A 72,089-nucleotide genomic window follows, 5' to 3' on the forward strand; every position below is an offset into this window, starting at 1 on the left:
AAATATGTAGTACAATCTGGATATATTTTTCAATATCTTGCTACATTGTTTGCATGCTAAACAAAAAATATTTTGTTCACAGATATATATTATCAACTGGGTATTTACAAATTCTATAACAACAGTTTAACCAATTTGTCAAATCTGATTTATTTTTTTTAAAATTAGATTTTAGTTGAAAGATTCCAATTTTGATGTGATTTTTTTCCTTTATCTCTTGTTTGATTTTCATCTCATAAAACGCTATCCAATTTGTTTATTTTTCTATGTTTATAGCATACTACTATGGCATCTGTATTACATTTAAGTTGAATCTAATGCATTTGCATTAAAATTTGTTTTGCATCATGTTATAAAAGTTTTTTTGGTGTAGTAATGCTTAAAATATGTTTTTTTATGTATTAAATAGTAGCAATTTCAAGTTTAATTATGTTAGAAGTGTAATTGAACTGATAACTGAAGCTCCATCTTCTCTTTGAAAAAAGCAAAAAAAAAACTTTCCTTTTTTTTATCCTCCAAATGAGAAAGTTTTGATTCTGACCATAACATTGTGAAATGTTCTGTTTATATCATTTATAGTATGCTCGCTAGATTTCTTCTAATATTAAAACTGCTATCTTCAGGAATTTGTCCTAAATTGATGATGATCCAAGTGTTCTCTTAATTCTCAATATCATTGACTGTTAATAGCTAGGAATTGTGTACTTTTTATATGTATTTCAGTTCTTTCTTGTAGGAACTAAAAATAGACATGCCTTTATAAATGGAAGTCGGAGGCGAAGCTCCAGGTTATCTGATTCATTCATTTGTGCTACAAATGGTAAGTTTTGCATCAAATCAGACAATGAAGAACAATAGTTTTATTCTGAATAATGTTGACAAAATGTCAAGTTTAAATTTCTTTTTACAGGGGTCGAAGTGGTCCTATATATCCTAAATTTCCTATATTTTCAAAAAAAGTATGAAAATCGTCCTATATTTCCTATATTTTTTGGAAACGTCCTATATTTCCTATATTCCTGTTTTTTTATCCAATTTATTTCTTTAAAACAACAGTAAATAAACTATCTGACTTCGGATTTTTCGTTGAAAGTACATGTGCAAACGAATTTAAAATTAAAAAACGCAACTCACTAAATCCTTCAACAGGCATCTTCTCTCATTGGCTACAGCAATATGACGTCATTGTAGTGGGTGGAGTTTCGAGAACAAATTCTGAAGTTGGTTTTAGAATTTTGCGTTTGGCAGCAGCAGTTTGTTTTGTTTTCCAGCGTGTTTTTATTTCTGTTTTTGTTTTCGCGGGTATATTTTTGTGTTCAGTGCATTTTCTTATCGGAATGCTCTAATAGTCTTTTTGCAATCTTTTCTTTTTGTGGAATTTTATTGAACAAAATATCTGTATATTTGTGCTGCAAAGCATTGGTTATTTCCTGTTAGTTCTCAACACAAAGACGGTTTTTATTTATTTATACAAGCTATGTTTGTGACACTTCTATCCCTGCAAAAATTGTGAGTTGCTGCGTTAATTATCAATAAATTTCACAGTTTTTTTTTTTTTTTTTTTGTCTACAAAGTACACTTTTTCAAAAATTATTCTTTCAACTACAGGAAAGTCATTTCAGGTGTAAGTTACAATTTTGTTTGAGGGTTTTTTTTAAACAAAATCATTGATAAGAATAAATAAGTAATCTCTATGTATTATTTCTTTTTTCATAGCGAAACTATTCATATAATGTGTCCTATATTTGTCCTATATTTTTTGTGGAAAATGTCCTATATGTGACAAGTCGATCACTTTTACCCCTGTTTCTATCAAAATTTTAAAGTTGCTGTCATTGTGCTGATTAAAACTGGAACAATAATTATATTATGGCAAATCCAATTTAAAAAGTAAAACTTAAACAATAGATTTTATTTTGAATTATGAGATGGAAATCAAACAAGTTAAAAGAAAAGAACAAATTTCTTTAAAGTAAAATTATTTATTTATTTATTTATTTATTTTTAAATGACTTTTTTTTATTCTAGAGCTTGTGTACCAAGTTGACATAAATCTGTAAAGAAAATTCTTTCTTGCTTAGTGTGCAAAAAACTACTCTATATTGTTTAGTCCCAAGTGGACAACTGTTAATTTTTAGAAGTAAAGCCTTGCAGAAGTACTGATCATGCACAATATTAATAATTGGGCTTATTTATTTAACCATTTGAACATATCAAAAAAGGTTTGTCCAAGGGTTCTGTAACCTCTGTTAGTAAGTATAATGATTTTCCTTGTCAAAAGATGACACTACATTTCTAAAGTACAGTTAGTAAGTGAATAAGGAGCCTCAATAGCTATTTTGGAAAGTTAGTTTGAAACATCAGCATTAACAGATTTTCTTACCTTTCTTTTTTTAATGGAGTGTTTCTTCTAACTTCTGTAACCATCTTTTTTAAATAATTTTAAAATTTGGATTAATTAAACTAATAACTATTTTGTGCTATTATCTTATGATTATGTTGTTGGATGAATAAAAGAAATTTTTTCTCCTCAAGTGTTCACAGGTACAAGTATGAAAAATAGTTGAAACATCAACTAATGTAGAACAATTAAATGGTTTTTGTAAACTTTAAATTGCAAAAAGTTTATTATACTGTAATACGGTTTCAGTTTTAATAATAAAAACTTGATTTTATTGTGATTTTCCTTTCTTCCAGGTTTTACTAATTTAAGTTTATCACCAGCTAAGAATACAAGAAATGGTGTTTGTAAGAATGGGTTCTATGGAGAGAACTCGGATTCATATGTGAATGATAAAACAATCAATGGTATCTCCAAATCGTCTAAACCCAAAGTTCTATCTCCTATCACAAATCCAGAAACTGATATTCAAATTCTGGTGGACACTCATAGAAAATCTGCCTCAGATGCTGATGATATTGTGCTTTTATCTGATCGTTCAGATTTCAAGCTAAGTGCTGCTCATTCGAAAAGAACCATAAGAACTAGATCTTGCAATGCTATTAGTGATCGTTCCATGTATTCCAAAAGTAAAATGCATCGCGAGAAAGATGAGGAGACTTGTCAGATACCTGATCCTGCATCATGTATAGGAAATCCATTTACAGCATTTGAGGTAATTATGTATTCAAATCACTTGTCAGTTGTTAAACATAACTCTCTCTTTCTTTATGTAGTTGGCTTGGTTTCAGTTTAAAAATGTCATAGCTGACCAACTCTGCGAATTCATTCGGGAGATTTCCGAATTTCAACTCTTTCTCCTGAACTTCCCAATGAAGTAAATATCTCCCAAGTTTTCATCAAAACAGCGAAAATCTATCAAATAGGGATTTTTCACTGATTAAAACTCTGGAAAAAAAAATTTTTTTGCAAAACAATTGCAATCGCAAAAATGAAAACTTTTTATGCATGTGTTTGAAAATTGCATATGTTTGATGATTTTTGAAATATTTTTACTTCATTTTCATCCATGTTTAAAACTTTTGTACCCTAAAAAATGCCGTAAAGTGGTCCTGATTTTTCTCTGAACTTCCGGAACTTTTACCCACTGCAAGGAATTTTCAAAATAGTTTCTTCAAATTTTGAGTCCTATACACAGGGTGGCGACAGGTCAGGGAAATTTATTAATCAGGGAAAAATCAAGGAATTTCAGAAAAATTACAAAAAATCAGGGAAATTTGATTTTATGAAAAAAAATTTCTTGCTTTACAAAATTAAGTATCTTAATTCCCTACGCATTTTCAGCCAATTATCTGTTCAAAAAAAAAAAGTTAAATTAATGAGGTGCGATTATACACTGCCGCATATTTATGCATCTTTGTTCCTCAACGTCAAAGTATTGAATCTTACTTATTAACCACAGGATGAACTTCCTAAGATTGTTTTTGTGTCTGTTAGGTGGTTTATTTTACCTAGCTTAAAATTTTCTTTCACGCTTTCAATGCGAGGTAAAATAAACAACCATACAGGCAAAGAGGAAGCCTTCATTAATGCCTTAGCTCCTTTGCCTTTATTCCATTGTCTCAAAGTACTGTAATCACGATTTCAAAAAGAAATCTTTGATTTTTGAATTAATGCTGATAAAAGCTTAAAAGTTTTGACTTCTTCATTTTTTAAATTTAATTGCTAAAATTGAACTTTCAATCAAAAAAACTTTGTTTTTTACCGTTATACTATTTGCTGTCACCTCAGATTATAAGGGTTTTTATATATTTTGAAATCAACTAATAGGGTTTTTTTTTTTTTTTTTTTTTGCATTTTAAAGTTTGATATAAAAGCAATCTAAGATTTTTTTCGTTACATATTTAAATCATTTGGAATAGAGTTAACTTTTGTACTTAACTAAATATATTTTTTATCATTAAAATGGTGTATTCATTCAATAAAACCTTTGTTCTTGATTAGAGAAAAGCTCTCTATGAATGGATGTCAAAAGGTTTCATCTGTTTTGCATAAATATGTCAATTAGTTATATAAGAATAACTACATTACTTCTATTCTTTCACTGTTACTTGTTATTCTTGCAACAATTATTATACTGTTTGAAAATTTAGTTCAAAATAATTTCAATTACTTTTCAGTTCTACCATAAATACACATATGTTTTTAAGAGTGATTTTAATAGTGTCTTAAAATTCTTATGCTAAGTGGTTTCTGGAAGTAAAGTATCTTTCCATGTAAAAAAATTTAATACACTGTTTTGTAGTTTTTTTTTTTTTTGCCAAAAAAAAAATTGATTTTTTTTTTTGCCATTTTGTTTAAAAAAATAGCATCTTTTTAAAATATATCTTTAGTTCATCAACTTGAACACAACTTAAAACGTTTAAAATACTACATTTTATACAAACATGCAATGGATTTCAAGTAAAGCAAAGAAAGGAAACCATTACCATTGGTAACGTAAATCAGGGAAATTTGGTGAACTTCATCAGGGAAAAGTCAGGGAACTTTTTTTCATAGTTCCTGTCGCCACCCTGATACAGATGACTTAATTCGAAAAGTCCCTACTTCTGTTTTAAAAATCTCTTTCACACTCGAATGTCATTTGCTAAATTCTTCCATGCAAAGTTTCGCTAATTTTACGCATAAATCCCCCGAATTTTCAGCTGTTGATATTGTTTTTTCTGTCGTATAATTTACATGTCTCTTTTAATTTGTTATTGGCAATACATAGCATTTCTGTGTTTACTTTTTTTTTTCTTTATTCAAATGCATATAAATGTTTCCCTTAGATCTAAAAAGGGGGAATGGGTATGCTTCCTGGTAAAAGGCACTCCTTTAATTAAAATGACACTTTCAAACAATTTTGTGGAACAAAAGTAATACGTTTTATAGTATAATCTTCCCAACTATTTTCTTCTGTATATATCAAAATTGATTGTTACCCATGTGGTTTGTTTGTAAATTGTCACCTACGTCATCCCACAATATGTTAAATTTAACACTATTGAATATCTACAAAGGGAAGGCGTATTAAATTTTTTAAAAAAAGTATAATCTTCCCGCACTCATTGTAGTGGACAAGGCAAGGGGAACAAGAGACTTACATTTAAAAGTCATACTGGGGTGAATTTTTGCCTTTGGAGCAAGAAAATTTGTTGTGATCAAGTATTGAAAATTGTGGAGGGGCTAGGAAGACAGTACATCGGGGGATGCATAAAAAGAAGGCTGGGCGCATTAAAGGTTTCCTGAAGGTGAAAGGAAGCAGAGCACAGCACCCTCCTAATAATTTCTGGTTGGAAACACTATATATTGAATTCATAAAAAACAGTCGGAACTTCTTCATTTCGATCCCTAGACAGTTACTTTCGGCGTCACCATGACACTTAGATTTGATTTATTATTTCTAGCACTGTTTCTGATGTTTATATTGTGCCAATAACTGAATAGCGCTGACATACTTGATGTTCCTTGAATGTGCATACGTGTGCATTGCAAACATTCTCATTATATGGTTGTTGAATTGCATGTATTCTTTCAAAAAATTTTAGTCAAGTGTCTCACTCATTTCATATGCAGGTTATAAGGTTGCAGGAAAAGAAGCAGTACCAGGAATTATTAGACAAGTATATGAAAAATCAATTTTATCAACCTCTAAAGAAAACAACTGTTGTGGATGTTGAACCCGAGTCTTCAAAGTAAGTTGAATTTAAATTGATTTTGTAATTGTAATATGCATTTGTAATTGAATTATGTTTCCTCCCAGTTTCATTGTTGTCAGCTCTCACCTTTTTTAAGAAATTTAATCCATAGTTAGCTCTGTACTTTCAAGGGAGTGGAAAATCCCTCCTAGCCATCACTGGCATGCAGGTTAAGATCCGGGCTTTGCTCTCGATTGTGACAGCCGCTTAAACAGCACTTTCCCAATTGACAAGCAGTTTTTGAGGGTAAAAAGAGTTTTGCAGGCTACTCTAAGTGTCAAATTCAGCAAGCTTCTGCTGACAGGGTTCGTGCAGGTCATGGAAATCCTGAAAAGTCATGAAAAAAATATTCACAAATTTCAGACCTGAAAAAGTCATGGAGCGCAAATATTTTCATTAAAAGTCATGGAAATGTATTTAAAGTCATGGGAAAATGTTTTGGGCAATCAAAATAACAATAACTAAAAAAGCGCTGGAAATATTGAGTGATTTAGTAATATTGGCATATAAACAATCAATTCCAAGTTTTGGAATCCAATTTCATCCGCTTCTGTATCAGCCGCTCCCCAAAATTTGTAATGTGATTTTACTGCTGGGGCATCATTAACTTAAAATTCACCATTATTTTCAGCATTTCTTACATTTTATTTTCTGTAGTAGTGGACATGCACAGTCTTAATTTTGCCACGCCCCCTCAAAAAGTATAATTTAATTACATCCAAATTCTTTTCAACTACTTGTAAGAAATCCATTGTTACATTTATCAGAGTTATTCTCAAAGTTTGAAGGCTTTAGAAAATGAAGGCTTTAGTCATGCAATAGAACATAGAAATATGGGAATTCTAATACTCTAAAACAGAGGTGCCCAACGTACAGCTCGCAAAACTGATCCTTGTGGCCAGCAGAAATATATCTGGTTTAGAAAAATGAATTTACTAAAAGCGTGGCATCACTTTCTTTACGAATGTACTGTCAAGTAACATGAACAGGGCTCATAGTCCTCCTATATTTCCTATATTTTCACAATTTTCAGATATTCTCCTATATTTTCTCACTTACTCCTATATTTTTTCATCAGATGTTAAATGCTACCCAAAAATACAAAAACCTTTGATCCATTATTTTTCAAATATGTTCTTATTTTGTGTATAGATTTTCCAAGAATTTCAGAAATCAGTCTTCATCTCAGTTTTTTTTTTTTTTTTTGACTCTTTTTTTTTTTTTAATCTACTTTAATTATGGTTTCAAATTGGACAGGATACTGGATAGTTCTGTGCTCCACTTGAGCTCTTCTAACGCCTCCTTTCATTTGCCAGATTAGTTTAAATTCACTCTTTTTACATGGTGTGTGCAAATATATATACACACATTAACTAATATAATAATAAACACATTATGGATAATGCCATTACAGTGGGCGCCGGGTAATTAAATCAGCCACTTTAATGAATCAATTCCTCAAAAACGAAACAAAATCCAGTTTTAATATTAAGAAATTGCTGAATTTTTGAATCAAACATGCCGTTTGAATGAATCAAGCATATGAGACTGACCATTTCCCACAAACGTGATGCATTAGCGCAGCCTTTTTTTCTTTGCCTTTGTTTAGTAAAGTTATTTTTTTTCTTTAAATAGTGAAACAAATTGGAGGCAAAGTGTTGCACACTTTTTGTAACGATTTTTCTCAATGATATGTCCAACAAAATCAGTGGGAGGAGAGAGACATGGAGTCGACAGGACTTTTAATCCTTAGTGTTAGCATTGAAGCAATGAGGTACCAATATTGAGGACTATGAGTAGATTTATGACATTAAAAAAAGAATGCCCAAAATAATTATTACCTAGTTTTAGCAATCAATAACAGATGCATTTTTCAAAGCACGTAAGTTAAAAACTGAATTTTGTGATTGCTTTTTCATAGTTTTGTAATAAAATTCTTTAAATAATCAAAGAATAGATATTTTTGAGTGCACAGTATACTTCTAATGATATCTCGTTTGACCAAAAATTTATTGAAAATCTTAAATTGTATGTAGAATTGCACTTTAAAAAAGAAGAAAAACAGGCACACACAATTTTGTGAAATTAAATCAAATTTGTCTTAAACAAACATGATTCATATAAGCGGCTGTAGTTTCGAAAATTCATTGCTCTCACATATGTGACTCTTCACATTGCCATGACTTCATGCATGATATAGAATTGTATTGATAATGGCCTTTTTTTTTTTTTTTGTTCATTGATCCAAACATGCCAACTAGATCCTATACTTTTTTTCAAATTCCTATATATTTTTCTACCTAACTGCTATATTTTTCCTTTTAAACTGCTATATATTTTGCTATTGAACTCCTATATATTTTGCTATTAAACTCCTATATTTTTTCTTTTAAACTCCTGTATATTTTTTCCCACTTACTATGAGCCCTGCATGGATTAGATGCACTATTGATACCAAAGGGCAATGTTTTTATGAAGTGAATTTATTATTGGAAACTTAGTAATGACTTATTCAATTTTTGCCCCATTATTTCCGTAAATTGGCCAGTTTGACATTATAAAGTACTACATTCTTCGTGTAACATTGTCATGAAAATTTTTAAGAAGTCATGAAAAAGTCATGGAAATTTTTTTATCTAAATTGAGTATGAACCCTGTGCTAAGAATGACATTTTGGTACTTCAGACTCACATAAAACATGGTTAAAATAAAATACAGAGATTTTAATTATCTTGTTAAACTCGATTCTGAAAAGTATTTGAACCTTTTTGATCGAAAAAGTCACTCTTTTTGGCTTGTCACATTTCTGCCCCAAACGTTTCAATTTTTAATTGCTTTTATTAGTTTTTCATTTATTTATTTTGTATTTTAAAGTGAACTTTTGAATCTGGAACATTGCAACAAAGAAGTTCTTCAGCAGCCTTTAGATTCATACCTTCAGCAATACTATGAGCCTTTCAAGATTTCTGAAGAATCATCTGAAAAAGACCAAGAGCAACAAATGCCTGAGGTGCAAGTCACAGAAGATGAAGTTTTAGGTAAATATGTCTATACAAGCAAATATTTCAAAATTTTACATGCAAGTGTTTATGTAAAGGTATAAATTTTGCACTTATTCTTAAAATGTGAAAATTGTGTGATGTGCTGAAAAATTATTGCACACCTCTCTTTTCTTACTATTTCTGGCATAAATTGATTATTTATTTAATTAGCTCAAAAATAAAATTATACCCTTGAAAAAATTAGGTTATGTGTTGTAACCATGGCTAATTAAGCATTGATCCAGAGGCAAAGTAAGTCTGCTTTGTGGTCCTTTTGCAAACATTCATACCTTATGACAGACTTTCGAACCTTTCCACATTTTACAGAAGTATTTCAAATTTTATCCCCATCTTCCATGAAAAAATTAACTGCCTTTATCTTCCCAATTTAGATCATATTTTCATTACTTCTTTCATTTTTATATTTCCAGTGTTTTCAAAATTTAAGACTGCTTGTTTTCGTTAAGAAACGATGGGACAAGGCAGGAGTGAACATCTCTGTGACAAAGTAAACCCTGCAACAAAAAAAATCAAATCTAAAATGCAGCATTGGCTAATATTTTTTTAATTTGTAGCCAAAAAATAATGTGTATTAAAACACAAATAGTTAGTATAATTAATAGTTAGTCAAAATCTTCTACATTTTAACATGCTTTTTCCTTTTTGCATGTTTAGAAAAAAAGTTTGCAGATTTACTTAAATAAGTACTTCTATGAAATTTTGTTTGTTGAAATTGCTATTTCATAACTGCAAGCTCAATAAACTCGACCGAAAATAAAACATTTGTAACCTAAGCCTTTTTTTAAACCTCCATTTCGTAGTACTGTACATTTCATGTGAAAGGATCACAAAAAATAAAGGAAATTTATAGAAGATTAACTTTTTCTACAAAGCGGAAAAGGACTTTAAAGTCTGTCTGTTGCCTTTTGAATAAATAGACTTAATTCATCGTCTTAGTTGAAGCCATTTGAAAAAGGAAACTGTTTATGCTCTCATGGGTATTGATTTTTGCAGAAATCGGCCCTTTCTTTCAAAGAAAAACATAAAAAACTGTGGACAGTTGAACCCGATACTTTTTGCAGCAAAATTGAGAACATTTTGCTGGGTTTTTTAAAATTAATATTATTTTAAAGGAACGTTTTAAAATGAAAGAAAAGAAAATTCAATACATGTTTACACTAGGGAAGTTGCAACCTATTAAATGTTCATATTTTGACTATTGGATATTGTTTATTGACCCTCAAAACTAAAAAATTCACCGTCGCCGAATTTTAAAATACAGTGATTGATTTTTAATGAATTTTTAACAATCCACGCGCAAAAAGTGCGCTCTTCTGAAACGTCACGAGCTTACGTCACAGGGCTTTAATGAGCAGCCTTCCGCCGAAGATCCATTGTTTTCGCTAGGGACATTTTGAGCGCGCTGATATTTTAATTTTTTAGAAATTCAACAATCCTTTTGAACACACTATGGAGGCCGGATTCGTTAAAGCACAATCTAAATAATCTTCCTCAAGTAACATCAATGACGATATTCGAATATTTCCGAGAGGATGAGAGGTTTAATGTTCCAGAAACGCAAGGAGTTAAATGCGAGGAGATAAGCCTTTTACCAGGGTTCGTACGGGTTATGGAAATCCTGGAAAGTCATTGGAAAAAAACTGAGCTAATTTCAGACCTGGAAAATTCATGGAAAATGATTATTTTCGTTAAAAGTCATGGAAAAATGTCCTGGAGAAAGAAAGTAACAGTGGCTTAAAGAGCATTATAAATCTTGAATGGTTTAACAGCATTGCATATAAAAGTTGTTTAAATTGAATGATCCCAAACACAAATTTGAATTTTGAAATCCCATTGCAACCACTTCTGTAGCAGCCGCTCTTCTTTTTCAATGTGATTTTTCTGCTTAGACATCACTAGTTCATCATTATTTTCAATACTAATTTTATTTTATATTCTGTAGTAGCGAACTTACATGTTCTTGATTTTGCCACGCCCACTCAAAAAATGTGATTCAGTTGCATCCGAGAACTTTTCAATCATTCATAAAAACTTTATTACTAAATTTATCAATATTTATCTTAGTTTGTTGTAGGTTTTAGGAAATAAAGATCTTTAATGTGTCAATGGACTCGTTTCACGTGTCGTCATAGGTCACATGATCTCGGTGTCACGTGATCTCGCTCCGCTCCGCAAGAGTGTGAAAACGTGCTATGATTTAGCAGAAGATTTTTTGTTTACATCACTTTCTGCGAAAAAAACATTCTGTTCGGTGGTTAATTTGTTTTGATGAGTGTAGTTAAAATGTATAAAAGTCAAACAAAGTTGTTTTCCATGGATTTCTAGAGAAAAAAAAAGGTTTTGAACAGCTTGTCAACACGAAATGACACTTCGCCAGGAATGAATGCACTAGTTCTATGAGTTCAAATACTTGAGAAATGGCACTTCTCGCATCGATATTTCCTAGCTATTATTTTTTAATATTAAATGGACATTAATTCTGACAGTGTTTTCTGAAAAATTCGTATAACTCATGGTAAAACTTCGAAAATTTTCTGTTGAATTTTTGGAGCATCGAATACAAGATCACATACATGACTTCAATCTTCTATTTGAAGAAAAACAAATATCGAAGCATTACTACTGGATGGTTACGACAGGGAGGTTCGGTGTCATATTTGTAATCAAATCCTCTGTAGTAGCTTTTCAGTTTTCCTAACCAATACTTTGCAGCTGAGAATTATTTCTATATTTATATAAATACAAAAGTGACAACCAGCAACAGGCTTGTTTGATGCATGATATTTTGTTTCAGCTCTGACAGATTAGGTATGTGATAACTTTCTAAATGTATATTTTTAACTACTTCAACTTTATTCTACAAACCAATAGATAAATTCAATTCCAAAGTTTGTTTTGAATTTCCTAAAATGCAATTGTTTTTTTTTTTTTTTTTTTTAATTATCAGTGGTACATACCCTTTGTTGTGTTATCTTGAAGCGAAACAATAGACAGTTACATCTTGAATTGAGATAGACCATGCATATCTCATGGTGCAGTTTGGGGAGGGGAGACACCACTAAGGGACCCCCCCCCCCCCCCCCGCCCTAGAAACCAAACTTTTTTTTTTTTGTGACAGGTATACAAATAAAGTTGCAAATATTTTTGGCAAGTTTGGTAAAAGTTGTTTTAGTAAGAAGCTGCGGAAAAATAGAAATTCAACGAATATTATTTAAAAAAATCAACAAATGCTTAGTAATAAAAAAGAAGAATCTAAAATGTTCATTTCAAAAAAACAACGAAAAATTGAAACAATAAAAAATGTTTGATATCCTACCGCAACAGTGGCGCAACGAAGGGGGGGAGGGTTGGGGTGAAAACACCCCCCAAAGGTATTGCTGTTAACATAAAAATGCAAATTCTAATACAGTAGTTTATGCATATGGAAGGGCTGTTTTGATAAAAAAAAAAACCCTTCAGAAGCTATTTCTGGCTGTGCTAGTGTACGGCAACATTAAGAATTTTCAAAATTTTGAAATATCGTAATGAAAAGTCATTCCAGTTTGAAAAATTTAAAGCTGAGAACAAAAACATAAGCTGACCAAACCATCAAAGTTCAGGAATGGTCACTTTTTTTCACTTAGAACATTTTCAAAAGCAAAATTTGAAATTTCTGCAGCCAAAATTATTAACTGTTTTGTTTCTATAAAAAATTCGGGAAATAATATGAACATTTTACTCACATTAGAAATAGCAGAATCTCTACCAGTAATTTTGTACTTTGTTATTATTATTTTTGGAAAGTGCCACGATTTTGCTCTAGCATCCCCCCCCCCTTCTAGCATGTAATGGTAAAAGATAAAAATATGAACATTTTACTCACATTAGAAATAGAAGAATCTCTACCAGTAATTTTGTACTTTGTTATTATTATTTTTGGAAAGTGCCACGATTTTGCTAGCATCACCCCCCCCCCCTCTAGCAGCCGCCCAACCTGAAAGTGTCACGAGGTGCTCTGATGATGCTATAAGCAGACAATTGTTTGTGTAACCCACTATTCGACTATTTCCTGAAACTTATTTTTAACCTATACATTTCGATATTTTAGACAGGCAGATTAGACAATCATTTGGACAAAAATGAAGGTTTTAACTTTGATTAATGTGCAATTTTTTAAGGAGTGTGTGTGAGTATTTTAAGGAATTGCTATGAATGTTCCACTTGAAAATGAAACAAATCAAAATTGAATTTGTCAGGTGTTTCATCAACGACGCCATTACAACTCAAAAGACTTAATTTTATTCCCCTCTTATAATAAGAACGAAAAAAAAGGGGGAGGGACGGCCTTTGACATTCACACATTAATTTTTGTTTTCATTCCTGCTATAAATTAAAATACAAATTATTGCAATTTTGCAAGTCAAAACAACTCAATTTAAAGTACAATGTATTGAAGAACAAGACAAAATGAAATATCTCACAGCCGAGAGCGGATCCAGTTTCTGGTTTTGGAGAGGTTCATTACACAAAGGCATGCCGGTCCCAAGTGTCAGTTTAGGGATTAGTAGGAGATCTGGAGTGAATTATTCAAATTATAATTTGCAAAAGCATGTGTCAAAAGTATTAACAAAAACAAAAGTGGAATTATTAATTAAATAAATACTACCATATATAGAATTTGGAAATTTTACGAGAGAAGTTTTAGATATTTTTAAAAACCTGGATTGAAATTCAAAAATTGGATGAAATTTGAACAATGCTGAGCAATGCGAAACTTGTTTACTTGGTGCTTATAAGCATAACTTATCAAATAAAATGTGTTTCCAGAAATCAGGATTGAAAGAATCCGCATTGCGCTCTTGGAAATACTTAGACTAGTAGTAAAAAGCTTTTAATTATATCATAATAATAAATTCAAACATTAAAACAAATGAATTCGAAAATGTATGTAGAAATATTGAAGATGCAAAGTAAACATACTGATTTAAAATTAAATTTTTTGGGGGAGCAGGGGAGACCTAGTTGACAGTTAGGGGGCCTCAAGGATCTTTTTGCAGGATTGCTCAAAATTTATAGATCCAGGTCTGCTTACATTATTAAATTTGCTTAAAAACAACTCTTGTGAATAACTTGCAAGGTAACTGTTGTACGATAACATTATATTTAGTTAATACCCATCGACCCTGCTCTCCTTCCTTAGAAAAATTAAAAATGACAGAGTTGTCAATATGATATCTGCGAAAATAATACATAGTTTCGGCTTTCTCAAGTCTCACCGCATATACATTCTACTGTGCTTATGTTCTTATCTGTAACATTGGTACAATCTTGCAGGGGTGAGAAGGGCGCAAGTTTGCGAACTTTCTTATGTATTAATAAAACTTAAAAAACTTGTCTTAGTTATAACTGTCTTCATAAAAACAGGGCCGACGAGGCTGTATGACATGTCAGGTTGTCGGAACCTAGGGGCCCTTCCCTTCAGGGTGCCTGGCTCAGAATCGGAGTAGCATGAATTTGACAAGTTTTATGGCAAGGCGCGCCTTGGCTCTCAGCGGCCCAGCACACAATTTGATATCTAAGGTGTGATGGAAGGAGGAGACAATATTACATTATAAAACGTTGGAAGGAGATAGATGCCCCTTCATTTTCAAAAACAAAGGGGGCCTTGCCCCTCATTTCTTTAGTTCAAAAACAATGATTGATAAAAAAAATTGATGAAATTAATCGATTCCCGTGTTAGAAAAACGAAGAATTAACTTGATAAGTGTAAGTCGGCTGGGTGGTGTGGTGGTCAGGTTATGTCTTGGTACCGTGTTCTCACTCCCCCTCCCCGCCCCGGTGGCCAGTTGGTACGTTTTCCAGATGCAGAAAATCATCAGGGCCCTTGTGGTATGATTATGCGGCAGTAAAAGATCCCTTGAGTTGTTCAGTTTTGAACACTTTCGGCAAAATTGGAAAAAAATCCTATTGTGGTTTATAATCATTGAGGTGCCGCTATCTCGTGGAAACTGGGTATCAAAACCATCTGTGCATTGACATCCGCGTCTTAATGGTGGCACCAGCCGCCTTTGGTACCTGATATAATTTTTGTTTCTCATGTGAGCTATGCTGGCCTAAAACTTAAAATAGCAGTTCCTCATTTTGACCTCACTTCAGATGCAGATATGACTTGAGTTTAGCACGGCAGCATAAGGATTTTAATCTAAAATGTATGTTAAGTTTTGCAAGTTAAGTGAAAAACACTAAATAATGGTTAAGGATTCACAAGTTTGGATTACAATTTTAGGAAAAATATAACGTTGAATCAGTGCCGGATCTACATTTTTCTCAGAGCTAGTGCAAAAACTTGAAACTATTGCTTTTACTTAAAAAGTAAAAAATAGGATGCATTTGCCGCTCAGGGCAAGGGACCAGGCTTGATTCTCCTTAATCTGGCACTGCATTGAATGAAAACTTTTAGAAAATGGGAATAGGCGATAAGTTTAAATAATCGAATAACATTACTTTTTCGCATTCCCCCAAAAAAAAATTTGGGCACCCTAGGTTCACATATATGAATTGCTATTGGCACCTGATCTAGTTTAGTATCTTAATGTGGGGCTTTAACCCCCCCCCCCCCCCCCCCCTTCTTGCAGTTGCTTTAGTTATTCTTGATCTTGGGCTTTAACAATTCCTCAATCAAAAAACTAAATTTTAAGTTCTATTTACTTGTTTGTTTTGAAGTGTAAAGTTGAAATAGCTAAAAAAATGCATCGAAAAAAAGCGCTTGTAATAAACTATTTAGAAAAGTTTCTACATAAAATTTTAGAGGGAAAAAACATATATAACTCATCAAACAAGAAAATAGAAGCAATTCTAAGCTGCAAAGCATTGGTTAGGTAAACTGAAAAGCTACTACAGAGGATTTGATTTTAAATATGACACCAAACCTCCCTGTTGTAACCACCCAGTCATGCAGAAGAACCAAATTCTTCGATTTTGTTTAGCTTGAAATTATGAATATGATTTTGTATTTGAATGCTCCGAAAATTTTCCTAGCAAGGAAATACGTGTAACGAAAAAAACCCAGCAAATATCCGAAACGATTATTCGAATCTATCAAATATACAATTTAATGTAACATGTATTCGATGACAGCAAAATATGTCGTACTTACTGTGAGATATGTGGTACGATAAGATTTCGTTTATAACACATTTATTCAATAAAAATGCTGCAAGAAGTGCATGTTTCTGTAAAAATGATAATCTTTAGTGAATGGCTGGCATCGAACACAATATTAATCAAGTATTTGAACTCATAACAACAAATAATTCGTTCCTGGCATAGCTTGTCATTTCGTGTTGACAAGCTCTGTTCAAAAAACTTTTTTTTCAACGGAAATCCATGGAAAACAACCTTGTTTGACTTTTATATCTCTTAAATACACTCATGAGAACAAGTAACCATGAAACAGAATGGTTTTTTCCCCCAAAATTAACGTAAACAAAAATCTTCTGCTTAATCACAACACGAATTCAGTCTTTCGGCGCGAACCGGAAGTCATGTGACACCGAGATCACGTGATCGAGCAGACGACGCTGAAACAAGTCCATTGAATATAGAAATTTGGGAATTCTAATAGTGCCCAACATACAGCCCGCAAAACTGATCCATGCGGCCAAATGTTACGTTCAGTGTCGGGAATCTAACACTATTTTCTGTAATTTCTAAACCAATTAATTTATATGCATTTGAAAATGTGTAAATTAGTAAACAAGAACAATTGAATCAGAAGATTTATTTACTGCTGAATGATTTTTTGTAAATATCTGTTTTGGAAACATGAATTTACTGAAGAATGACTTTACTTTAAAGAACCAAAATACTGACAGGTTACATGCATGGTTAGATGCACTGTTGACACTAAAAGGCAACTTTTAAAGCAAATTTATCGATACTTAGGAATCACTCGTTCAACCTTTGTCCCATTCTTTAGCATTCTGCTTTTTTATGAAAAAATAAATTAGACATTTAAGCATCATTATATTGCGTTCACTGCATTTTTACTTTAGTTAAATTGTAATAAAGAAGACAAATAAGAATAGTTTAGTTTTTGCTGTGTGCACTTATGTTTTTTCAATCACAAACAAGTGCTTTAATGAAGTAGCGGCATTCGCATAGAAGTTTAGCTTGTTCACATTTCCAAATATTGGCAAGTTTGATATTAAATAGTACTCTTTGTGTTACAAGTTCATGAAAAAAAAATTCAGCCATGAAAAAGTTTTGGAAAATTCATGAAATTTTTTCATCTGAATAGAGTATGAACCCTGTTTTATGTTTCGTCTTCGAAGTCGAATGCACGTCCTTCGGTTTCCCCCCTATTGGAAGAGCGCATGACGTCACTTCCTATGGTGTTGTTGCTTTTCTTTTAAATTTAAACTCTAAAATTTTGCCTTGTAATTTCTTAAAGCCTAATTGCATTCATATTTAAAAAGCAAATGTCACTTCCTAAGCAACATTATAGAGCAAGCTAGCTATTTTGTCATTTGCCACATATTTAGTTATATAATATAGATTCATGCCATGGGCAGATTCATTTTCTGCGGTGCAGCGCAGATACCTTTACTGTAGATATTTGCTTGCCTGATGATTGTTACAATGTACCATCGACTCAAAGCAGCAGTAGGGTACCTTACTGTTATTCTTGGGATTCATTGTCTTACTGTTGCTCTAAGGCAACGATATATTTACCTCTAAGTAAAAAAATTTAGTTTAAACAGGATGGCAACAGATCAGGGAAGTCAGGGAACTTTATCACTCAGGGAACTATCAGGGAACTTTATCACTCAGGGAACTATCAGGGAATTTTGAAAAAATAGCAAAAATTCAGGAAAATCGATTAGATGAAGAAAAAAAAAATTTTCTTTGCAAAATGAAGTACTTTGATTCCCTATGAATTTTCCGCCACTTATTTGTATAAAAAAAGTAAAATTAATGAAGTGTGATCATACAATGCCGCATATTTGTGCATTTTTTCTCCTCAATGTCAAAGTATTCAATCTTAGGATGAGCTTCCTGAGATTGTTTCTGTGTCTCTAAAGTTGTTTATTTTAGCAAGCTTAAATTTTCTTTCTGCGCATTCCATGCTACTTAAAATAAACAACCCTACAAGCAAAGAGGAAGCCATCATTAATGACTTTGCTTCCTCACCTTTACTCATTGTCTTGAAGTAATTAGCATACTGTTGTCATGATTTCAAGAAAAAAATCTTTGTTTCTTAAATTAATGCTGATAAAATCTTAAAAGTTATTACTTGATGTTTTTAATTTAATTGCTAAAATTGAATGTTGACTGAAAATCAAATTTGTTTTCTGCCATGGTAAAGATTTTGATGAATTTTGTACACAATAACTTTCTCCGAAGAAACACTTAGACTCAAATTAGACTTGCATTATTTACTCCAAAGTATTTCGAGATGTCACAAACACTTAATAGTTTCATTGAACAAGTATGGCTTGTTTAAGTTAATCAATTGATTTACTAAACAATTAATACGTAATCTAAAAATTATTGTTTGTGTTAAATAATGTTTCATAAACAGATTTACAAAGTAAAACAAATAATTATGTTCTGAAAATTTTGACATTTCTGCTTTTTTTATAATTTTTGGTTTGGATTCCTAAATTGAAAAAAAAAGAACCATAAAAAGTGGGGGGAAGTCGGTTGCCTTGCCCCCCACCAAATCGCTGCCACTGCTTCAGATTATCCAAAGGGTTTTCTTTTCAGACTTTAAAACTCTTTCATTTTAAAACCATATACATATATATTTGGAAATTAATAATTGTTTTTGAATTTCAATGTTGTTTGTCACTAAAGTAATCTAACTACCAAACGGCACGACCTTGAGGATCACGAATTTAGACAAAATTCTACATATAGGTCAATTCCCATTAGGTATGAGCCCAGGTAAAGCGGTTCGACTGCATAGGCCCTAGTTTGGCTGCACTGAGGATCCAGTTGCTAGTTTGGCACCCGAAATGCAAAGGAGTTTCTTTTAGAATTGCTATTTTTACCACTTTTTCTGCTCTTGTACTGCAGTATGAGCCATTTGCATGCACTTACCTTTGAATTAATAACATTGAAGATTAATTTTACAGGGTTCGTATGCTCCGGGAAAACCGGGAATTGTCAGGGAAAATGACACTGTCAAAAATGTCAGGGAAAAGTCAGGGAGTTTTCAAATTTTGTCCTCCAAAAATTTTTTTTTCCCAAGGAATTAAGTACTATGAGATCTAGTCTTCGTTTTTATTGTGATTTCACGAAAAAAATTGTAAATTTTTATCTAAACCGACGCTGGCACTTAAAAACTGCAATCGAAAAATGAACGTTTTTTTTTTTCACAACGAAAAATGCGCCAAAAAAGCGAAGATTTTCTTGTATGGAGTCAGTGAGGGGAACGCATTTCTTTCTACTGCCTAAAGTTTTAGATGGGTTGCCACAACATTCTGTTCGGTTCAGGGTTCGTACGCTCCGGGAAAACTTAGAATTATCAGGGAAAATGACTTAGTCAAAAATGTCAAGGAATTTTCCAAATGTGTCCCCAAAATTTTTCTTTTCCCAATTTTTTCCCAGGGGATTTCGTTTTATAAGACCTAATCTTCATTTTTATCGATGTATTTAAAAAAAATTGTAACAATTTTAAAGCAATGAAAAAAGTAGCGACCCAAAAAATCTTCAGCAGCCGCCATTTTTGGCTCTCAGTAGTTCCCAAGGGGAAAAAAATCAGGTGAACAGCAATTATGCACAAACTCAACAGGAGAGAAGACAATTTACTGCTTCGGAAGCACAACCTGTAGATGGGAGGGTCGATCGGAGAAAATCGTTTTTTTTTTTATCGGAAAATCATTTCAGCTACGTGTGAAACGTAGTCGCCATCTTTGGTCATTCACAAGATGGAAGTAGATACGATCCAAAAATGCCCAAGTTTCTAAAAACAAAGCAGAATTGGATGTTTTCTTTAATTGAAAACTGATGAAAACAACAAAAAATGGCCTGCAAATTGTTTTTCTATTATTATTTGAAATAATTTTCTTGAGAAATGAAAAATTTTGTTCTTAAAACTTAATCTTATCCTCACTGCCTCGGACGCAAATGTGATAAAAACTTTTCAATGAATTTTATTATCATGAAGATTTATTATTTTTTAATTGTCTTCATGCAACAAATTTAAAAAAAGTTATTTCTTATTTCTGGGCATAGCCACCATATTTGGTCATTCCCAAGATGGAAGTACACAAGACTTTTTCAAGTGCCTAAGTTCCCGAAAACGGCATTGGATGTTAATTGCAATGCAAACTATTGAAAACAACACAAATTGTGCCCTTTTTTTCCGGATAATTTAATTATTTTCTGGAAAAATGCAAAATTTAATTTTAGACTCTTATATGCTAAATACTGACTATTTTGCTTTTATTGTAGTTTTTTAAGGATTATTAATTATTTATTACTACTTTTATACTACAAATCCAAAAATCTACTTATTATTTTAAATTTTTCACTTTGTCGCCATATTTAATCGTTTGCACAATGGAAGTAGACTTAAACTTCCAGAAACAGAATTGGACGTTTATATCAATGTGTAATATTGAAAATAACATTAAATGTGCAAAAAGTTATGAATTTTTGAAAATTGACTATTACTTTCTGGAAAAGAAAGTTTGAAATTTTAATGTAAGCGTCCTTTAATATGTGAAGAAAAAAAAAAGATTATTGGCATTAGCCTATGATTGGCGGATGTTGATTTTTGTTACTATGCATTACATGGTATGCCGATTGATGCAACAAGTTAATCATATTTATACTGAAATTTAGCATTGCATTTTGCTCAATATGTTTCGTGTAACCTACTTATAAGAAAATAAAAAGTATTGTAAACCAAAAGCGGATGCTAAAAGGTTGCTGCAGGACTACAGCAAAACGCTATAATATTACGCGTGACATCAAAGAAACGCTAAAATAAGTTGAAAGTACTCTGTTTTCAACAAATAGTAACAAATTAAAACAATTTTGAACAAAATGTTTAAAAAAAACTTAAAATTTTGACAGAGAAAACAAACGAAAAAAAAACCAAGTTTTTTTTTTTTTTAAATCTAAGGGGAGAAGTTTCAGTTCTGCATCGCTACTTTAAACAATTTTAATTATTTTGAAAATATTACTATTTAAACTTAAATTTTGAATGAAGCGAGTAACCTCGAATTTTCTAAAAAACAACCTGGAAAACCTGGAAAAGTCAGGGAACTTTTTTTAACCAAAAGTGTATGAACCCTGTTTTAGTAAGTCGTTCTCAAATTTAAATTGGATACCACTTTTAATTTCAACAACTTGAATGCCAAAACAACATAGTTACAGGATATTTATCATTTGCAAATAAATTTAATTGTTTTCGTTTTATATTAATTCTCTGCTAGTAAAAAGTATTTATAGTTTGCTAATGAAAGCATTTACTTTAACTGGATATTTGTCATCTGCTATCAGAGTTATTCCACAATGATAAGCGAAAAAGGGAGAGGAGAAAAAGCTCTAATTTATTTCACATGGCACATTTAAAAAAAAAAGCAAGATCCTTTCGACTTTTCAAGTAAAATAAATAATGCCCATAAATATCTAGATGTTCTCCCTTCCACTCGTTATACTAACAAAAGATTCCTAATGCATTGGGACATTGAACAGAGTGTCGAAATCTGAAATTCCAACGGAAACGCCATTGCATTTCTGGTGCCAAACTAGCAACTTTGGACCCTCGGTGCAGCCAAACTAGAGCCTATGCAGTCAAACCGCTTTACCTTTGCTCATACCTCATGGGAATTGACATGTATCTAGGATTTTGTCCAAATCCGGACCCTCAAGGTCGTGCCGTTTGGTAGTAAGGTTTCTTTTCGGCAACTAATGGAATCATTTGAAATTGAGTTGTGTACATAAGTAAATATTTTTATTTTTTTTAATAGTTAAAATGCTGTATTCATTCATTAAAACCTAAGTTCTTGAATAGAGAACAGTTCAATATTACTGGTTGTTGAAAGATTTAAATATGTTTTACATAAGTATGTCTATTCTGCCATGTGCAGATAAGGAGCAGTAACTGCAATTTTGCATTTTTTGTCATCTATTGTACGTTATCTTTATTGTACATGCTCGCTTATTTGGTTTTCGCTAAAAAAAAGGTTTAATTCCAACATTTTCCTGTTGTATGTAATGAATCCACCACACATTTCTTCAAATATCTCGAAAAGTTATTTCTGCAGATACGGTCGTTCACCTGCACACGGCAGTATTATTTACTTAAGTAAAACTACATTACCTTTATACTTTAAATATCACTTGTTACTCTTGTAGTAACAAGTATAATGCTTGAAAATTCAGTTCGAGATTATTTCCAGTTAATTTTTTTAGTTTTATCTTGACTAGTTTGATGTTTTTAAGCGTGGTTTTTATAATTTCTTAGAATTCTTATGTTAACTGGTTCAAGAGTATTTGTTTTAGATTTCCTATAATGTTTCTTTGTCGATAATTTAATATACTTTTTTACCAGAAATAAAAAGAGCGTCTTTTCAAAATATATTTTTAATTAGCAGCCTAAACCGTTTTAAACGTTGTATTTTATTTAATATGCAATGCTTTTCAGGTAGGGCAAAGAAAGGAAACCATTATCATTGGTAATGTAAACCAGAGAAATTTGGTGAACTTAATCAGGGAAAAGTCAGGGATTTTTTTTTTCCAGTTCCTGTTGCCACCCTGGTTTTAAAAAAAAAATGAGGTTAAAAGTTAAGGGATCAACTTATATTTTGGGCAGAATTTCTAAAAAATTTCTGGGACATGTCCTCATTGCCAATTACTGTATTAATTGAAATTTGTGTCCCTTGATAATTTGTTTGTGGAAACTAATCAGTAACAAATCAAATTTTCTGAAAAGTTTGGTATTTTAAAAACACGTATCTCTTTGAGTTACCTTGTCACTATAATTATTATTTATGTTTTGATTTTAAGAACAAAAACGAAATCAGTTGATACAACACCTCTCCAATGCTTCTCTTAAACAGTATCTTCAGTTCTTACACACTCAGTAGCCACAGCCAGAAACTCTGCTGCTTTTCAAGTGAAGTTTAAAAGCTTCAATGATAACTTTTATGTATGTATGTTAACATATTGTTTGCTAATGGTAATGGGGGAAAAGTAATACTGTATGCTTTATCTTTCAGAAATTGATGATGATATATCAATACTTAAGGTTTCACTGCCTAAATTCAAGTATGTTTTATTTATCTGTTCTTTTATGAATACAGATTATAACTAATGATGAAAAAGAAAACTTATTGTCTTTTATAAAATTTTCAGATTGAAGTATGATCACAAGCCTAACTTTGCCGACCCAAAGTGGCTATCCCAGCTGTAAGTTTGTTCATTCCTTTTTTTTTTTAATTTTTTTTTATTGAGGTTTCTCAATAATGTTAAAATTTGTTTTACGAACAGGAAATAACTTAAAGGTTGTATTATTTAAATAGAGCTAACTACATACAGTCGCACCTGGGTATAAGGTCACCTTTCGGGACTTGGTGAAACTGACCTTATAACCAGACCTGCCAACTCTCCCGTTTTTCACGGGAGACTCCCGTTTTTTACTCCATTCTCCCGGTTGTACGTTTGAGTATCCATTTCTCCCATTTTTTTTTATTTTTTTCGGGTTTTTTCTTTTTTTTTAAATTAAACTTAATTTTCTTCCTTAAAATAGTTACTCACAGTCCTAATAGATGGCGTGGCTAACAGAGCAAACCCGCACTGCTCAGTGAGCTCACGTTCGACGAGCACGATTGGTTGGTTTATCACGTGACAGCTAATGATCACGTTCTCCAATCAACCAATCAACTGCTTAGAGTGGTAAAGGATGCGGTAACCGGTTAACCATAGAACGCTGCGGTTAGTTACCGGTTACTTACCGATCGACCGGTGAGGTTCGTCGAACGCAAGGTGAGCGGCAAACATCCGATGGGTGCGTTCGGAGTGTCGACCGAAATGCTTCCGGAGATGGTATTTTGGTTTAACTCTACGTTCGCACTTCCACTTCTATCTCACGCATGCGCCGTTGCCGTTTTCGCGGTATCGTTCAGTTTTCAGACGCATGCTAACTGCGCTGCGTGTTTTCATCTTGATCTACAGCGTGCGTTGTAGTTTAACATTCATCTTTAGCGATGTCTGAAAAAAAAGAAATATCTACATACAAAAAGAGCGGTTATACGAGTGAATTCTCTTTCATGAAAAAATTAAATAAATACTTGTTATAACTGTTTTTTACTTATTATAGCATCGTTTAAAATCTCCCTTTTTCTCCCTTAAAGCTTTGACTGGATCTCCCTTTTTTTCTTTTCATAAGGTTGGCAAGTCTGTTATAACTGATTCATATATATTTATTGATAAATAAGTATCTTGTATGTACATTAATTCTTTGCAAAATTTAATACATTCAAAAACATCAGTTAATTAGGTTCTAATAGTTTAATCAATTTGAACCAATTAAAATTTTTGGAATCATTAAGAAATTTTGGAATGATTTTTTAAAACTTTCATTTGGAATACAGCTGCATACAAATATGCTCAAGCAAAGAACTGATGTGTAACCTACCAAACTTAAAATTATCATTAATACAGAATTGAAGTGTTTTTTCCTCTTTAATTTAAACACAATAGTTTCTAAGTATTTTGGAAAAAATTTCATCTGCTTCTCATGATTGGTAAAAAAAAGTAATTTGAGTGCCCGCATGACTGGTTCATATTTTAGTATCACTCATAGTACTCACTTTTTACTACATTATGTGCACTACATGCTAAATTAGTAGGAAAATGGACTTTTTCACTTTTTAAAGATCTTCTATAGCGGAAAATTCTTTGAAGTGGATTTATTATCATGCAAAGAAACCAGACAAAAGCGACCTTACAAGCGATTAATATATTATGACCTGATCACATATCCAATAATGTATAACATAGAATTCCTATTCACTGAGCCTGGACTTTAGAAAAGTTACCTTATATGCAAGATGACCTTATAAACGGGTGACCTTATATCGAGGTCTGACTGTATTTTTACAAAATCTTAGCACTGACAATGAAACAAACTGCTAAGATGTATACAAAAGATTTTTTTTTTATTTTCTTCCACATTTCATTATCAATTACAGTGATCTCTCGCTTATACGCGACCTCTGTTATACGCGTTTTTCACTTATGCGCGTTTTTCTCACGGGCCCGACCAGCGGTATAGGAAAACAATGTTAACTCTTGTTCATTTGTACGCGAATCTTAAAATGCCCTATTCACTTATGCGCGATAAATTTTTTCAAGTTTTAGTTAAATCGCCTATTCACGCTTTGCTTATCGGAAAATTTTTATCCTTCTTGTTCTGTCTCTTGAAATAGATTCACATGCCTTCATTCCATCGTTCGAATTCTTCCTAGAACGCGTTCTTTTTTGCACAAGTGTGCGATTGGGGGTGGAATTAATCTTGTGATTGACATTGAAAGGGGAGAAGGAGGTACATACGAAAAGTTTGACATCACTAAAAGTCCTGCTCAAACGGTTAGCATTGAGGTAGCCTATCGAGGCTCTTTTGCATCCTCGTAGACTATAGCACTGTTCACGCGACACTTTTTAGGTTTCGGGGAATTCGCTTTTCGCTTACGTACTGCACACTGTATAAAAATTAAAACGTACAACTCCAAATTTTACATTTTTGTTAAATTACAGTGCATAAACGGAAATTTTGTTCGCATTTATTCATTAGCATTAGTAGTGTGCTGTTAGTATTACTATAACTGATGTTAACTTATTGCGTTTAGGATTATTTTTTGGTTTTTCACTTATGCGCGAATCTCACTTGTGCGCGAAAATTTCGTTGTCCCCTTTAGCCGTGCATAAGTGAGAGGTCACTGTAAATACTGAAAAGTTAACCACTATTGCATTAACCACTAGTATCCAAAAATTTGTGCTAAAGATTGCATTAAAAAAATGTTGCTCGATACAATAATTATTAATTGAGCAATGAATTCTTCTCCCCTAAGCAAGAAAAAAGTTTTGTTAATTGAATTATTTTGTTTCTCTTTACTTTCATTTACATTAATTCTTTTTTTTTTTTTTTTTTGTCAAATTAATGCAAATTTTGCTCACTATGCACATACATTTTGCACCTGTTTCTTATTTTAATGTAATCTTTTCCCGTCAGTCAATTTCAAGTTCGTGCACAAGCAGAAGAGAGGCAAAAAATTGAAGCTGACCAATTAAAAATCTTACAAAAATTGCGAAGAGATGTGAGTATCATAGTGTTTAAAAACATAAACTTATAGAATTATCTGTCAATGCTTTGTTTTAATTCATATTTTTTGGAAAATTAAAATATTCGTTTGCTTATTCCAGCGGTTAAGTAAGCAAATAATAACAGCTATTGAGCCACGAAAAGAACAAGCCAGAAAATCAATAGAAATTCCTGGTAAGCATTTAGCATGTTAGAATCTAACTTATTTCATTAAAAATACTTTTCTATTTTAAAAATTATTCAACAATATTAATATACTAGCAGTACCCACAACTGTAGCTTTAGTATATAACATTATTTCTGTGACATAATTTTCGTAACAAAAATAAAATACATTATTGTAGCCAATTGTCTTTCCAGTTCGTGTGGAAAATTAGAAAAAATTATTTTCTAAAATGAAAGTTCATTTATAATGTTTTGAAAAGGGAGAGCAATTGTTTATTACTTTAAAGAGGAAGGATGTACTGTTTTGTGATAGATAAAATTGTAATGTCACTTCGAGGAAATTTTTATTTTCTCAAAAAACATTTTATTATTTGAGTTTTTTTTTTTTTTTCCTTGTAGATACTTGTGATCTGAATTTTTTTATGCAATGTACTTTGCCATTCATATCAAAAATACCTGTAATCCTTCTTCTTTGTTTCTACAGAAATAACTCCTGAAATGAATGCAACAATTGAAAGAGCTTTATGTCAACCAATGGATTATAAAGTAGCTCAGTCAAAAAATGCCAGCCTTATGAAAAGAGATATAGAAACATTAGTTGGTTTGAACTGGTTAAACGATGAGGTTAGTGACAAATACTTATAGCTTATTAATTTATTTGCACCCATCCAAGACCTACAGTATTTCTTTATTTTAAGTAGATTTCACTGATAAACTGGATTAAGTTCTTTGAACCATTGGTAATTAGTAGCTATGTCCTTCAACATATTTCATGTTATGATTCTGTACCTCAGAGCTATACTAACGTAAGTTCAAAAACTGATTTTTCATTTAGAGTTAACTCCTGATTATCGGCAGTCAAATTATCTGTGGGTCTCTTCACAATTTTTTTCTTCAACGATGATGACTTATGATTATGTTAGTGTTTGTTTTTAGTTTTACATATATTTTTTACGATCAATGTTATTGTTTTTAGCTATAACTTAAATGTATGTGTGAGTTTTATTGCTACTTTGTACCTGTTGTACACACCAGTATTGTTTTTTACTTATAATTCGGATTACCCGCAGTTACCGTGCCACCCTAATCATCGGAAGTCTACTGTATTAGCGCATTGTATGTAGAAGCCTATTCCTTATCGAGCCATGTAAAAGTAATTCTTTTTAAAAAAATCCTTTTAAATTTTTGACTGGGGTCAAAAGAGCACATCCCATTCTTTCCATGCTAAAGAAAACAGTTTTCCTCTCTGCTGTAAAATATAATAATGTGACTTATGTCCTTCTAGCTCTAAGGTAGAGAATTTTCGATAGCTAGATAATGTACTTGCTAAGTTGTATTACTAGTATTATTATTTGCCTTTTTTTTTCTTTCTCGTTTTTCTATTCTTCTCTTAAAATTGAAATGATTAATGCTGCCTGATTTTCTGTGGCAAAAAAAACTAGTATGTTGTGGCCATCACGCTGTGGCAATGGATACTCTGGTTAGCAAAGGTCGTTTTGACTCTGACCTATGACACACACGAGACCAGACCAACAAAAGCCTCTCTCGAATTCCGGTTATGCTATCATTTTCAGATTTGAAGTCCAATGATCTTTAAAGCAGCAAACATTTTCTACAACTTTGAAACAGAGGAATTGTCTTCAAGAACTGAGGAGGTACTTTAAAAAAGGGAGAAATACGTTGCACGAATAATAGAATTTCCAGGAAGATTAACCAAACAACAGTCATTTCGCGCACTTTATTGGAAGAAGAGTAAAGGGGTGAAATTTACAGGTTTGACATGTAATATGAACATTTCAAGTTCGTTGTTTTAGGTCATTTAAGTTAAAAGCCATTTCGCTCTGTTATCTGAATTAGTACTGTTCTTTGGTTGATCTCTTTCTTAAAATTGTGATTCCTTAGAAAACTGAAATAATAAAAGTGAAAAGAAAGTATAACATTTTTTCCAAGTGATGAAAAAAGAAAAATCGTAGAATACTGGCCAAGTTAGATTTGCAGCTATTGCTAACCTCAAGAGGATAAATAATGAATCAAAAAAAATAATAATAAAAATCAGGGACAAAAAAGCAATAAAAGATTTTTTCTTGAAAAAGATATGCTTAAAGTTTCTTTTACTGTTAAAATGATTCCTTTAACTCGCAATAAAGCACTTAATGTAATAACGGAATAAATACCTAACAAAACTAATAAAGAGGAATTTTCATCAAGAGCCCATATTGTCTTTAGTATCGATTTCAAATTTTCACCATCATATTCCAAATTTCATAAAAAGTTTCTTAAAGACCCCGTATCTCAAAACCTCTTTATCTCAATTTTTTTTTCTTTAATGTGAAATTCGGAATATACAGATTCAACTGTAGGCAATATTCCCACTGTGCCGCTCATAAAATTAAACATATTTCACAATTTGCAGAATCTATGACAAAGAAAGGCTACATATACATGGATTTAACAAATCAATCTCATTTCTAAAGAGAAGTGTCAGATTTCACTCAATTATCAAAAAATTGTCGCAGCAGAGGGAGGCGACTTTATACTTGAGGGTCACTCATGAGAGCAGATTTTCAATGGCATTGGGGTGAAGGGGAACAAAGTGAATTTTTGACCGTTGTTGCTCAGAAAAAAGTAGTTTTGATTTTTTTTTCTTCTCTTTTGAGACAAACATTTCTGGGGGGGTTGTCCCCAAATCCCCCCCCCTTTTTAGCTACGCCCCTGGTTACCATGAGATTAACTCAAAATTCTCTTAAAAATGGATTTTACCATAAAATAAAAACAAGTGCCTCTGATTGATCAAGCAAAAAGAGCTCCCTTAACCTTTGTTTTCCTGAAAATTTTTCTTCGTGGAAAAAGCGAACAGCCCCCCCCCCCCCCCTCAAATTATCATTGGCAATTACATAATAATAAAAAAAAAATCCTAAGCAAATGAACCCAACGCATAAATTACCATCACAAAAACGAAACATATGAGTTTGAAAATTGCTCATTTGCAGTCTTAAATCAGTATATTTGACTTTATTTTGACTTGTTCAAAATATCTGTTTTGGCTCTTGTGCTATTTTTAAAATCACGCCATTTTCAAAATGGCGAGATCGATTAATACCCGACTTGCAAGTCCAAATAATAATAGCCCATTAGAAGGAGATGAATTACTAGAAAAAGAACAAGGTTAAAGTGCTTTTATATAAAATTCAAGTAATCATAAGCAATTTAACAAGAAAAATGTGAAGTTCAGAACTTTGTGTTTAGCTCGATCGGGAAAATGCTCGCCATTTTTTTTCTACCCTTTTTTTTATTGGGGATGCAAAATAATGATTTTCAAAAGTAATTCTGGTTACATGAATGCAAAATAGCTATATTTTTACTAGAGACGTACCGAGTAGCACTTTGGCCGAGTAGTAGGCCGGCACTTTGGCCGAGTACCGAGTACTCGGCCTTTCACTACTCGGCCGAGTTACCAAGTTCCAATTATGTTTTAAGAAGAACCACCGACACACATGTGATGAATTTTGAACTTATTGGAATAGTAGTATAGACCTCCTTGTCCATATAATAGTTTTTAAAACTTAATTCCTGCTGAAATTCAATTAAGCATTATATAAACAATTTTGTGTCAAAAATTTTACAAAAAAATTATTTTTAAAATTAAAAATAAATAAATAAAAGGTATGATTAATCAAGTTGGAATTAAAACAAATTTATAACAATCATAGTTTTAGTCCGCCAAACATAATTTTAATAGAACAAATGTGCAGGAACACTGCAGACACGTGTTTCTGCCTCCCCTCCCCCCCCCCCCCCCCCAGTTACAAGGAACATCTTTTTCAGTGCATAACATGTGAGCTAAAGAATGTAAAGACATTCGACAAAAAAACCCGACTTCTGTCAGATGCCTTTAAATCCACGAGCTCCCATTTTGTGCATTGAAAAAGGAGTTCCCTGTAATGCCAAAACACGTGTCTGCAGTGTTCCTGCACTGTGTTTTTAACGTTGTTTTATTTCCTTTTATTTTTAAGAAAAGGTATATTTATATTTTTTATAACTAATTTTTGTTTGTAGCAAAAATCCATTTGTAATATAAAAATTCCATATTTTCTATACTTACCTTTTTTGCATAATTTTTAATAAATAAGTTTTATTAACTTTGGGGACATTAAAATAAAGATTTATTCCATTGAAGCATTACAAACTTCATTATTCTCAAAATTTAAATTTGACTTATAAATTTTAATTGTAAATGATTGCAGAATATAATGCTTGCTCTTTTTTTTATGAATTTTAGTATCTGCCTTGGACAATATTCAATTTTTTGCAACTACTCGGTATTGGCCGAGTATTTGATCAGAATTCAGCCGAGTACCGAGTACTCGGCAAATTGGCCGAGTAGGCCGAGTACCGAGTAGTTACTGAGTACTCGGTACGTCTCTAATTTTTACTGTACAGTTGTCTTGTATTAATCCTGAAGATTGAATTGAAACCACTCTTACTTTTTCAGTCTTCATTGCTGTTTTCAGGAATTTCCTCAAGATAAAAGTTGAGGGAGAGTTTATTATTAGAATACAGTACAATGGGCTATTTATGAATTGAACTTGCAGTATTTTGCTCCCTGAGTTCTGCCCAGGAAGTCACTGTAAGCTCCAGTTTTATCACTAAAATGGTCAACAATAGGGGTGTGTTTGAGAAGCTGATAAAGAGATAGGGTCATTTTAATCCCTTTCTGTTAATTCTCCTGGTCATTGAAGCTTAAAAGCATTTACTAAATAGATCTTTAGCATTTTCTCCAATTTTTTCAGGTTCTTATCTTTTGGGCTTTCTGGGTCCCTGGGACCTGATTTTTCGCGGAAGTTGCGTCCCTTTCTCCCGAATTTGCTTAAAAAACTCGCTGTCGTGTAAACGCAAACCCTGACAAAGGAACAGAGATAAAAATTTAAATTTTTGAGTTTTGCTAGCGAAAAAGCGCTTATAACTTTTTTTCTAGTGAATTTAGGTTATAGGACCTTGGGTGCCCTGACAATTTCTTCATTATGAGTATTTTTTTAAAGATCTTTCCAACCATATCAAATTCGAAAAAATTGAACCACCCGTTCGCGTAGAAAGTGCAGTTTAAAACAAAAATGCGTTTTTAATTAATATTTCCATTAATTACAGTTCAATTTCAAACATTTTTATTGATGACATTAAAACTCGGCAATAGCTACTGAACAAAAAAAAGAATAAAGGAAATTGGTTCACAAACAGAGGAGAAATAGGTACCCAAAGAAAACGGCTTACCTAATTAATATATAAACATATTGGACATACAGTGGTGGCTAGAAGTGTGGACATTTTTTGAAAGTTTCATGCTTTTCAACATTGTATGCTTGTAACAGTAAAAAAACAGAATTAAAATATTTGAATTACAAAAAAACTTATGCTCGTTTTAATAGAACAAACAAACAAAAATCGTTTTGAATAATGACGTATTTTGTAATAATATCGCACTAGCCAAACAGAAACACTTCTCAGGACCAATAAATGTCTATAACTATAGTTTAGGCTATAGGGATGGTACAAAAGTTGTGGAAATATTTTTCGGAGTGGTACATACTAGTATAGTTAGAGTGTTGCTGTTTTTAAATATTTTAAGTCCTTTTTTTGATAATTTTAAACAATGTCACCAGGAAAAAGAACTGATTGGATGTCTACAAAAGTAAGCTAAATTGTCAAATTGAGAGAATATAGCCTCTTGTATGCTGAAATTGCAAGAAAAGTTGGTAGTTCAGTAAACTTGTTCAGGTGTGGGAAAGTTTAGTTTACATTATGAAAAAAGAAATCTGGAAAAAAAGGCCAAATCAGGCTGAAAAAAATGCACAAGTGTTACTGACGATAGAAAAATAAAACAGCTATGCCTTCAAGATAGAAAATTTTCATCAGATGCCATTAGATGTGAAATGATTGCTGTGGATATTGCAGTAAGTAGTTCAAGAGCAATATCAGGGTTTGGACTACAAGCTAGAATTTCAAGGGGAAAACCATATTTAAATCAAAAGCAGCGCGAAAAACGAGTTAAGTGAGCAAAAGAACACATCAAATGGTCAGAAAATCAATGGAAGCAAGTAATCTGGAGCATGAGAGTTAAATATCGCTCTTTGGTAATGATGGTAGGAAATACGTAAGACGTAGAGTAGGTGAAGCGCTTCATCCTGATTGCATTAAGCAACTACAATAAACCCAACAAATGTCATGAATTGTACGTGTGCAGATGGTGTGGGTCGAATTCAAGTGATTGATTGAATCCTGAATGCCAAAAAATAGATCGAAACTGTCTTGGAACCAAAATTGATACCTTCCATCAGGGATCTCTTCCCCAAAAAAGCATTTTTGATTTGCCTGCAGGATTCAGCTCCATGCCACACAGCAAAAGTATGCAAAGCGTGGTTTCAAAATAAAGGCATAGACATATTACCAAGGCCAGGAAAAAGCCCTGATCTCAATCCAATTGAAAATTTGTGACGATGTTTGAAAATTCATGTACGAAAAAAAGTCCATCTAAAAGACAACTTATTGAATAGATAATTGATTCTTGGCATCATGTGATTAAGAAAGATGAACTCCAAACACTCTTTCACTTGATGAAAAGACGCTGTGAAGCTGTCTTAAAGAATTCGGGTTATCCTACTAAGTATTGATTGTGTAAGTATCACTTTAAGAAAATGCTAAGTTAAGATAGATCTTACTATTTGTTGCATAACGTTTCTTGCAATACATATATTGTTATACTGTTTTTGTTACTAAATTTTACATTAAATCACCTTCAATTTGATATATAAACATTTGTATTTAAATGAAAATTAATATATTCCACAAGCATACAAAGTTGAAAAACATGAAATTTCAAAAAATGTCCACACTTTTGGCCACCACTGTATATCGTGGTATATATCGACTGATATATATCAAAGAATCCTGCCTGGGTTTGAAATGAAACTGGTTTTTGACAGCTGTTTTCAACCTCATTGCACTGGATTGATTCCAAAAAGTTTCTTTCCTTCCTTGCAAAATTTTTACATTAGGCAGGTTTATTAAATAGCTTTTTTGTGTGGAGTCTTCTGTGCCATCCTGTCACTAGCTCTGCACTCGCCATAAGCTGTCGCAAAATCATTTGCAAAATAGAAAAAATAGTTTTCTAATATTTATTCAGTCTTTCATTTTTTACTGAAATTTTACATTTTTTGACACAAAAGAAACTGTTACCATGTTCCATGCTTAGCATGTTACACGATAATTGACTCTCCCCAACTTTTTGCAGTAAACCTTCATAGCTCTAAAATGCAGGTGTGTGAATTCTGTGCAGGGGCAATTCCTTATGATGCATTGTTCACGAGTGAATAAAATAATGTCGTATCTTAGAAATCCTGATTATGCCTTTAAAAATTGGAAATAAATAGAGTGATCCCTCCTAAAATGTAAAAATGCAATTGATGACATTTTACGAAAAATTCCTTGGAAATTTTAATTTATGTAACCATTCTAAATATTGTATTCAGGGTTCAAAAATACGATATTTTCAAAAATATCCGATATTTTGATATATATCGGATATTTTGTTTTATGGCCGATATTTTCAATTAGCACAAACTAAAATGTTCAAATTAGTAAATGCATCTTCAAATCACTCTTTATTTTCTTATAATTACAATATGCTGACTTAAAATTAAGGTTTCTTTCATTATTTATATCTAATATTTCATTTTACATTTCTATGAATTTTAATGGAGTTAATTTAGCATCAGCTCTGTTTTACTCATATTTCTTCTGTAAGCTACTTTTAGTTATATGATTCAGAATTGAATAATATGCATTAGTCAGTGCACGGTCATGAGACATTTTCTTTTTTTCTGAGCAATGTTTAATATTTAATTAGCACTTTTAATATGAATTACAGTCGAAACATTACTAATAATTTTATGAATGTAAAATACAAGTAAAAAAGGAATATATTATATTACTTTGTTATATCAATGTCATATTAATACATCATAAAAAATAATACATAACATTTTGGTTATTTTTAATAATAAATTAACAATATTACTATGATTAATGTACTTTTTATATTGAAAATAACGTAGTCAAAAAAAATAAATATCAGATATATATATTGGCAAACCCTGATTGTATTTATTGATTGTTTTTGTAATATCTGATTTATTGCAGGTCATAAATTATTACCTGAGTCTAATTGTTGAAAGAAGTGAAACCAACAAAAATTATCCAAAAGTTTATGCTTACAACACCTTCTTCTATTCTACCCTAAAAAATAAAGGTTACTCATCTGTTAAAAGGTGGACCAGAAGAGTTGATATATTCAGCTACGACATGTTACTAGTGCCTCTTCATCTTGATATTCACTGGGCCTTAGCAGTATGTACTTTTTGTAGTTTTGTTAATGCTTTTTAATGGCGCTGCATGCTAATGAGAATGTTCTCTCCAACTCTTCAAATTTTTGACATGAAGTGTTTTTAAAATGTCTTTGCTATGCTGTAAGACCAATTCCATTTATACTTCGAATTTAAAAATAAAATTAAAAGCTGTGACTCCACTAAAGATTTTTTTTAATTAAAAATCTGTCTTTTTCATAAAAGGATTTATTTTTTCTTTTCTTTCTTTTTCTTTTTTTTTTTAATAATAATTTTTACATCATTGGGTCAGTCTTTTAGCTTTGTTTTGCATAGTTGGGTTGATAATAATCAGCATTAGAAATCCTCTGGTCCTGTGGACCAGTTTGCATGGTACTGGTCCACTAAACAAGGAACGTTGTTAAGCATGAAATGTAATTCTACATAAATTTATAAACACTTAATTCAATTCTATTTTTCACAAAATCCTCATAATGCAGCCAATTAGCTTAAATTTAAATTTCATGTGAAAAAATTTTACCTAAATTTAATCAAACAAAATTACTGTAAATGTAAAAATGAAATAAATAAAAATTTAAATAATGGTGACTGTGGTTGTGTGTGTGATCACTGGTCCCATAGTTTCACTGTGATCCAAAGCAGTTTTCACTGGTTTCGGACCAGCAAATCACCAATGATTTCGAACGCTAATAATGTTTTTGTATTACAATTTATTAAAATATTACTATTAGAAACAATGTTTACTTTCAGACATAAAAAAGTAATGATTAAATTAAACATCATTAAAGCACAAAATTGCAAAACATATTGCATACATGCAACTCCATTTTTAAAGCATGCAAATTTAAAAGCTTCCGTTGGCTAAGAGCAGTTATAAGAAAGGCTTCTTAACATCAGAAGCTCAAAAGATTTTCTTCGTTGTAAAAGGTTTACCTTTCTACTTTTGAAACGTGTGTGCGATATTTTTGCAGTTTCATGTTTTAATAAGGTTATTTTTTTCCACGAACTCATTTAATAAAAATTAAAATTCAGTAATATATATACATTTTTCATACTTTAATCAACATTGGCCAAGTATACTGGCCTCAAAAAGTTAAGGTACAACATGTTTTTCGAAGCTCACCATTAAAACATGGCAGTAACACAAAAATGCATTGTTTGCATGAATGATAATAGCGAACTTTAAAACCATTTATCAAAAAACGATTTCTGCCACTTTTATTTTGTAGAAAAGAAAATATCTTTATGGGTGAGAAAAAAATATGCAAATGTCAAGCTTTCGTACTTTTGTGTGTAAGATGTGTTGATTTTCAACTAATGATGGCAATTTTGGTGACAATAGTCTAATCGAGTTTAGAAAATGTCTCAGAGACGTCGTTTGCCCAAATTGTTAAAGTGGCGGGCAGTTGGATGGATGGAAATGGGAATGTCTCAGGCTGAAGCTGCTAGAGATCTCAATGTGTCTCGTAGTGTTGTTCAGCGACTTTATAATCAATACTAATCAGAAGATGATATGTCCAGAAGACCTATTCTCGGCCGATCACAAGCTTTAACACCTGTAGAAGATCGTTTTCTAGTGCTTTCGGCTCGAAGGAGAAGAACCGCTGCTGTTCTGCATCTCGTTGCAGACCACTTTGTAGCATTAGGAAGAAGAGTCTCTGCTACTATGGTGTGAAATTGTCTTCACAAAGCAGGTCTCTATGCAAGACAATCAGTTATGTGTGTTCCGTTCAACGGACCACAGCGAAGGATCCACTTATGCTGAGCAAGAGAACATGTTTCCTGGACCCAGCAGCAATGGGCTTCTGCGCTGTTAACAGAAGAATCCAGATTTACATTAAAGAGTGATTCAGGGTGTCTACTGATCTGGAGGGAACAATCCACTAGATACCATCAATACAACACTGTTGAAAGGCACAGCAATAGAGATGGTAGAATCATGGTTTGGGCAGGGATCTGGCTCGTTGATCACACTGACCTGCATGGGTTCCATGGAGGAACTCTGACTGGTCTGCGATATTGGGATGATGTACTTGATCCATATGTCCGCCTATTTGATGGTGCTATTGGTAATGACTTCATTCTGATGGATGGTAATGAACGACCTCACTGAAAAAGGATGTTGAGGAGTATCTTGAGGATAACAGTTTGGAATGAATAGAATGGCCAGCTCGATCTCCAGACCTGATTTCGATAGAACATCTTTGAGACTATCTTGGCAGACAGATTGCAGTTTTAAATCCTCCTCCAAGATTGTTACATGAGCTGGAACAAGGCTTACTCTGTGTCTGATCTTCACTTCCTATTCCAGTGTCCAACAACTTAATAAACAGCATGGAAAATCGATGCTGCCAATGCATTCAAGCACCGGGGGGGGGGGGGGAGAGACACATTCCTTATTAGAACCCATTTATGTATTGTATCTATGACATTTTACTACATAAAACTGTAACGTTCTATTTTCTTCAAGAATGGACTTTTCCGCAAATATTGCTTTTTTTTTGTTATAAATCGTTTTTGCAATACACAAATTCAAATTTCTATGACGCATTCAATAAATAACTATTTAATGCACATATCGTTCAAATTTTTTGTTTCTACCCTCATGCGTTGGCAAATTAGACGCAAAAAAACGGTTGTACCTTAACTTTTTGAGGCCAGTGTACTTGTGCATGCCGCCAGGCTTATCATTAAGAATTAATCTGGGGGCAAAGGGTATGTATTCAATGCAAATTGTATCAATAAATAAAATAAAAAACACACTTGTGCAGAAAATACATTAATTCCTCAAAGCCTGGTGAGAGAGGGGCGGTAGGAGCAATCGCCCTTCTGGACCCCTCCAAATAATGAGTCTGCATGCGACCCTCTACTAGTGCTCCTGTAATGTGTAGGTTCCCCTATAGGGAAAACTATAGTAAAAAAACTCATGTTTATCTTAATATATAAAAATCTTCTGTGCGTACGTTTGTCACCATAAGGCTTTTAAACGGCTGAACCGATTTTGATCAAATTTTTTGTGTAATTAAGTTGTGGCAAGCATGGTTTCGAAGCGCAATGGATCGAATCGGAAACATTTTTGTTAATTAATTAATTTAAACATTGGATGGTTATATCTTCCAAATGATTAATATTTATTTAAACCTATTGTTGAGCAAGAACTGAAATAAATATTTAACCCGTTGCCAAAGGACAATAAGAAAGTCAGCTCTGCTTTTTGTAATGAAATTTTTTACTGCGATATGTCAATTGAGAATAGATAAAACGTAGAGAGAGTGAAGCCTTCAATTCTTGAAATCATCCTTTTTAGTTCCCGTGATGTATTTTAAATGAAGTACTGGAAGGTTCACGCAAAACGTGTGTTCTGTCGTCGTAGTTGAACCATGTGACCGGATCGGTGCTTTAGGTTTTCCTAACCAAATGATCAGAAAGTACCGTACCTAGCAACATTTGTTTTTCGACTCAAATCCATCTGGCACCAACGTCAAGAACACTTTAAGAATTAGTATGTTATTTAAGGATTAGTATGATAACTAATCAGTATATTATTAACCGTTTACCCGCCAATGTTCCAAAAATGGAACATCATATTTAAGTGAAAATTTTCCCAAGAAATAACGTTAAAATAAACAAGTTTTTTTAACACAGTTTAGTCTTATTTCAAAGTATTTTTTGATTTTCTGCTTGATTGTTTATATGTTTTCAATTATTTATTGCGATTTTTCAAAGATGAGTGTTTTTTTAGCTTTTTGCAACTTTTTCGTATAAAATTTACCAAAAATTGGTTTTTTCAGAAAATGATGATATTTATTATAGTTGTGAAAAATACTTCAATGTATGATTTTAAAATGCTTGTAGAAATGTACAATGATATTTCCGAAAGGTGTACCCCTTCAAAATAGCATGTTCCAATTTTGGAACATTGGCGCTTTTAGGGAGTCAAATTTCCAAGAAGTAAATCGTTCGACTTCCAAGGGGAAATTTATTTTTCGTCATATATGTTTCTTTTTTTTTCTCATTTTGAATGTACTCTGATGTAGATGTTGGCAAAACCAAGTAAGTTTATATTTTTAAAGGATATAACGTTTTGTTAGCAAAGGAAATAATAACAGTCTTCTGTTTGACGGACTATATGGCTCCGAATCCACACCTGCTCGGACAGCTGCATTGTCACGTAATAATAAAAAATAATATTAGTGAGAGTTTTATTCTTCATATTTTAAATGCAGTTCAATAATTCGCTAGCTTTGTTTTCGGGCGAAACGAAATTCTGTTTGACATATACCAACTGTTCATAAATGTTAAAAAATGTCTACAAGATTTCTTACTGTAGAACAAGCTGTGGCTTATTTAGAGACATTGTCAGATTCGGATTTGTCAGATGTAGATATATGCCAATTACCCCCTGATGAACTAGGCAATATCACTGAGGAAGAATGGATGTTGACAGAGATGAAATCCTACAATTTTTTGGTTTGTTGCTATTGAGTGGGTACCATTCTGTTCCTTCTGAAGATATGTATTGGAGCAGTGCAGAACATACATCTGTGCCAATTGTACTAACAGTTATGCCTCAAAATCGTTTTCGAAAAATAAAAAACAACTTTCATTTGATGGACAACCATGAATTAAAACAAAATGACAAACTAAGAAAAGTTTCCTTATTTACGAAGAATTGTGTAAAAAGCCTCAACAATTTGGTGTATTTCATGAAAAATTAAGCATAGATGAATCTATGGTTCCCTGTTACGGTCGGCATTCATGTAAAATGTTTATTAGATGAAAACCAATAAGATTCGGCTTCAAAATTTGGATGCTGTGCTCTTCAAGTGGATACCCACATTCCATGGAGATTTATTCAGGCAAAAAAGAAGGATCCCCTGATGTGCAATTTGGATCCAGAGTTGTAAATGATCTATTATCGGTTTTGACTGACACGTCTAAGCATGAAGTATACTTTGATAACTTTTTTACATCATATGACTAAATTTCTCAGCTATCAAAAAAAAAAAAAAAAGTACGAGGAACAATTCGTGAAAACCGAACTGGCCATTGTCCACGGAAATCCAAAAAAGCCCTTTCTAAAGAAGATCGCGGAAATTTTAACTATCGATCTGATGGATCAGTGTACATGTGCAGCTGGAGAGACAATGCAGTGGTTACAGTAGCATCTAATTGTTATACACATGAGCCACTTGCATCAGTAAAATGTTACTCAAATGCGCAGAAATGCAAGATAGATGTGCCACAAACTAATCTTATCAAGAGAAACAATGAAGGAATGGGGGGTGTGGACGTCTTTGATAAACTTTTAGGGAACTACAGACCTCATTTGAGGAGTAAAAAGTGGTGGGGGAATCTTTTTTGTAATGCGCTGAATATTTCAGTTGTAGCTAGTTGGTTACTTCATTGTGATTTACACGAAGTCAAGATGAAGCATTTAGAGTTCCGAAGAGAAATAACAACTCACCTCCTAAGAAGAAAAGTACGAGTGGAAAGTCCTCTAGGGCCTCGTTGTCATTTACATAAACGGTCAAGAATGTCTGACGGACATTATATTGTATCTGCATCCCAAGGACGTTGCGCGGTGTGCAAAAAAATACGACTAAGAAATGTTTCCATTGCGACAAACGACTTCACCAGCAATGCTTCCTTTTATATAATGGGCATTAGATATTTCAGTATTGGATTTTCTGAATTCTGATATGTACACAAATGCAATTTAAAATATTATTTTTTCCGCAATAAAGTATGCTAAGATAAAAACCGCATTCAAAACCTCTTAGTTTAAAAAAATTCGCTGAAAAAAAGAAAAACTTCATGCAAAACGCCAATGTTCCAAAAATGGAACACACTGAAAATCATAGTAAAAAATTTTTTTCTGGAAATTTTATTTTATTTCTGTATTTACTAGACACAAATAGACATAATTTCAAAAAATTACTCAAATTTGATCATCCATTAATAGTTCGGCGGTTAAACGGTTAAAGAAAAGGATGATGAAATTTAAAGAAAAAACAAATTTTATTTTCGTCCAGATAAATTACAACAGGGTAGTTCTGTAAACAAAAGATCAGTGCAGTGGAAGCTCTTTATCTTTGGTGGAAAGAACAAAATAGGCAATATATGAAGTTTAAAAAGTTTTCGTTCAAAATATCGGACCGCTAATCGGTCGGAGTTGACTTCGCTCACTGATCGGCTGGATTACAGTAACATGGTGGCTTGGCGACTTTGGCTATAAAAATAGAGTTGCGTGATCATTTGTTTACATTTTAAAGCTACTGTTAATGTAATATATTGTATTTTTTTTATTTGGCAAAATATTTCAAATTGCAAAGAATTGTTTTTCGTAGAGTTTTTAGTCATTTTAGTTGAATAATGTGTTTATTTTACATTGGGGGGGGGGGATGAGTGAATTTCGCTTATTCAGAGAACAGTTTTCAATTTTGTCATTTTTCTAAACGATATTCTTTCGATCGATTTATTCTTTTCATATGGAGATGTTGCACGGGATTTCCCGTTTATTCTAGATGGGTAGTTAGATTTTTATACTTAATATCTGAGGACGCTTTTTATGGCTGAAGGAACAAACCATCAAGTACGGGGGAAAAAATAGTTAATAAAACAACAGCTCATTAGGCATTAGATAAATCAAGTTATAATAAATATACGCATTCTGACACCAAGCAGTTCAAAACATTTTCTTTTTACTTTTTTTTTTCAACAAAATGGTTCAAACACTTGATAGTTCATTGAAAGGTTTTAACTTTTCAATTTACAAAGTTTGAGCAGAACAACGTCTGTCAGGTCCTCTAGTATATGTATATATTACCAGTGCTAGATAACTTTTCTGCAATGTAAGCCTACTTTTATAGACAACTAACAATTTAAAACTCTGTTGATGTAATAGTCCTGGCAATAACTAATTAATAATCAAGTTTTCATCAAAACAGTAATCATATTTTCCTTTTTTAAGGCTATTTTTGTTGAAATATAAATCCATGGCTGCCACACTTCCATCCAGGGGACGGAATTCCGTCTTTCAAAAATTTCGGCCATCGGATGGATTTTTTTTTTAAATTTCAAAACTTTTTTCGTTTTTCATTTGTTTAAAAAAAAATGGTAAACCAACTGTTTTACCCCTCTTTTTGCGGCTGCATTTTGATGTCCCTCCATCGTTGATGCCAGGAAGTGAGGCTTAAAGCTTGCCAAAGCGTTGGGGAAGTAAGTGTCACTCCACTTCTGAGTTTACTCGGATCAGCGGGTGTGAAGTGAAGGGAAGTCTGTGAAAGAATGTTTGTTTTTCTCCGCTGAAACACAAGCTTCATATTTGGCACGATGATTTTCGCTGATGAAACATTGATTTGAACTAAAAGGCAAATTCTATATAAATAAATGTGCTTATCTTTTTTCTTATTGTTTTTTTTTCCCGTGTCCAAAATGATTTTTATAGATGAAACAAATCTTTCACTTTTAAACGAATAAAAGGTCTAAAAGTTATCTTTTAAAAGAAATCTTTCAAAAAATAACCTGTTTTTTTTTTTTTTTTTTTTTTTTCCAAAGAATAATTAAATAAGTTACTCAATCTGTTAATTTCAAGCATTCTTATATTAATCTGGAAAATTTTATTAAAGTTTTTATCACAACGCATCTTATAGCCAAGAATCTCATACCTGATTTTTTTTAATTACTTTTTTTTGTATGAAATATGAATTATTTATGTAACATGAACTATACAATCTGAAGCTTTTTTTCTGCAGTAGCAAATTTAAGTTTTTTTTAAATATATTTTATTATTATTTTCTTTTTTTACTTTTACCACCTAAAAATCTTAGACAATGTGTTATTTTTTTATTTAGGTTTTAATTTTTACTTAATCTTTCAATTTGGTTTTACTATATAGTTACAACATCAAAAATTAGCATTATATATACGTCTAAAACATCAAACTAAGCGCCAACATTTTGGTGTCGCGAAATGAAGCCACGCGCTTTTCACTCCTGGCCAATTTTAAGAATGGCACCCATGTAAATCATAGAACACTAAATATCGATTTTAGAAAAAATATGGATGTTTTAATTAAAACATCAATGTTTTGAAGACCATCGACATAGATGTCACATTGTTAGCTCTGAGTGATGCGTAATGTTTCTTTACCCACTTCTGACTATTTGGCTCTAAATTTGCAGCAATCTCTTAATGAAAATAATAGGTTGTTATGGAAAGTTCCATAACATAATTTTGGATGCATAGCATTGAACATAAAGACTGGCCACATGGATCAGTTTCGCAGCCCACACATGACCCTCAGGCAGTATGTCGGCCACCACTTAGTGGGTCTCGGTTTTAGTTTGCTATGCATTGAAGCAATAATTTTTTTTTTTTTTTTTTGACAAAACAACTAAAATTGTCTTTTTATTTTTTTCCCAAAAGGGATGAAAGAATCTTAAAATAATGCCTTACTTATGAATTTGATAAAGTATTAAGGAAGTAGTGTCAGTTTTTTTTTTTTTTTTTGCAAAAACGCCTTTGATAAATAATATATGCAATTACATATAAATTGAAGTTCTAAGTTTTTTTTTTTTTTTTGCAAAATAAAAAAAAGGACTAAAACTTGCCCAACCGAAAAAAAATTAACACTGACCTGGGACCAGCTTGTTATAATATGTTTTAGCTAATTAGGTAAGGTATTAAGCTTTTTTGGTTAAGTTTTACAAGTAAAATAGAACAACACATAATGTAATTGTCCTGTCTATGTTGATTTAGGTAATATATCCTGCAAAGAAAAAAATAGAGTATTATGACTCAATGAGTTCCGGTGAATTGTCATGCTTCACAGTTCTCAGGTAATGTAATTACTGTGCTTCTTTTTTTTCATGTTTACCTAAGAGTTATAAGTAATGTCAACTATCTTTTCTTCTACAGTGACTATATTGTTAGTGAATTGAAAGACAAGAAGGGACTGATTGAAACTTCAGAGTATCATCTTGAAAAAATGGTATGCATTTGTTAAATTATTTTTTATTATATTTATCCTTATTTCTAAGCAGGATTGGAGAGCTTACCAAGGGTTTAAAAAACCATGGAAGAAACTGCGGTTTTTCCACCCCGCAAAAATAGGTTTTTGCCAGTCTTTTCCAAAGGACAAAAATAGAATTTCAACTTACAACTAACACACACAATTTCTCATGTTTTTTTCCTCCGCAAATTAAAAAAAATATGAAATATATTTCATAAAATTTTAATTTTAGTTTATTTGTTTTCTAGAGTAAAATAAATGTAATATATATTTTACTTCAAAAATTAAATATTTTGGAAATTTTTATTTTTAAACATAGAAATATTTACAGTTTGTATTAAACACAGGAAAATAATTGTTAGCTTATTGAAAAACCTGGAACTGATACAATGTATGAACCCTGAAATGTTCCATTGCAAACATAATCTACAAGTTATTCCATTTTCCCCTACAAGCAAAAGATGTGACATAGGCTTTTTGTTTTCTAAATGGCACCTTATTTTAGATGTAGTTATTTAAAAATTCATTACATCCTCTCCCCATTTTTTCTTTTCTTTATTTGGCTGCTGCTTCAAAGTATGCAATATTTGGATTTGTAGTGTGTTTGCCTAACTATACATTTGGTGTTTCATTGTAGTTTTGGTATTTCATACTTTGAAATTTCCAATGCTGATGAGATCAATCTCAAAGCAGCCTCTCTTCTTTTTTTTTTTTTTGGTTTAGTTTTTTTTTATTCTTAGCCCCCCCCCCTTCTTTTTTTTTTTTTTTTTGTTGTTGTTGTTGTTACTTACCATTAAATATATATATAGAGAGAAATAGATACATTCTGAGGCTCTCTCCAGAAAAACTTTTGCAACTGAAGTCTTAAAACTTTTAGGCTGTCTCTTGCCTTGGCCGAAATCAGGAGCCTTAAAGACTCAACTCTTGGCCATCTTTCATAAGTATAGAGGAGGATTTCGGGGCTTTCCCCTCCTCTGACAAATTTTGAAGCTGCACTAAAACTTCTCAGCTGTCTTTAGGTTTAAGCTATCTTTCTATAACTTACAGGAAAGGGTATTTGGAGGTGGTCTCACAAAATTTTTTCCAATTTGAACTTGGAAAATTTTGGATGGTCTTTGGTAGTGTAAAAATAGGGCAGGTCAGGGGTAGAAGTAGTCCTATATATCATATATTTCCTATATTTTCAAAAAAAGCATCAAAAGTATCCTATATTTCCTATATTTTTGAAATTGTTCTATATTTCCTATATTCTTATAGTTTGTTATAAAAAATTAGAAAATTACCATTGAAAAGCCTTTTGGTCACTTGATTTGAACTTTCTTTCACGACTTGACAATTCAAGACTGCTTAAAAACAAAATGCTTGAATATAATTTTTTTTTTTTTTTTTTTTTTTTTTTTTAATCGCTGCTAGGGCATTCCAAGGTATTTTTGACATTTATGTAGAGTCCGTAACGTGACGTTTCTTGCCATAACTTTTTAATTTATTGTTTGATTAGCATATTATTTTATTTTGATCTTTTCCTACCAACACACCAGCTCAAATTAAAATAATTTGCAAATCAAATGGTTAATTAAAAAGTTATGGCAAAAAAGGTCACGTTACGGACTCTACATAAATGTCAAAAATACCTTGGAATGCCCCTGCTAGCACCTGTCTTTTTAAATTTTGTAGAGTATTTTTGACAAAATTTTCAATTTGTTTTAAGAGAAAGCTTCAATGATCTATTATTTTATGACAAGCTCTCCAAACTATTGATGAAGCACTTTGCCAATGAATTTTCACTAACAACAAAATGTGGAAAGATTCCGGCGCTATTAATGTTTAAAAAAAAAGGTCTATTTCAAATATTTAAATGTAGGTAATTATGCAAATAAATAAATAAATAAATAAATCAACCCTGCCTAGATTCAAAATTTGAACTTCTTGGTAAAATCAGAATTTTACATTATTTGAACACTATATTTTTAGCAGAATTGGTTATTGAAATAAAGGCTTTTCAGAAAATTGAAAAAAAAAAATAATAAAATTTTTACAGGATCCTTCCATTGATACATCACCATCTTGTTAAAAATTTTGAAGAATGGGGATTGGATGTTACTTGGATGTAAATTAATTCATTTTGGAAAAATACTTCATAATGATAAAAATTGATTAGCTTTCTAGATGGGAATACTTAGGTTTTTTAATTGTGAAAGTCTTAAGCATCTTTCATAAAATGTAGCATCAGTTGAAAGAGGTTTTTCTCACAAACAAAAGGATACTGACATAAGAAAGATCATCTTAAAGCATTGACTCTATAATAAGAATTTTAAGATTAATTAAGGTACTGAAATTGGAAAACCAATAAATTATGCATGCATTACCAAGGAAAGAGTTCTGTTTTATCATGATTTATGATAGTATTAAACACAAAATTCATAAAGAAATGGGAAATTCTTGTAGAGATGCATAACAATCAGAGGCAAAAGAAAAGGTTCATGTACCTTCCAAGAAAAAAAATAGTGAAACTTAGGGAAAAAATTGATTTTGCAGTCTGATTAATGTAGGCCGTCAAGGCATAGAAAATGGCCTTAAACGTAAATACATATATATGTATAAACTTTTTTTTTTCTCCGAAGCTATTCATTCAAGAACTGCATACTCATTCTAAGTAAAAGTTATAACTTTTATTTGGATTTTCTAACTGTATGCAATACGATTAATTGAAGTCATTGATTATAATTTATACAAGAATATCTAGATTATATATACTATGTATTTTTTATTTTTTCATATCAGTATTATTCATAAAACGTGTCCTATATTTGTCCTATATTTCTGGTGGAAAATGTCCTATGTATTAAAAGTTGACCACTTCTACCCCTGGCGAGTGCTCTCTTCAGATAAAAATCTGAAACTGAACCTACAAAAACGTAAATTTAAGCCATCTTCTGGTGAATTTATCAAAAGGGGTTAGGGGGCTCTCTTTCAAAAAATTTTGAAGCTAGTATATTTAGAACTCTGCATCAAGCTATCTTTGGTGATTCAAGGGTGAGGAAAGTTTTGGGCTCTCGTCCGAAAAATTTGAAGTCCTAAAACTTTTAGGTTGTGTCTTTGGTGATGTAAATATAGGAGGACTTAGAAGAAATTCTGAAACTGGAGTCTTAAAAACGCAAATTTAGACCTTTGGTAAATGTAGAGGTAGGCGTTTCGTGATTCTTTTCCAGCCTCCGGTAATGTTTCAGAATTGTTGATTTATCGGCTCAATTTTAAGCTGCTGTCTTTTGTTGTTAAATTAGGGGTTGGTGAGATTCTCCCCGAAAAAGTTCCAAAACTGACCTATATGTAAAGAACACTACTTTAGGAAATTTTTAAGTGACTTATAGGGGGAGAATTAGGAGCCACTCTTCCAATAATAGTTTTAGTATTGAAGGTTTTAAAATTTTAGGCTGTGTTTAGTGGGATAAAAGTAAGCCTCTCCTTTGAAAGTTTTTGAAACTGGAGTGGTAAAAATGCAAATTTAGACAATTTTTTGTGAAGTTTGGAGGGCTCTCCCTCAAAAATTGTTCGTAGCTGAAGTTTTAAGAACACTAATTTAGGCCATCTTTAGATGATTTAAGGCTAAGGGGATTCAGGCGCTATTCTGTAATTTTTTTGAAATTCAAATCTTGAAAGCCGAACTTAAAACTATCTTTTGTGAAGTTCAAGGAAGGGAAACAGTGGGAGATTTTCTTCAAAAGTTTTTAAAAACTGAAGTCTAAAAAACAAGCTCTCTTTGTAGATGTAGGGAGAGTAGTAAACTAATTTTAAATGGAAAAAACATTCGTTTTGTTAATGTAGTTTTTGCATTCTTATTAAATAATGTTTCCTAACAAATCAGCAGTCTCAATGCATTTTGTGTTATTTTTGTTCATTTTGCATAGAAAAAGTTAGTGCCTGAAATAGTATTATTGGCTAGATGCATTCAAGTAACAAGGAGGAGTAGAAATATAACCTTATGAAAATGAAAAATTGGCTATAAGAGAAATCTGACCAATTTAGTTGGACAGAGAGAAATCAGGGAACATGATTTTGTTCCTCCTGTGGTTACCTTGTGTATATCAGGGGCTAAAATTCAATTACTTCAGTATGCCAATATTGTAAAAGTTTGTGCTTGGAGTGCTGTGCTTATCTCAAAATTTATACTAATTGTTAACAAGCAATTCTTATATAAGATAATGCAACTTCTCTGGGCAGAAATTTCCTGTCCGGACTATTTTCAAGGAACGGATTTGAGAAAGTTCTGTATATGTGTCATCCTGCCCTGAATTTTAGCCCTTGAATCAATGATTCGAGATAGTGATTTATTAACTTCTGTGTAAATATTTAATCATACTAAAAACTAAACTATTAAAATAAGTACTATTAAATTAGTTCTCCTTCTCGTGGTCATCCATTTAAGAATTTTTTTGGAAAAAATTAAGAATTGAGCTTTTTTTTTTTTCTTACATCAACTATTTTTAGTCTGACTATGTTAAAAGTGTTATTTTTCTTCGGAAAAATGCTTAAAAACTAAGGCATATTTGTATGATACATATATATAGATTTAATAATAAATAAGTTGATGAGTAAACTGATATTTTGAGGTCCTTAATTTATTTTTAAAAGGTCCTTAAAAAGTCCTTACTTTTTGTTTTGGTAGAGGAGTGGGAACCCTGTTTAAGCTCCAATATATGCAATACAGAGTAACATTGGGCAATTGTACCACATGTTAAACTGTAAACAATAAACAAGAACTTTAACCTAAAATTAAATGCAGAGGGTTTCGCCTCGATTAATTTGGAAAAACAAGTTCCGATAATTAGCCTTCCACAGGACGGTACCTACCAATAACTCAAATCATCTTACTTTGAGATCCGAAGAGAACAAACCCAATGCAGTATTCAGCTAATCGATATTCGATCCAATTATAAACATTAAAGTCAAAATAATTTAAAGCAAATCTGTGTCCGAAAAAATCAGTCCAAATTCCATGCAAATTTTAACCCAAGTGCAAAACAAAAATTCCATATCAACGATCCAATCAAATGGTTTGTCTCTCGTATCATACATTTACTGTCTGTTTTCCTAAACCGAGACCTAGCGCCAATTTGCGCATGCATCAGGTCTGCTCTGATTTTATCAAAATAGGTTGAGAAATCCGGAAGTAAAAGATGCAAAATAATATGTTCAGCAGTTCTTCTAAAGTAGCTTCGAAAAAGAGATGGCAAGTGCGAATGGAAACTGCCCATCCTCAACCTATCGCCTCTTTTTAAAATGGAATCTATCTTGAGTTCTAGTCTTTGCTTTCATGAACGGACAGTACACAGTTAAATGGTTTCAAGAGAAGCAAAATGTTCATCGAAGGCTATACTGGAGCAAATGTTTTTAACCAGATTTTTAAGGAAGTTATTATTGAGAAGTTTATTTTTGAGTACAGAAATTTCTTGATTAAAAGCGGAAATAGTATTACAAATTCTTTTTATTCTGATAGCTTGTGAAACAATGATACCAATAAAAATCTTTTTACATAAGCAGGATGAAAAACCTTGTAGGCTGTTAACTTTGAAATTAAATTGATGCCTTTTGTCATAGAGCGTAGTGTAACAATTTGAATTAATTTGTGTGTTAATGAATTATGATAAAACTTTTATTTGCGTGTATACTTTATATATTTACTTGGCTTTTTAGTTTTGCTGTGTTGTGCATCTATGGACTTTTGGTGCGGTCTTTTTAATATTATTCACTTATATTATAATTATTATATATAGAGAGAGAACATATTATAGAGGAAAAGTTTTAAAAAATAAAAGAACCACAAGCCCAAAGATGCGCAAAGCAGCCAAACAAATAAGCTAGGTAAATATTATATGAGCACAAATAATATAAAATAACGAGCAGACAAGGTTGCATAACAAATAGCTAAATTAAGATGAAACCAGTACTCTTTAGCAGTTCAAGTAGGAAAAATTAGCTTTAAATAAATGTGCTTGCAACAGTACAGAGTTTTTGTATTTTCCTACTATATCTCCCCATGTTGACTTAATCCAAAAACATTGTCAAGTATGAGTTTAAACTGTGATATTATTTTTAAGTATTGCTTCATATTGAAATAAGTGTACTAGTGCTAATATGTCTGCCATCCTACTGCCAGTTCCTTCCTATATTAGCATGTATGCATGTACTACATTAAATAAGAATTATTCTGTATCAGGGTTGGCCGGATTGGACCCAATGGGTTTTTTTGAAAAATCTTGAGTAAGTCCTGGCCTGTCTGATTTTCTCAATATTTGTAGATTGTACAGAGGAAACTACTTTAACTTAAAGGTTTTCATGTGAATTATTTTTTGCAAACCAACACTTGACAAATTTCGAATTAACACACACAAGGTATATTTTTTAGAAATTAACAGGTTTTTCAAATGGTCACACAGAAAACAGAATAGAATGTACAGTATTTTCATTATCTTACGAAAAAGTTTAATATTTCTTACTCTGTACACAGAAAAAGAAAAACAGGCAACATAAAATTCAAATATCTTGATTAAGCTGCAATTCAGGAAAAAGAAATTTTGACTACTTGAGGTTCTACACTAGTTTTGCATAACAAAATGAAATACAATAAAGTAAAATGTAAAAACAAAATGGTAATTGAAAACGAACGATAGACTCGAGAGTCGAGAAGTAACTTTGCCTTAACTGTTGGTAATCATGGAAACTAAAAAATCAGAAACTTCACCATTCTTGAGTTTTGTCATCTTTTATTCTTTTCTTTAGAAAACGCTGAATTTTAACTAGTTTTCCAGCTTTTTTACCCCAAGACAATTTTTGCGCTTTGTCCATTTACTTACGCTACAATATGCTACAAGTACCCCACATTTTCCCTAAAAAAAGATTTAAAAATCCACATTTCTTTTAAAAAACCCAACTTTAGTTGGGTTTTATTTAAAAAAAACCAAAAAATCCTGGGTTCATGGGCTTTATTAAAAAAACCCGGGTTTTTGCCAACCCTGTTCTGTATTAAAGACAATGATCTCTTTCTGAAAAATGTTTGTGTTTGAAGCGTGAAAAATGTAAATAAATGTAGTATTGCTTATTTTAGATTGTGCATGATTCAATAAATATTCCTAAACAAAATGTTTTTTTCTCTTTGTACTTTAACAACAGTTTATTTTAAAATTTTAATTTTGTTTTTTAAATCTAGAATGCACCTATCCAAATGAATGGAAGTGATTGCGGTATGTTTACCCTCAAATACGCTGAGTACATAACAAGAAATGCAAGCATGAATTTTGATCAAGTATGTATGAATTGTGTTTAATATATTCTTAAATGAAAAGGAAACAAGGTACTTCAATTAGTGATAGCAATACTGAACCAAAATGCAGTTCCATATTTAGTAATTTTTCAAGCCTGATATTGGTATTTGAAGCTTTTAAACTATTTTTGATCACATTTGGTAGTTATTATTACAACCATATGCAAATTTATTTCCTTGCATAAAGTACCAGAAGCATGGCTTGACTATGATTTTGGAAGACACTGGCACAAAATTTATTTGGTGCCCATCCCCCACCCCCCTTCACACACACACACACACACACTTATTCTATATAGCGAAACAACAAAATATTTTGATATTCGCGTTTCAACACAGACATGCTGAATTTGGCAGTACATTATTTTACAATTATATTCATTATGAAAAATAGGAGTGTTATATGGGGGGGGGCTTCCTTTTTTGAATTTGGTGCTCAAAAAATTGGAGCATCGTAGAGTTGTGAGGAGAGGTTCAACGGAAAGATCTGAATGGGAAGTATTGTTACATCATGCTTTCAATTGCCATCCTGCTTTGGTCGAGACAGCATCGCGTACTGTGGAAGCGTATTTTTCTAACACCCGCTCATTCAGAATGGGGACTTAAACTGGCCTGCACGCTGGCCTGATTTAGTTTATTTCCTGTGGGGTTATCTGAAGTCGCGTATTTATGAAGATTGTCTACAAACCCTGGAGGACCTGAAGAACCGCATCCAAGCCGAAACAGCCAATATGCTGGTCAACGTGCTCCAAAGAGTTGACCAAAACTTCCGATTTCCACTGGATCAGTTTATTTGACAATGGAAGGCAACACTTACAGGATATTGTTTTCAAAACAGTGTACAGCATAATCTCCCATTATAGTACAGTCAATGAACACATTGTAGCGTGCATGGAATCTGTGATAATTTTTGACTTCAGAATATTGTTAGGGATAGTTAGTAAGTAAACATACTAAAAGTCCGCGCCCCTGGAGGGTGAGCTAAAGGTGGGAGGGAGGGGGAAGAAAATTTTGGGTTTTTTGAGAAGATACCGGAAACGGTGGAAAAAATGCGTTTAAAATAAAAATTGAATCTAAATAAACTTCCTATGAAACTTTCTACACATATTTGTCAAATTTCCAGTAATTTTCCGGATATATGTTATGAAAAATCGGTGATTTTCGGAAAAATTCTCTCTTTTTGTCAAACATTTGATACTAATGCCTCCCAGATCAGTGTTCATAAAAATTGTGAATAACAAAGTTGTAGAGCCTAAAATTTCCTTCAATTTGATATGCTATTTTGTTATATTTTATTCAACCAATCAAAAGTTACAGAATTTCAAACATGCACTTTCATGGCAAAAAATAAAACGCTTGCCATTCAAAAATTTCAAACTGACTCGAAAGGATCACGCACTTCCTCTTTCCTCAGTGAATTTGACAATCCTGATGGACAGTAAAGAAGTATTTGTTGATTACTACAAGACAAATGATATTTAGGAGGGGGTGTCATGCAATTGTGACAAGGGGAAAGGAAAGAGTAAGAAGTGTGACATCAAACTTTTTTTTAATATGAATATGTTTATGAAAAGTAGCTTGTAAAACAAACTTTGTGACAATGGAAGGGGGGGGGTAAAAATTTTGAAAAAAAGTGTGTCATTATTAGGACAGCCCTTTACCAAGAAATCTGACGAATATTTGCAAATTATATATATGCAGTATGAATTGGTGGACTGAGAACATGCAGAAAGTCAGCACTATATATACTGTTTAAAGAAATTGATAACGACATTGATTTAATTTAAATTGAAATTGTTGTTACTGTGGATATCTATTCTAAAAAACTGTTAGGCAAAGCGAGACTGTATAAACCATGTGGACATCAAAGTCAGTTAGAAAATTGAAACAACAGTCAAACAAGAAGGTTCCTGTCCAACTTTCATAATAACAGTCAACTGGCAAATCCGCTAATGATGAAGCTGTTGAAAAACGAGACAAATACGCTCCAAACTTTAGGTGATGTTGATATTGTGAAGACGGCTATCATCGGATGGCAAAATTCTTCGGTAGCTATCATTTGAGAGGAAGACCTACTGGTTTTTCTCTTGATATCCAAATAACCAACTGACCACTACATTCTGCTGTAAAAATGTACCAGAAATCTAAAATCATACAACATATATCTCTAAGGTATATATCAACAGTTCTTCTTCCCCTGAATCCATTGAGGCTGCAGGGACCAAACTCTCATGGTATGGTGCTCTAGCTACAGAAAATCCCTCAGCGAGCTTCGTTACAGGTCATTCATTTATCGAAGTAGCTGCAGACATCAAGACTGATCTCTAACTCTGCCATACCACCAGGAACACCTGTAGTTAGGAACTTAATGGTGAAGTACTGGATTGGGGTTGGGGGTTTGGGAAAGAAGGAATGACCAACTCGTGCTGGAACTCTCAGAATCAGATATTGCACCTGACGGAATCTTGAAGATAATTTTGACCAAATGCTTTACTGCAAGTGACTGGAAGGTCACTTGTAGAAAATCATCGTTAAAGTAATCTGTCGCAAGCTTGCACGGTAAGGGCAGTTGTAGCAACAGAATCAAAATATTTATCCAGGACGAAGGGGACGACAATGACATCAATAAATTACCAATTTCTTAGAACAACTTTTCCACTGCCCTTCTGCCTCAGAATAAAACCAAGATGTACCTTAAAGATGATATTTTTATTTTCTAACTACTGTCAATCCATATTCCATATAAACACATTTTTAAAATATGATTAGTAATAATGTAATAAAAATTAAAATTACAAAAATTTGCTGCCAGTCGGCTACATTTATCTTATTTCTATTATTAAAATTTTCATTATCATGCCATAGCGTCACATATTCATTTCAGTAAGAATAATGAAATTGAGTACATGCTAGAACTTCATAGTTTTTGATTTTTTGTCACCTGGGTCTCAAGGTGATACGGGCATAGGCTTCGTAATTCTTCTTTATCAGGTTTGAATCTGCAGTTCAAGTGTTCAGCCGGTGAATTTTCAAAATACAGAAAATTGTCAGGATCTTTGTCACATGATTGCTGCACAAGATCCCTTGAGCACCTGCTTGGCACATACACTCGGAGACAGTAAGAACAAGATAATTCTTTTTTTCGCGAAAAGTATTGGTTTTTAAGAATGCATACCTAAAAAAACACTGGAAATGCGATATATATGCAGGAAACCAACTTCACAATAAATTTAGTTAACTTTCACTTTTGTTCGGAAACACATTTTTCCTACTGTTTCCGAGATATAATTGAAAACCACAAAATTTGGCTCCCCCTTCTCACTTTTAAATTCCTTCCCCCCCCCCCCCTAGGGTCGGGGACTTTCAATATGTTTACTTATTAATTACTTGTAATAAATTTCTTACTGAGGAAGTGCTGGCTTTCTGCACTTCCGCAATTCACTTTCGTTTAACAATGCATTGGGTATGAAGCTAATTCAAACTGCATATATGTAGTTCTGCAAATCTCCGTCCAATTTCTTGGTAAGGGGCTGTCTTTAAATGGTGTTACAAATTTTTTTTCAACATATTTGACCCCCTTCCCCTTTGTCACAAAGTTTGTTTTGCAAGCTACTTTTTATATACATATTCATATTAAAAAATACTTGATGTCACTTCTTACACTTTCTTTCCGCCTTGTCACGAAGTCACAATTTCATCGGCGCAACTCTAGAATCATTCAGTTCTAAACTATTTAATAACTTCCACTTTAAGCAGGAAAAAACAGAGAATAAGAAAAACCTTCACTTTGTGAGCGACTTTAGCTTGCCCAAATGACAGGAAATATTATGGGGGGAAATTGTTTCGAAGAAGAACCACCATAAGAAAGAGTTATTGTTATAATAGTTTTTAATGCCTCCACTAATTAAAATCACACAGCTATGCATTGGCGGATACAGACTACTATTTTAGGGGGTTCATGTTAAAGAATGCCCCCCCCCCCCATGAGCAAACTTACAACTTAGGGCGCGCTGAAGTGTTAATAAAAAGCACCTAACTGACCGAGGATAAGGAATAAACATTTCAAGTTAATTTCACAAGCGATGAAAAGAAGTAGTATTTCAAATATTTATTTCCTGAAATATTTAAAGAATAGATAAGACAACTGAAATCATTTATATTTTATCCATAAAATTTTTGAACATAGTGGGGACAGATACTGTTGTCAGCTGTTTACGGGAGGATCATGACCCCCGTGACCCTCCCCTTGTATCTGCCACTGCAGCTATGCCACATACATGTAGCCAAGAAAATTACGAGTGCACAGGGGGGGAGAAGGGACACCTGTTGTCTCGAGCCTGAAGGGGGCCCAATATGTTTAAATCTTGGGGTGAAATATAGGGGTAAACAATATGGAGGGGGACCCGGAAAAGTAATTTGTGGCAGGCCCCAAAACTTCTGTGCACACTCCCTGCAAGTATATCGATACTTGGTTTGATGCTCACTTTTCTGTCGTTCACCGTAGTAGCGATGGCATAGATAGTCACTTTCAACAACTTACATATATAAAGATAATAGTAGCTGAGTATGTTACATTTTGCTTTAATTTATTTTTTTCGAAACACGTGCTTATCACAGATAGTTGTAATTTTATTGTCTAAAAACACTTACACAGGCAATTTTTGTAAATTTTTTTCTTTTTCCTGAAAAAAATTCTTTGCTGTGAGTTTTGGAAAACTATAAGTAGGGATCAAGTTTTCATGACCTATGCAAGGTATTTGCTACTTTTAGGGTTATGAATATGAAAATTCTAAAAGTAGCAGGCATACCTTGTATTTAAGATTTTAAGTCATGAAAAAAATTAACTTGTTAAGGAAGTAATTTGTAATAGTAAATACAAATTGCTATCCAGTAATGGCAGCTCCTAAAGGTCGTCTGAAAGTATCTGCAGTTTGACTTTGTTACAAAGTGTAACGTGTAAAGCTTGAGACCACGGAGAGATGACAGATGACCTTGAAGCAGAAACATCTTTTATAATACATATAATCAGCCAGAAAGTACCGAGTAGTTAGAGATGCGTTTTCGCTGTTATCTATTTTTTCAAAATAATAATGAACAACCTATTACAAATGTTTACACTCAAGGTCATCCACCATTTCTCCATAGCTTTAAATTCTTATCCAGAAATCTGCTTTAATTTTTTATCAATTATTTTCTTCTTTGACATTTTAGTATTCGTCAACTTTTTCTATATGAACGTCTAAAAAAATTAATAATTTGATTTTTTTCATGTTTTATTTTCTCTTTTTCTAGGCCAACATCCCTTACTTCAGGCGGAGAATGATTTATGAACTTTTAACCAATACGTTGCTGTGAAAGAACTTTAAATCTGTATATTCTGTAAATTACCAAAATAAGTGTACATATGTAAAATGAAACTGACAAGTATAATTTTGCAGTCTAAACGTTAAAAAAAATCTGCATTTTCTTTTTTCCCTGTGCTAATGAAGTAAAACTGACTCTTATGCTGCCTATAAGAGCTTTAAGTTGATTTAAGATACTTGTGTATGCCATTTCAGTTGTAAAAGTAATCAAGAAATATTCAGTTAAAATCAACATTCTGATCTCTTTATGTCAAAATAAATTCACCTTTGAAGAAAAAAAATATATACTTCTCGTATTTTTTTATACACATTTACTTTGCAAATTAAAAAGTGCATGAGGAAATTTATGCATTAGTAAGTGTTAGTAAATGCCGAACATAAATTAAAAGTTCAAGAGGAGTTTAGTGTCAAGGGGGGAAAAAATATACATTGAATTTAGATTTTCATGGAAAAAGTAAGTAAGAGAAGTATATCCTGGTCTTCAAAATCAGTTCAGCTTTCTTTCTTCAAAATCTGCAATGTATTTCTCTGGGGAAAAAAATAGTAATTTTTAGTTTATACAAGCAGCAGTCATCTTAATTATTCTACTTTGTTTTATTTTCTCCTTATGAATAAATGTATGTTAAGCAATTGAAATTGGAGCAACTCATTAGGTAGATTCCAAAGAATACTAGATCTCATTTGGATATTAAATCACAATTGTGCCAAAAAAAATTCACTGAATTTTACAGAGAAGGGCATTTGTTAGAGCTTTTAATTCCTTTTGAAAAAAGCTTCAAATGTGAACAAAGCAATAAAATCGCTCTGTTCTTATTTCAAACTATAAAGCACCTAACAATTAGATGTAGGATTTTACTAGACGAGGAATTGCAAAATGTATATATTTTTTATACACTTGCATTTAATAGAGTGTAGAAAATATTTGTTAGACCTTAAGTTTATTACGAAGTTATTTTGACACTTTATGCACCAGTGACCTTTAAACTTGCCCTACTTTGGGGCTGCCATTTTTTGTGCCTAGTTACTGGTGACACAAATAAACTGGCCACATGATACTGATGATCAAAACACTTGCTAATATGTGAATTGCAAATGTTTAACAGAAAAATGCCTCCCCCCCCCCACCAACTATTCTTTTATTTTCAAAGTAATTTATATTTTAAACTGTCTTGAGTTAGTGAATCACTAAAATACAATTTCATGATTCTTGAAATTTTTAAATGTAATTTTCATTAAACTAACAGTATGGAGTCACCCTGTGCTCCATGAAAAGCTAGTAAACAACTAGTAATAAAAATAAACCAAGAGGAAGTAACTCCTAGTTAGTATTCTGGTGATAAAAAAAACTTTTATATTTTTAAAACATTTTTCTTTCCTTAGAGTTGAAATATTGATAAAATAAAAGGATTTTCTGCTAAATAGGCAGAATTTTCTTTTTAAGCAATTACATGTATGAATAAATAATCTTTATATTATTTTTTTCATATCTATATTTGTCTGCTTGTGCACAAGGTTTGTGAAATCTCCAATTTTGAATGGCAGTTTTCAGATTAGTTAGAGCTTTTCGGTTAAAATACTTCTCAAAAAGCCTCTAGTGCAGATTAAAATGACATGACTTTTATAGGAAAATAATTTATATTAGCAACTAAAAAACAACTAAGAATAAATCTTCAAAAATGTTTGATAATGACCTATAAAAGTTTCTCTTCATACTTGCAAAACTAAAGCTCAAGTTTTATTTTAACACAAAAATAAACAGTTTGACTTCTCTACTTTTCTGTAATCTAGACCTCTTTGCTTCTATTACATTGTTTGCCTGAAAATTCAAAGTATACGTGATGCACAAGTATTAGAATCATTTAGGAGCTGATGTAGTTAAGCATAGAATATAAAAACTAAGAAAATTAATGCATATTTGTTTAACAGAAGCTTTTAAAAAAACTTCATGACCTAGAAAGTACTAAGAAGTGATTAAATCCTTTAATAACTAAAGGAATAAAAGTTACCTTTAATTTCCATAATATTCAGACATTAATTTTGAGTTAAAACAGGGTTTGTACGCTCCTTCAAACCTCCTTCATTTAGGAAATTCTTTTGAAGCACCCTTCAATTTCCTTCATTTTGGTTTTAACGCCTTCAAAACTGCTTCTTTCTTAGTTCAATAAAACATAATCTTCTATGACAATAGCTTAAAATATTTCAATTGACAACTTAACTTTATCACAAGGTGATTGTGTAAGGTCAATTTTAATGTAAATTCGTATATTTGTTTCATAAAGATGTGATTTACATATTGATCATAGAAGTCATAAAAGTTAAAGGTGAAAATATTATTAGATAACTGAGACGTTTCCCAAGTGAAGTAAAACATGCTTAAATGGTGCTTGGCTATTTTTTCAAGTTTTATGATTATTGTTTTTCTCTCCATTCACTCAGCAGCAAAAGTCAGGTTGTCTAATTATTTAAATATTTATAAATACATGCATTGATGTACTATATTAAGTGAGTGTGTTAAAAAACAATTGTTTAGTAAATCACAGATATGTATGATATTGTAAAAAAAGTCATCCACAAGTGATGTCATGCCTTGAGGGGGAGACGGGTTCATGAAATTGTGATAAGGGGAAGAGAGAGGGTGACATCACAGTTATTGTAACAATATGTTTAAAAAAAATATGACATTCGACAAGAGGAGGAGTTACGTGAAGTGTGACACTTTGTGATAAGGGGGAAGGCGGTCAAATATGTTGAAAAAAAAGTGAAGCATCATTAAGTGACAGCCCATTAGTACTCCTCCAAAATCTCATTTTACTCTTCCAAAATTCTTTCATTTTATTTCTGAAATTGAGTACGAACCCTGTAAAAGAAATCCCTTTGAAACTTTTCTTAGTAGTTAAAACTATATTCATTTGCTCATGCTATGTCTTTAAATTTATTTGTTTTACTTAGATTCTGTTGACATTTCTTTGACTTGGATTTTTTGGACTTGTTGATTTTTTTTCCCTTTCCAAATCTACAAACCTTGCTCTTAAAAAACACTTTGATAAGGAATATAGCGGGGGGGGGGGGGGAGTGTAAGGCAATGATAATTTTTATATCTGTTCCTTTAAAATAACTGGCAGCATAATTGTGGCAAGAAAAATAGTTTTCTTGTTTGTTTAAAATTCACAGCATAAAAAAATAATTGTATTTCATTTTGTGGAACATCTTGAATATTTTTTATTTATTATATTGTGCTTTTTTTTCTTTTTAAATTTATTTTAAGAATATCTGCAAGAAGCAGTTTTAATTTTTTATTTTTAAAAATTTATTAGTTGCAAATGCACCATGAGGTTTCCATACTTGCAGCTTTGAAGTTATAAAGTCGTAACTTATTTAATATATTTTTATGATGGTTGTAAATATGCATTGTACCATAAACTAGTTTATAAACATCACTTTTCATCAATAAAATATTCATTGTATCATTTGAATGAAAAAATGTTTAAAAAAGATGATGAAACGAAATAAAAGTTTTATAAACAAATTGCTTGCTTGCATATTGTCTGATATTTCATATCAACTATTGAAATTACATACAGTTGCTTCCAAAAGTGTTAGTACACCTACGACTTTCAATGAAATAGGCCCCTATCCATTGGTTAGAATTAGTGATGTAAAATACTCGGGTATTCATTTTTAGGGGTGGATAAAAACCCAAAATGGGTATTTATCCGGGTATTTATTTCAAAAATTTATATTCAACAAATACTTGTCTGCATGTAGATAACCAACCATATGCAAAACAATCAATTTTCGCCCAAAAATTGTATTTTGATCACATATTTAAAGAATTGATGTGTGAAACAACTTGGCAATCTAATATGATATTGACATTAAATGTATTGGATATGCCTAATCAATGTTGATAGCCAAATTCCAGATATAAAAAGCCATTCTACAAAAAGTAAAAAGCTTAACTGGTTACAAAGAAAAACATCTATTTTTTAGGGTCCTAATCTTTTATAACCCAGGTCCTAATCTTTTATAACCCAGTAATATATCCCTACATCATGACATCAAAATGTAACGAAATGTCGCTCAATTAATTATTTCACCTATATCTTTTGCAGAAATTTCCTCCAAACCTAGCTCAAATGTTCAGGCCTATTCTACATCTCATGTATATATATATACATATATATACACTAGCAGTACCCGCACAGCGATGGTCGTGCGTTGAATAAAAAAATTGCCACGATTTTTCTTTGTATAAAATGCGTACACACCTTTTCAAAAAAAAAAAAAAACGCATATTAAAGTTTCTTTGGAATTTAAAACTTTTCGTCAAACCATTAAATTAGATTTACAGTTGCTTTAAAACTCTATTTAGCGAGTGAAGCGGTTTTTACTGCAATTTAAAATATTTCGCCAAATAAACAAAAAAGACATCAAATAATATCTTTCAAATGTAAAAACAGTTCTGCAACTCGATCGCCAAACTCGCCCAGCAACCACGCTATGATAATAAATCTGTCTAAGAAAAAAAAAAAAACATCCAGTGGAACTTATTAAAATCGTCAGAAAAAAAGAAGAAAATGTTGTACATTTCACTCGGATGAAAACAAATCAAAAGTTTCTTTTTCTTTCAAAACAATGAATTACATTAACGGTTGCCTTAAAACAATAATCCTAGACTGAACTGCTCAGCACCAAGCGACTACGCTACCAGAACACAGCCCTTTTGCGAGTGAAGCGGATGTTTTTCTTTGGCAATAACAAATGTTTCGCCAAACAAACAAAAAGGTATAAAAACACATTAACAGTAGCTTTCAAATCTTATATCTATAAACGAGCAATTCTTGTGGGTATGTACAGTGGCTCCCAAAAGTGTTCATACACTTTGAAATTTTTTAGTAAAACCAAAATAACGCGAAACTGAATTCGAATATGAAGTCCAATATTTTTTCACATCATTCCTATATCATTCTAAATACAACCTATTGGTTTTTTCAAAATATTGACGCATCTTCTTTTTGAAATGAGTCAGAAAACGAAGATACAGAGAAATAACACGCCACAAAAGTCATCGTTCACTCAAATATTTTCGAATAAATTCATGATTAAAAGTATGCCGTTTTATTAATATTTTTGCATTGTGTTGATCCTTTCAAGTCATTTGGCTTTAATTTTTTGTTTATTTATTCCTTAATATTGTGCTTATTAGTGTAAAATGACTGGTATTCGTAAAAAACCGCAAACACCATTCAAAATTTGAATTTTTTTTCCCACAGTAGTGGTAAATTGGTTTGAAATGTCTTTAAATTAGTTTATTTGTTTGTATGGTAAAGTGCTTGATAAAATGCTTTAAAGAAAGGAATCGGACCGAAAACAAGGTAAGAAAAGGTCAACCGGCAAAGTTAACAAAACGTGATCGAAGATTTAAAGTTAAAAAAATTATGAAAAATACACATTTGAGTGCTGTAAACGTTTCTGCAGAGTTAAATGAAACATATTACACTTAATTTTCACCTAAAATTGTTCGCCAAGTTCTCTGATTAGCTGGATTAAATGGGACCTCTTCCCGCAGAAATTTTCTTGATCGTACAAAAAACAGAAAGCTTACGCTTTTCGTCGCAAAATCAATTATAAATAAGCTAAAAACGTTTTAGAATTACGTCTTACTTACAGATAAAAATTAATTTAACATTTTTGGTTAAATTGTTGTATAACTGTAAGTAGAAGAAAAAATTAGCAGGGTTCGCACGGGTCATGGAAATCCTGGAAAGTCATGGAAAAAAATAAACAAATTTCAGACCTGGAAAAGTCATGGAAAATTAATATTGTCATTAAAAGTCATGGAAATTTATTTAAAGTCATGAAAAAATGTCTTGTAGTAAGAAAGTAACAATATCTAAAAGAGCACTAGAAATATTGAGTGCTTTAGTAATATTGCATATAACTTGAGCAATCTCAGAAACAAGTCCGAGTTTCAGAATCCAATTTCATCCGCTTCTGTAACAGCCGCTCGCCTTTTTTTGTGATGTGATTTTACTAAGGACATCCCTAATTTTGAATTCACTATTATTTTCTGCCCTTTTTATATTTTATATTCTGTAGTAATGGACTTGCACTTTCATGATTTTGCCACGCCTACTCAAAAAGTGTAATTCAATTGCACCCGAGTTTGTTTCAACTACTTGTAAAAAATTCATTATTAAATTTACCAGAGTTTATCTTAATATGTTGAAGGCTTTAGAAAGTGAAGATTTTAGTCAGGCAATAGAACATAGAAATAGGGGAATTCTAATACTCTAAAACAGTGGTGCCCGTCATACAGCTCATAAAACTGATCCCCTTGTAGCCAGCCGAAATATCTGATTTAGAAAAATGAAAAACGTGGCTTTACTTTATTGAACGAATATAGTATATTGTTCAATTACATTGGTGAGTAGATGCACTATAAAAAAGGGTGCCCATATAGGGGGGCAAGAGGGGACTTAAGCCCGCCCCCCTTAGAAATGAGAACTTCCTTGCTTTTAGTACTTTTTCCTTTGCAAAAATGCAAAAACATTTCTTTTCCTGCCATTAATGAATAAGTTATTAAAAATGTCAAAATTTAATACCTCTAATCTGTACTGCAATCGGTTTCTATGGGGAAAATATCCTGCTAAACCATGGTGGAAAATATCTGAGCCCCCCCCCCCCTCTTAAAATTTTGCATATGGACGCCCATGTGCACTATTGCCACCAAAGGGCAATGTTTTTATGGAGTAAGTTTATTTATTGGTAACTTAGTATTGACCCATTCAATTTTTGTCTCATTCATTACTATTCTGCCCTATTTATTAAATATTTGTTAGACATTTAAACATCAGTGTATTGCATTTTTACTTTACTTGAATTGATATGATGACAAATAAGAGTAATTTATTAGTTTCTGCAGTGCACTTATATTTTTTCAGTCACAAGTAAGTGCCCTCCGATGAGTAACGTCCAATGAGGTAGGGGCACTCACATAAAAGTTTTTCGAAAGCCCATTTCCGAAAATTGGCAAGTTTGGCATTTAATTTGTATTGTTCTTTTCGTATAATAAGATCATGAAAATTTTTATGAAGTCATGAAAAAGTCATGGAAATTTTTTATCCAAATTGAGTATGAACCCTGAATTAGGCACTTAATCTTAAGAACTTATTTGGATCAGTTAATCAGGACGGTGGAGGTGTTCCAGTGTGAGGGTGCATATCAGCATCAGGACTTGGTAGTTTGTAATTTTTTGATGAAATAATGAATCATGCTGTTCCTTTAAATATTTTAAAAACCAATTTTAAACTCTAAGCCAAAAATCTGGTTATTGGAAACAACTTTGTTTTTTATCAAGACAACGATAAGAAGCACCGGTTTTCAACACTTGCATCTAGTGCCACGAAAATTGTCCTAAAGTTTAGAAAATACCCCCTAAATCTCCAGATTTTAACTTAATGTAACGTATTTAGAGATATCTGGAGGCTAGATTACGAAAATAGGGCTTTAAAACGAAAATAGAGCTAGAAACAGTAAGACTCAAAGTGTGGTAGAACACTTACTCAGAAATTATGCAAAAAAAAGAATGAAATCTATTTGCAGACGTTTAAAAGGTGTTATGAATACTGTATGATATTCTACTAATTAATAACTTAATCAATAGTTAGATTATTCAATAATATACAGACATTTTATAAAGTGTACGAAGACTTTTGTGAGATAAAATTTCCGGCACTTTTTGATTTTTAAAAAATTAAAATTTAATATTTTTTAAAAAATTTTCATGTAGTTTTGTTTAAAATTAATCATAGATCTTATAATTAAATACCTATTCCGAAATATTATTTCTAACCAATTGATTGGTGCCTATTTCGTTTAAAGTCGTAGGTGTACGAAGACTTTTGGGAGTCACTGTATATATATTTATATTTCTTATCTCGGAAACGGCTCTAACGATTTGGAGGAATTTTTGGATTTAATTGTAGTTTTGCATTCCAAGTTCATCTACATCAGTGTTTTTCCTGTAACAACGCGAATTTTTACAAAAAACAGTTTTTTAATCTAAAGTCTAATTAAGTTAATCCTTGAAAAAAAACTGAATTGACACATCAGGCAGACGATTTGCAATCATAACAATGAAAATTTGTCTCTTCTCGCTTTAAAATTTCAAACTTGCTTGGAGTTGCCAGGCTTGGCTGATATTAGCAACTTTGACTAATTTGAATGACACTTGGCTAAAAACAAATTCAAAAGCATTATTTAAGTCGATGGTAGGCTTTTTTTTACACGGCGAAACTATTGCTTGACCGTCTTATTTTACTTTATTTATTTTCTTTTTTACATTTCAAAAAGTTTTACATGTGTTTTAAATCACTCATTTAAATTTTATTTCGAAAAAACACATGTCTTGAGACTTAAAAAATTGTTGGAGTGGTTTGTGGATCATCAATTTTTATGGATAGCATGCTGTATATGTAGCATTTTCTGGCGTAAAGTGACCAACTACACTAAAAGTACTTATCTTAATATATAAAAATTTTCGGTGCGGACAACAATGGATGGTTATATTTCCCCAATGATTAATATTTGTTTTAACCTATTGTTGATCGAGAACTGAAATAAATATTTAATTCGTTGCCGAAGGACAATAAGAAAGCCAGCTCTGCTTTTTGTAATGAAATTTCCTACTGTGATATGTCAATTGAGAATTGATAAAACGTGGAGAGAGAGAGTGTGGAAGATCTTTATCTTTGGTGGAAAGAACAAATTAGGGAAAATATGAAGTTTAAAAAGTTTTCGTTCAAAAAATCGGATAACTAATCCGTCGGAGTTGGCTCTTTAGAGTTATAAGAAGATCGAGGCGCATTTTCAAACCTAGGAATTATTTCATATTTATTGTCGATATGTTCGGTCTAAGAAACTACTTTTTTGGCAATCCCGTTCGTTAAATATTTATAGGCAACCAGATCAGAGTTTCCCTAGATGGATGTCTGGAGGGAAGGGTGGCCTATCTCCAGTAGTAGGCTTCTTATAGCTGAAATGATTATAATGCTGATGAAGTGTTTACATGTATATCTCTCATTTCTCGGAAGCACATCCAACGAATGGCGAGAACATTAATATATCGTTAACGTGATGCATTTTAAGTATATTTGAAAAAATATCGAATCTTAGAAAAACACGAGTTGACAAAAAAAATCTTTTAAAGCCGAGCGAGGCTCGGTCATCCAGGTACTCTTTATATATTAAGAGCTTTTTTGCCCGGTCTACCTTGAGAATAAAAATTGTGTCAAGTGACATATATTCAACAATCAGGCTTAAATAAAAGAAAAAAAAAGGCACCATGCAAAATTACCCTTCCAAACAGTGACGACAGATATTAAAGTACTTTTAAGAAATTAAAATGCGAAAGGTGGATTTAAAAAGCGTAACCATGGAAACACAAAATAAAATATGTTAAAGGAATGAAAATGAGAAAGAAAATGGTTAACATTTTGAATGGATATGAGATTTTTCGAAACTGATTTAAAAACACTTGTAACTTTTTTTGCTTTGAAGATAGAAGCTAAGTTTTTCGGCCGTAAGTCGAGAGAGATCTGGAGTAAAAAATGTCACTTTTTCTAATGGTGTCAAAAAGATAACTGTGGATCAATTCCTTCACTTCTTATTGATAGATTTAATGAAGAAAGTAGTGCTTCATTTCAGCTAAGCCTTAAAAAGTTCGAGCTAAAAACGCAAATTACTCCCGCCATAGTTAAGTCAGACGCAGTGGTTGGAAAAACTACATTTTTTTTTTTTTGTAGCGAACTAGAACTACAACTACTTTGTTACAAATGTAGTTAACTACAACTACAACTTTTTTTTCAAAATGTAGCAACTACAAACTACTTCTGAAATGTTAGTCGCTATACTTTCCAAAAAATAAGTAAATACAAAGCATACACAATAGGTTGTCCCTCAAAAAATGAAAGTCAATTTATCAAATTGCATACACTCTTGTATTTTTCCTCTTGTGTAAAAACAATCGTGAAAATAAATTACTTTTAAATTCAAAAAAAAATACCCATTAACTAAAAAGCAAAAAAATAACTGATTACATTTACATTCTATTTCCTACCCAAACATAGAAATGAAATTTATTTTAATTAAATGAAATTCCAGTACAAAAATCAACTGAAGTAAACACCGAATTTTTGCTTTTTAGTTCCTGGTTATTTTTTGAAGGCGGTTTTTTTTATATTTAAAAGTAATTTATTTTTTGCTTGTTAGTTGTGTAAATAACACGGCGAGCGTCTCGGAGACTTTTGACGACTGTGTAGAAAGACTTTTGCAAATGCGTAACTAATTACAAAAAAATTGTCTTCATCATTAGTTGTTCAACTTTATCAAAGTTTGCTTTCCGCAAGCAAATGCACGAGTCATTAAAAAAAATAAATAAATAAACGAAATCACTTTAAGTTTAAATTTGTAAAATTGTAAATTTTAGAATTGTAATATTATAAATTGTAATTTATATGTTTCACAATACGTGTCATGTAACTCGTGATAAAAGTCGCATGTTTCTTCACATGGCCCCACTATAGATGAAGTTCAAAAAATCCACTAGAATGAATTTTATGTTTGCTTCAGAGAATCCTTAATTCAAAATTTTCATTAGCATTACTCCTAATAATATGTTTTTTTAGTACTTTCTTTAAATACAGGTAAAGAAAGTATATATCTTTGTTTTATGGCCTTTGTTTGTCAATGGGTTTTATATTTAATCGTTTGTGAGGGAAATTGCATGAAATTTATTGTTTTACCCTTACCTTTTTCTAAAGAACAAATAGGGTAAATCAAAGATTTGGAACCTAAGTTAGACCGCCCCTAAAAAAAACACCACTAAACAACAACAACAAAAAAAAGGCATAAAAACCGGTTCACTAAGTGAGACGATATACAAAGTTAATAAAGCACAAATCGATTTAAATGTGAGTATGATATTTGAAGAGTTCCTTCAATTTCATCAAACCTGAACTTGATGACCATTGACCAATAGACCGCCTAGGAAGTATACCGTTTCAAACAAAAAAAGAATTTTCCTTATAGCCGGTGGAGTTTGTGCAAAAACATTTCACTTCCGGATACCAGTATGAAATTTTGTACAGCACTTATGTTCATATAAGAGAGCAAAAAAACGCCGGGAGGCAATTGATTGGAGGTCAAGACCCCCGTGGTGACGTCATCAAAATGGCCGCCATGTATCTGTTAGTACGTTGGTTTAACTGCTTAGAACTACATAATAGGTCATATTTTTGTAGAATTCAAATACATTATCTGAAAGCCATTTAAAAAAGCTCTTCAACAGTGCTTAGTTTTATTTTCCACTAGCGGTACCCGCACGGCTTTGCACGTAGTAGAAAAATTAAAAGGTCATTTGATTCGCCTGTATATTTACAAACAATGGATGATGAATTTTTCCCCAATTTGCTATGTTAATTTGCTCGGCCATTTTACGGTTCCTTCTTTCCTTCCTCAGTTGCACAACCCTGGGTAGGCCCTGGCCTTCTCAACTTTTTTTTTTTACGTTACGGATCCACGTTATGACAATTTTGTAATTTACTCATCCACGTTATGATAATTTGCTCGCTGAAATGTTCTTTAAATTGAAATAGAAAAAGAACAAAATCGAATTTTCGAAAAATCGCTTCAACTTTATCAAAGTTTGCTTTCCGCAAGCAAATGCACGAGTCATTAAAAAAAATAAATAAATAAACGAAATCGCTTTAAGTTTAAATTTGTAAAATTGTAAATTTTAGAGTTGTAATATTGTAAATTGTAATTTATGTTTCACAATACGTTTCATGTAACTCGTGATAAAAGTCGCATGTTTCTTCACATGGCCCCACTATAGATGAAGTTTAAAAATTCCACTAGAATGAATTTTATGTTTGCTTCAGAGAATCCTTAATCCAAAATTTTCATTAGCATTACTCCTAATAATATATTTTTTTAGTACTTTCTTTAACTATAGGTAAAGAAAGTATATACCTTTGTTTTATGGCTTTTGTTTATCAATGGGTTTTATATTTAATCGTTTGTGAGGGAAATTGCATGAAATTTATTGTTTTACCCTTAACTTTTTCCTAAAGAACAAATAGGGTAAATCAAAGATTTGGAACCTAAGTTAGACCGCCCCTAAAAAAAAACCACCACTAAACAACAACAAAAAAAAAGGCATAAAAACCGGTTCACTAAGTGAGACGATATACAAAGTTAATAAAGCACAAATCGATTTAAATGTGAGTATGATATTTGAAGAGTTCCTTCAATTTCATCAAACCTGAACTTGATGACCATTGACCAATAGACCGCCTAGGAAGTATACCGTTTCGAACAAAAAAAGAATTTTCCTTATAGTCGGTGGAGTTTGTGCAAAAACATTTCATTTCCGGATACCAGTATAAAATTTTGTACAGCACTTATGTTCATATAAGAGAGCAAAAAAACGCCGAGAGGCAATTGATTGGAGGTCAAAACCCCCGTGGTGACGTCATCAAAATGGCCGCCATGTATCTGTTAGTACGTTGGTTTAACTGCTTAGAACTACATAATAGGTCATATTTTTGTAGAATTCAAATACATTATCTGAAAGCCATTTAAAAAAGCTCTTCAACAGTGCTTAGTTTTATTTTCCACTAGCGGTACCCGCACGGCTTTGCACGTAGTAGAAAAATTAAAAGGTCATTTGATTCGCCTGTATATTTACAAACAATGGATGATGAATTTTTTCCCCAATTTGCTATGTTAATTTGCTCGGCCATTTTACGGTTCCTTCTTTCCTTCCTCAGTTGCACAACCCTGGGTAGGCCCTGGCCTTCTCAACTTTTTTTTTTTTTACGTTACGGATCCACGTTATGACAATTTTGTAATTTACTCATCCACGTTATGATAATTTGCTCGCTGAAATGTTCTTTAAATTGAAATAGAAAAAGAACAAAATCGAATTTTCGAAAAATCGCTTCAACTTTATCAAAGTTTGCTTTCCGCAAGCAAAAATGCACGAGCATTAAAAAAAATAAATAAATAAATGAAATCGCTTTAAGTTTAAATTTGTAAAATTGTAAATTTTAGAGTTGTAATATTGTAAATTGTAATTTATGTTTCACAATACGTTTCATGTAACTCGTGATAAAAGTCGCATGTTTCTTCACATGGCCAAACTATAGATGAAGTTTAAAAATTCCACTAGAATGAATTTTATGTTTGCTTCAGAGAATCCTTAATCCAAAATTTTCATTAGCATTACTCCTAATAATATATTTTTTTAGTACTTTCTTTAACTATAGGTAAAGAAAGTATATACCTTTGTTTTATGGCTTTTGTTTATCAATGGGTTTTATATTTAATCGTTTGTGAGGGAAATTGCATGAAATTTATTGTTTTACCCTTAACTTTTTCCTAAAGAACAAATAGGGTAAATCAAAGATTTGGAACCTAAGTTAGACCGCCCCTAAAAAAAAAACCACCACTAAACAACAACAAAAAAAAAGGCATAAAAACCGGTTCACTAAGTGAGACGATATACAAAGTTAATAAAGCACAAATCGATTTAAATGTGAGTATGATATTTGAAGAGTTCCTTCAATTTCATCAAACCTGAACTTGATGACCATTGACCAATAGACCGCCTAGGAAGTATACCGTTTCAAACAAAAAAAGAATTTTCCTTATAGTCGGTGGAGTTTGTGCAAAAACATTTCACTTCCGGATACCAGTATAAAATTTTGTACAGCACTTATGTTCATATAAGAGAGCAAAAAAACGCCGGGAGGCAATTGATTGGAGGTCAAAACCCCCGTGGTGACGTCATCAAAATGGCCGCCATGTATCTGTTAGTACGTTGGTTTAACTGCTTAGAACTACATAATAGGTCATATTTTTGTAGAATTCAAATACATTATCTGAAAGCCATTTAAAAAAGCTCTTCAACAGTGCTTAGTTTTATTTTCCACTAGCGGTACCCGCACGGCTTTGCACGTAGTAGAAAAATTAAAAGGTCATTTGATTCGCCTGTATATTTACAAACAATGGATGATGAATTTTTCCCCAATTTGCTATGTTAATTTGCTCGGCCATTTTACGGTTCCTTCTTTCCTTCCTCAGTTGCACAACCCTGGGTAGGCCCTGGCCTTCTCAACTTTTTTTTTTTTTACGTTACGGATCCACGTTATGAAAATTTTGTAATTTACTCATCCACGTTATGATAATTTGCTGGCTGAAATGTTCTTTAAATTGAAATAGAAAAAGAACAAAATCGAATTTTCGAAAAATCGCTTCAAGGTGCACACCCCTATGCTACAAATTAATTCTGTGCAAAATTTCGGGAAAATAGGCCGAACGGTTTAGGTGCTATGCTCGTCACAGAGAGACATCAGGACAGATATCCAGACAAACTTTGAGCTTTATTATTAGTAAAGAAGACAAATAGTTTAGTAATTATTACAATATCAACGTGAAAATTGATAGAAAAACAATGACTTTCCTGTATTTTGCGATATTAGAGTAAAATTTTTACTGTTATACGTGCATTATAAAAGAACCTTTCCAGTTTCATTAAATTTAAATTTGTACTTTCTGTTTTAACACTTTTTGTCAGTATTTTACTTTTATATTGTATGAAAGAAAGGTTAAAATGCAGAAATATCAAAGTCACCGCCCAAAATGGATCGAGAACTTAATTATTAATGCTATCGTACAATAAAACAGTTTTGTTAAAATGCTTACATTTTAAACATATAAGAGAAATAGACTAAAATTACATGTTTTAATAACAAAGAAAAAGTTCCTGTTATAGCAAAAACTGTAATAAGTTTTTTTAAAGAACGTTTTACGTATTGCACTGACTCTCACAAATACAAAGAAGTGTACAATTCCGACCTGATATGACGCATCGACATCGTGTAGACATCTCTTTGCACTTGCATGATATAAGTTCCTGTAATTTCTCCATTGTTATTTCGGGGTGTGCATATAAGAGGTTCAAACTCTTCACCGATTTTTTTCCATCCCCACTGATATGGATCCAAAAGCTAAAAATTTTGCTGAAGACATTTTGTCCAAAGTAAACACTGCAATATTGCTCTCTTAAGATGCAGAAGAACGTTGCTAGATGGTGGAATACAATCAACTCGTCTGTTTTGCTGGGTGAAGAAAATTCTCCTAGCCTCATTTACGGTTTCCACTGAGCTTGATGAATGATACGTCAAGACCACAAAGCGCTGAATAAGTAGGAAATGCTCATCGTCTTCATTGATGCTCTCGGA

The 72,089-nt window shown here is 32.1% G+C and overlaps 1 protein-coding gene across 1 annotated transcript; it reads left to right on the top strand.

Annotated features, from left to right (window-relative positions):
* Nucleotides 1-2,987: 2,987 nt before the first annotated feature.
* LOC129225558 (sentrin-specific protease-like) lies at nt 2,988-59,527 on the top strand. The gene is made up of 13 exons (XM_054860003.1): nt 2,988-3,116; nt 6,020-6,138; nt 9,016-9,179; nt 23,420-23,468; nt 23,556-23,609; nt 26,434-26,518; nt 26,625-26,697; nt 27,173-27,312; nt 34,882-35,088; nt 43,848-43,927; nt 44,007-44,079; nt 51,305-51,400; nt 56,711-59,527. The coding sequence occupies exons 1-13, from the start codon at nt 3,018-3,020 to the stop codon at nt 56,771-56,773; spliced, it is 1,302 nt and encodes a 433-aa protein (XP_054715978.1). The 5' UTR covers nt 2,988-3,017; the 3' UTR covers nt 56,774-59,527.
* Nucleotides 59,528-72,089: the final 12,562 nt, after the last annotated feature.

This window comes from Uloborus diversus, chromosome 7, assembly GCF_026930045.1.
Source record: "Uloborus diversus isolate 005 chromosome 7, Udiv.v.3.1, whole genome shotgun sequence".
Lineage (NCBI taxonomy): Eukaryota > Metazoa > Arthropoda > Arachnida > Araneae > Uloboridae > Uloborus > Uloborus diversus.

Bases quoted from the DNA above. Each gene is read 5' to 3' on its own strand.
- LOC129225558 (XM_054860003.1), top strand. From the start codon at position 3,018: ATGTATTCCAAAAGTAAAATGCATCGCGAGAAAGATGAGGAGACTTGT. The intron at 6,139-9,015 runs GTAAGTTGAATT...TGTATTTTAAAG, and splicing joins GTTGAACCCGAGTCTTCAAA to TGAACTTTTGAATCTGGAAC. The intron at 26,698-27,172 runs GTAAGCATTTAG...TTGTTTCTACAG, and splicing joins AAAATCAATAGAAATTCCTG to AAATAACTCCTGAAATGAAT.